The 53949-nt window shown below is 39.3% G+C and overlaps 1 protein-coding gene across 4 annotated transcripts; it reads right to left on the bottom strand.

Annotated features, from left to right (window-relative positions):
• Positions 1–19558: 19558 nt before the first annotated feature.
• On the bottom strand, positions 19559–51937 carry MAP3K7CL (MAP3K7 C-terminal like). Of its 4 annotated transcripts, XM_072026270.1 has the most exons (7): positions 51343–51935; positions 48981–49124; positions 48700–48760; positions 48337–48445; positions 38111–38172; positions 28296–28411; positions 19559–20736 (listed from the first exon to the last, which is right to left on the bottom strand). In XM_072026270.1, exons 3-7 carry the CDS (start codon positions 48715–48717, stop codon positions 20556–20558), a joined length of 486 nt encoding a protein of 161 aa, XP_071882371.1. In that variant the 5' UTR covers positions 48718–48760; positions 48981–49124; positions 51343–51935; the 3' UTR covers positions 19559–20555. The 4 variants fall into 4 exon arrangements, with proteins under 4 accessions (XP_071882371.1, XP_071882373.1, XP_071882375.1 ...); XM_072026272.1 differs by lacking the exon at positions 48700–48760 and having other exon boundaries at positions 51343–51923; XM_072026274.1 differs by lacking the exons at positions 38111–38172; positions 48700–48760 and having other exon boundaries at positions 51343–51937.
• Between the last annotated feature and the right edge of the window lie 2012 nt (positions 51938–53949).

The raw sequence follows: 53949 nt of genomic DNA, 5'->3' as shown, positions 1-53949 counted from the left end.
TAAAATTATTTTTAAAGTCTTCAAACAAATTCTTCTAGAAAGCCTTTGAAGACTTTCTACATTTTCTTACAAGTACGTAAGCGAAGGAGCAAAGCAAATTTATTTCCATACTGTCTTTTGCTGTATGTGTGAGGTACTGTTCTCATTCTTAAGAACACACATGCTTATTTTTCATGGTTTTCTTGGTTACAAAAGTCTTTTGTTCATTCTGGGAAAGCATACTATTACTCACAGGAAAATATTTTTAAATTCCCTCTTTATAAAAAAAAAAAAAAAGAGAGAGAGAGAGAGGAAAATGTTTTTCATCTAGAAGCGAATCCTATTCTATTAGACTGTCCTTTAAAAATGCAGTTATAAAAGTGATTATTTCAAAGTGAATTTGGTCTGTCTTTCTTTCTTCCTTCCTTTCTTTCTTCCTTCCTTCCTTTCTTTCTTTCTTTCTTTCTTTCTTTCTTTCTTTCTTTCTTTCTTTCTTTCTTTCTTTCTTTCTTTCTTTCTTTCTTTCTTTCTTTCTTTCTTTCTTTCTTTCTTTCTTTCTTTCTTTCTTTCTTTCTTCCTTTCTTTCTTTCTTTCTTTCTCTTTCAGATATTGTTTTTAAAAACAGCATCATTAAACTAAACAGTAATATTTCCACAGGGAAAAAAATGGAGGGGGGTTGTTTTGTTTTGATTGAAAAGAATGACTTGGGGAGGAGGGAGAGGATTCTGTGAAAGGGGTTATAAACCACATGTAAACAATGGCAAAAAAGATGGGAAACATATTTAAAAGTTTCTACTTGTGGGACACCAGAGGTCTGCTTAGATAGGCTGAAGGAGGTGTATGAAGAGACCAACAAATGAGAAATGCAGCAGGACAACTAAAAAGACCAATCCAGGTACTTTGCTTGAAAGAGGAAAACAATTGATTTATTCATTAAGAAATGGATTTTCTTTCCTGGAAACCTGGAGAACAAAATGGTAAAAGTTGTATTTTTTATTTTTTTATTTTTTTATTTTTTTTTTCTGGCAGAAATGGTTGATCTGAGGGATCTGTGAAAAGACCAGAAACGCCTGGGAAGTGAGGTGAGATTGCTGCAGTCAGACTGCCCAGGCCATGCATTATCACACAGTGGCTCTTTTGAAGCATGGGAGGAAACTTCAGTGTTTGTGGGAAAGCCAGTGTATGCTGTCCGGAGCTTGATGAGCATTTTCAGTCTCAAGTAATGCTGTGGGATAGCAGCTGTGTGGATTTTAAATGAATTAGTTCAGTGCAGCAGAAAACCACGAAGCCTGAAAACAGCAAAAGCTGTTTTCAGCCAGATACAGATTTGCTAACAGATTCGTGAAGTGCTGAGTATTTGGGAAGATGTAGGGAGACCTGGTGAAACAACTCGTGGTGGGGTGCTCCTTCACAAACTAAATGCATAACACACTGCGTCGCTTATGTGTTCCCTTTTATATAAAAAGATTGTGCTGGGAAAGGGAGCCACCACCTTAAAAAATACCCTTAGTGGTACTAGGGAAAGAAGAATCATAGAATCACCGAATCATTAGGGTTGGAAGAGACCTTCAACATCATCTGGTCCATACATCACCCTACCAACAACGTCACCCACTAAACCATGTCCCTAAGCACCACGTCCAACCTTTCCTCAAACAGTCCATCTGCTTCCTTTAGCACATAGTACAGTCTATCGATAGTCTACCAAATTAGCAACTTGGATGGCCCCTCTACACACTCCTACTTTAGGGGGGGCTAAGAGCTGGTAGATCACTCTCCCCATCTGTATCAAGCTTGGGGTTCTTCTGTTGCTCTCACTCTAAACTGCTCTAACTGAGGAGTCTGCTCATTAGTGCTAGATTATTGGTGATATCTGGAGCGCTGGTTTGCTGCTCCTCTGGAGAAATGCAAACTCTCTCCCCCAGATGAAAACCTGTGAAACATTTGCTGTATCTGTGGAAGGAGGTACCCTGAGTGTTCTTAACAAAAATACTTGTGGGTGAGATCCTTGAAGGTAGGAAAGAAGTGGCTTCTCTCTCACAGCAGATTCAAAAAATCGCTGCCATACTCGAAACATTAAAACTTTGGACCGATTCCCTAAAAATTGTAGTCATACCCCTGAGAGGAGAAGGATGTTGAGTCATAGTGAAGAAAGGAAAGAAAAGCTGAATGTTTTTTCTATTACAATCATTACAGAGGTCAGACACAACCAAGACAGACAGATGAACAACAAAAACACTGGTTAAATGATTCAAAAGGCTAGGTTTTCTGGCATCAGACAGAAACATTTCAAGGACTCTGAAAGAAAATATGGAAATGAATTGTCATTCCAGTCTATCTGAACATATTTGCCTTTTGAGTCTAATGCCTAAAGAAGGATTAATTTTAAAATTATTTGATGGAAGACTTCTGAAGGACTTATACTTAGGCTATCTAAAGGCTGTCATAAATATATCAGGAGCAGAACAGCAAACAATGAAATTGCATTTGCTTTTGGAGATGTCTAACTGGCAAAAAGACTTGGAAGCATATGATCTTGTGCAGTATGGTATAACATATGCTTTTTAGGTACCTAAGTACAGTTTTGCTTAAATAAGTTCTTCATTATGATCACCCAGCTTGCTTTTGTTACAGAGGATGATTACAAAAGTGAGTGATGCATTTGAAGACTTGGCTAAGACTGGAAAGCATACCAAAATTAGGAAAGAATACCATACATTCAAATACTTGGCTAGGTTTTAATTTCACGACATAAGGTTCTTGTTGTAACCTACGGCTTCTATATTGATCCTAGAATGACTTGCCAGGAAAAAGAGTTTGACTGTTCAGCATATTAACTGTACTGTTACTACAGTTTTCTGAAAAAAAAAAAAAAAAAAAAGAAGAAAAAAAAAAGGATTTATTTTTCTGAGGTTGTGTGCTTTCCCATTTGTCATAACAGAAGAAAAATTGATTCAGAGCCTGCTTCTGTTTAGAACTGCAAATTAAATGCCCCACAACAGAAGCTGTTCAGTTTCTGGTACTGATTACCAAGCTGGAGCCTCAGTCGAGAAGCTGGAGCGATTACAAACATGTATGTCACTGCGGCGATCCAGCAAGAGGAGGCAGCCAGTCTTAGCCCATCTGCCGTGTCTATCCTATCTGGATTTCCTCCTGTTCCCGAGCGATTGGCCAGTCCGTTCATCGTTTGCTTGGGTGTGACGGCAAGCCATGATGAGTCATGGTTCCAGTGAACAACTCATACTGAAAGGAAAAGGAGGCCAATTTTAACTCTGCTTTTAATTTTATGTCTAGCTTAGTTAATTCTGTAAAAGTCACAAAGGGTCCAGAACAGCTACACGCAGCAAAAGGTAACCCAATGCATAAAAGATACAGAAAGAGGCATCACCATCAACACGTGGAGGGAAAAAAAGAAGAAAAAAAAAAGATAAAAAAAAAATAGAGAGAGAGAGAGAATTGTACCTGCAAGTCTCTGTGTTGGGTCTGGCTGGGATGGAGTCTCTTCTCCAAAACTAGAATGTCAGATGGTGCACAAAGATTAGATGGTGCACAAAGTAGCGGTCGTCTGCTGTTGGAGGGCGAAGGTTGCTGGAAACAGCAGGTTTAGATTGGAAAGTGTAGTTGCAAACCTGGAACTGGTTATAGAAATGATGGGATTGATTATGTGGTGTCATTTCCTGATAACTCAGCTCTGCGTTAGTCTTTTGTCTTATGAGGTATTGCCTAGGATACAGTAATCTGCTTGATAGTTTCCTGTTGTTTCTGCTTTTCCTCTCCCTTCTTTGGAAAGCTGGTGATCCACAACTTTTTCCAGAAACACTTTGGAGCTGGATGTCTCACACTGAAGAAGTAGGAGCTTCTTGAACGCACTCTCGAAAAGAATTTGTCTTAGGAGCACACTGCTTCTTTTCCCCTTTTCCTTCACAGAATCACAGCATGGCTGAGACTGGAAGGGACCTCTGGAGGTCATCTGGTCTAACCTCTGGTCCCTCCTCAAGCAGGGACACCACAAGCAGGCTGCCCAGGGCAGCTTTTGTGTATCTCCATGGAGAGGAGACTCAACAGCCTCTCTGGGTGACCTGTGTCAGTGCTCGGTCACCCACACAGCACAGAAGTGCTGCCTGAGCTTCAGATGGAGCCTCCTGTGCTCCAGTTTGTGCCCACGGCCTCTTGTCCTGGCACTGGGCACCACAGAAAAGAGCCTGGCTCTGTCCTCTCTGCACCCTCTCTTCGGGTATTTGTGCACGTTGAGGAGATTCCCCCCCAGGTTTCCTCTTGTCTGGGATGAAGCATTAAAGTAGGGGCTGAAATACGCCAAGCTGCCTGGTCACTGGCTAAGCTGACATATCTACTCAGCAAAACCCCCTGGTGCTGTTCCTGCTACTTTCTAATGATTACAGCACTTTTTCAGACATGCTTTTTCTCAGCTGAGTGTGTAAATGTTGCACTTCATGACAGTGCAGATCTTGGGCGTCGGGTTGAGTCTGGACACTGTCCCAGCCAGTTTTCCAAACACTCTGCAAAAACACCTGAAAAAGTCAGTGAGTTCTTATTTAGACATCCCAGACCACACGGCAGCCTACCATTCCCATATGCCTTGGGCCTTCTTCAAAATTCAAGCCGTACAACTGTATCTGAGGCTTGGGCACAGTTGTGAAAAGCAGCACGTGAGTATGTTGGTGGTGGGTTCTTTTGTACGTGTTGTGTCTTTCCTGAAACAAGCCCCCATCTCCTGTCTGAGGGGGGGACCCCCCTCACATAGGGTCTTCAGTCCCCTGAAGAGTCCACAGGCATTTGGAGGGGTAAGGAAGAGGATGGAGGGAAGAAGTTGCCACTCGACCAGATAGGTAGGAGAAAATCAAATTCCTGCAGGTTTTTATTTGCATAGACTTACTTCCTGACAAGGAGGATTGTAAACACAACCTTAAATTTCCTTGTAAGGTGTTTTCTGTTTGTCATTTAGCTTAGGAGATTTTCTGATATCGTTTCATACACCACAGTAATTTTTTTTTCTTCTACACAAAATCCTGATCTTTTTGCCTGTCTAGCAAATTCTGGCTATATTATCTGAGAGGCAACGTAGCTGACTGTACTAGGGCTTTCTGCAAGACTCTTGTCTGTGGTACTCCAATGAATGTCATGACTCATACAGACTTTCTAAGGGCTGTGACAGCTTATAGCAACTCCGTAGCAATACCTTCTCTACCTGTTTTTACCAAGCCTGCTGCTACTGCTGGGCTTTCCAGAGGGAGCACCTGGCAAAGCAGCCTCCTGTTGACCGACCTCTCAAGACACCCGGGCTCAGGTTGAGGTCTGTGTGTTGTTCGCAGGAGCCACATTCTCCGGGGTGTGTAGTACCTACTATTCACCTCCCTCTGCTGAGGAGTCACCTGGAAAAATTTGGGATCCTGGGGTTCAGATGAGTTTTGCAAGTCACAGTCAAGCTGCTTGAATCTCCATGTGCAGCCCCGGCAGAACACAGCAGTGTTTGGTACTGATAAGATAGGAGCCTGCGGCTCCTGGTGCTTGTTTGCAAGCACTCCTGCCACATGAAAGCAAGTTCTCACCTAAGAAAATGCAAATGCCTTACACTCCATGACAAATATTGCAAATCAGAAATCGTTGTAATTACCTCGTTCTAAGTCCTTCTAAGAAGGAACACAATGCTAAGGTTCCAGGGAAATGCTCCTGAATCACTGCCTCGTAAAAAATGACACCACCTGTCGCGTCTCATCCGAGCTCTTAGAAAATGGGGAGGACGTGGTGAATGAGGCACTCAGCAACAGCGTTGTTCAGCAATCACTGTATGACACCGTGGGCTATATCATACTGCACGTTCCTTTCACTCAGAGAAGTGGAGCAGAAGCTGCAGAGCTGAGAAAGTGCTTGGAGGAGAAATCTAAACATAATAGTTTAAGTAACAAAAACAAGCATTTTTTCAGGCAAAGTAGAATACACTCCAGATATTTTTTTCTGTGAACTTAATAAGCACATGCAGAAGTTGCATGTAAATGCACGGTAGTTGCTGTTGCTTTAATATTAGACTGTCGGGTGTAGGTAAGAATGAACAGTTCAGGAGTATTTTTAAAAATGCTTCTGGGACAAAGTAATAAAGGAAACAGGAGCATTCAGGAAGACAGATGAAGTGCCACTGTTGGTAAAGACATAGGCTTTGGGATTGGAATGTATAGCATGTGTGACTGTTTATGAAAAATTGCTCAAATTTAGGGTGGTATGTGAAATAATCCCAAGAGAGCAAAACAGAATATAGTGCACATAGAGTCCTGCACATCTGATAAGACATTTAACAGAGTACATGTCATTAGGCAGATGAGTAAACTCTGAATGAGCAAGCCTTTAAAAATCTGTTTGAAACATACACTGCTATGTTACATATCAAGAAATGTAAGAGGTTTTTTGTTGTTGTTGTTGTTGTTTTTCTCCATCATTTTCATTTGTGTTATTTCAGTACTGCCTGGCAATTTCACTGGCAGGACATTGCACTTTAGAAGACTGAAATGATGCAGCAGAATGGGAAGGAAACTTCCAGACACTGACCTAGATGTTTTGAGAAAATGCTCTTGTGCAATAATCAATATTGACCAATTTTACAGTCTTTGAAAGACTGCTTTTTTCCCAGCAGGTCCCTACATAAGGCTTCTAAAACTGCCTGCCAAAGTTACTTCAGATCAGCTAAAATATAAACCGATATATACATAAAATACTGTTTGTGGTTGCAGCAGCTCTGTCTCTAATTGTGCAAATGGAGAGAGGTTGTGTGCCAGCATAATTTTGTTTATTTGGATTAGTATCTGTCCTTGTACCAACCAGAAGTGTAGAACTGCTTTTGTGCTGTTGGCAGCTGTATTGGTTCGGGCAGAAGGACTAAGCTTCACATTTCTATTAACACAGAGTTGCCTGTCCCTGTTACCCATACTTACTGATTCATAGAGCAAGAAATACTGACAGATAACCACTTCTAAATCGCGAGAAACTTCTCAGCTGCACGCTGCTCTGTAGGTTTTGTTTTAAAAGTTCTCAGTTGTACAGTGCCACAGAGGCCTCGTTTCTGTCCGGACGTGAGCAGCTTGCTTGTTTTTTTCGTTATTTGCCAATTGCAGTGGAAATGATGCAGCACAAAAAACTGCTGACTGAAGAGTCTGTTGTATTTTCTAGGTACTTTCTGGTTTTGAAACAAAACTAGAGTGCTGCAGTTGTTTGAATGCAGCTTCTGCCAAGTTTTTTCACGGCCGATGTTTCTAAGAATAGAGAAAGCTACCTTGGGAGCTACTTTCTAAGTTGTACCTTGGTATTTTCAGTATTAAATTTAGAACAATGTTTAAATTAAATGATTCATCTGATTTGTGATAGCATTCCTTAAATGACATTGTATGTTACACGCTTGCATAAAGTTTCATAGTGAGTACTGCAGAGCAGCCACCCACTGCTGCGGACTGCTGGGATTTACAGGGGCAGGGCAACCCCTAGCAGGACATGTGCGTGTTGATGTGTGCTGGGGCATAACCCTCCCGGGGTTACACATCAGCCTGCCCCGTGCCAGGTGGCCAAACACACACGGTGATAAAGACGATGCATCTCTTCATCAAGAAGGATTGCATCTTCACCACGTGAGGCCTGCAGTGGGGCTCTCTGGCAGGCAAAGCATAATGCTAAAAATGAAAGAACTGTGTTCTGTTTGCAAGCATTGCTCTTTGGTGTTTCTCCTGGAGGGCTCGAAGATGTAAAATATTAACTGGAGAATGAGGGGACAGAGGCAGCTTCGCAAAGCAAATAGCTAACGTGCTTTAAACACACTGCATTTGGTGTAGCAGCTAAAACAGCAATCATGAGCTTGCAATTGCAGATACTGGAGTGTGGGAAGTGTTTGGAAATACGGCTGGGTATATCGAGGTATGTAAATATACCTAGGTATCGAAAACTGAAGTCCACTTGCATCCAAAATATTGAACCAAGCCAAATGCTCCTTGCTTCACCTCCTGAACGTGGCTCTGTTTGCTCCTTGCATCCCTGTTTGACCGGGGCATCCTCTCAGCCTCTGGCTGTGCTTTTCAAGCACCTGAGTAAGGTGGTGCCTCGTCCCTGCCTGGACCTCCAGCTCCCACATAGCCAATGGGGACGCTGCCTGGAAGCTGCCAAAGTTTCTCAATTCTTTCTTCTGAGTGCTTTTGGAATGACTTTGGCAGAAATTACTAGAGTCATGGATAACAGAACTGTGCCCTCACCAGTTTTCAGGAAATCCTCTTTTCATTAGTTCTTAAGACATCAGCCTCTTTGTGTTCAAGCAGCTTCTCTCTGAACACATCCCAATAATTCTGTTTTAATCCATGTGCAGTGCTTTAAGCGAGCAGTTGATGGGTTATTAAAATAGGCAGCAGGCCATTAAAAATGTGAAAATTAGCTTGTACTAAACTGAGCTTGTTCAGATGCTGTTGAGGTTTCAAACAGCAATATAAGACACGTTGCCAAATATGCTAACTAACTGCTGGGAGTGAGATGTACTTCATTTATTGGCTAGACAACCGCCATAGTTGAGTATTATGGGATACATATATTAAAAACAAAGCTTCATCCATTAGGAAAAATAAAAAAATAAAAAAAAATTGTTTAGGTAGATAATGCCCTGGGAAACCCTTATAATGAAAACATAAAATTTAATCATTGATAGAATTAAGTAGAATTAGTTAACCAACAAACCTTCTGGAAAACAAATCAGAAGTGCTGAGAAAACTTGTCTTGCTGCCTGCTGCATTTAAAGACATCTTGCTAATAGAAACTGCTAAAGTATTTTGCATATTAGGACTGTGTTTTTAATGTATTTTCAATATGATTTCAATATGTAAGATACACGTTAGTAACTGCAGCCATGTGTTTGTGTTAGGATTTTACTGGAGCATGGCAAACAACTTCTGTTAAAGCAAGACATTTATGTTTTCAGATAAGAGCAGGAAGCAAACTTCTAGGAAAACGGGTTCCAGGTAGGAAAGGTGCCTTTGACTATCAGTGCCGAAGCAGCCATGCTACCTGACAGGCGATGAGAGAGAAATAAGAACAAACCTGGGATAAAGGTTGTTGCTGTTGTTTCAAAGGAATAAAGAAGTGCAGAAAGGGCTCAAAAGAGCAATGAGGAAAAAGAAATCGACGAGTCATGAAGGGGAGCACGTTAATTTGGAGAGCAGAATTATTCATAAAACAGCTAACGTATGTCATAACACTAGTTGTGCAACTAGCATATATACATATATAAATGCTAGTATATTCATAAAAGAACTAGACTCTTACAATCGGGAAAAGCCACCAACCAAAAAAGTTAATCACCTCTTATTATGTTGCTACAAATAAGTTCCGGTTTTCTAACAGTTTTGGTCTGGACATCAAATTAGTTTTTCTAAAGAGAGGAAGAAAGTCTTGTAAAAAAAGCCATCTGACAGCAGGTTGGAGCATTTCTAACAAAAAATACAGTGAATTGGTTCAGTTCTCAAAAGGAAACAAGGGACAGACTTCTAGCAAAACAAACAGGTGATAGAAGTCACAAGAATGCTTACAAGAATGCTTACAAACACCACTACAGTTTAACATTCATTCATTTAATTCAAACAGATTGCTAATTCATACCACCAATACGTGGAAAAATTGCACACAGACTTTCCAGAAATAGGCAGAAGGAAGGACAAAATTGGAGCTGAATTCACAGAATGCATAGCCCAGCTTTAAAGATAATTCATAATGAGATCTAGGAAGGAATAATCTGGAATAGGAACTGAAAAAAGAGCAATCCAGATCAGCTCATCAGCTGTTGAGAGTGAATGGATAAAGTGGGCTGTAGGAGGGGGCAAGGTAAGGTATGTCCTGGGCTTTTAGGTCCCATAGACCTAGGGTGAGGTGTTAAGACATCGATGTATTCTGTTCTCCCTGTGTCCTCCACACATGAAGGAAGCAGTCCCGGAGGGCTTTCCAAGGCAGCCCTGGAAGACCCACACACACTGCCACAAGGCTTGCAGTGGATATTGGCCTCCTTTCCAGAGCTTTATTACTCTAATAAGACACAATAAAAAGTCTATTTTTAAACTGTCATCAAAACCCTCAGAAGGTCAAAGAGTGCAGATGATAAAGGCCTTAGGTAATATTTCCTGTAGTTCTTATCTCAAATCAGCTAGAAATTTCTGATACCACTTGCCAGCTTTCTGCTTCCAGGATTTCCACTTTTTACAGGCTTCAGACCAGGAGCATTACGGAGGCAACATCTACCCATCTATCTCTTTTTTTTTCTTCTTTTTCTTTCACAGACTACATAAGTACTAATTAATCATGTTAGTTAATATTGTTCCACTTCAAAAACTCTTCAGGATGAACCTTGAAAATGCACAGCTTCTTCTTGAGTATAGTTGTCCATACCAGCTCCTGCTCTCAATAGTTCATTTGTCTCTCATATCTTCCTTACAGCACCAGAGTGTTATTTTTTAAAACTACTTTTTAACAGTACAGTTTCCTTTGTCTCATCTGCTTTATCTCCTCTCAGAGTGCTCTAGAGCCTCTGCCTATCAGATGCAGGCGCATTTGATCTACAGGTCTGAAGACTTTTTGGCTGCTTCTTTACCACCTGATGGTGCTTCTCTGCCTTTTGCCAGTTACATGAAGAGCAGCAGCTGGAATGAGCCAGGCAAGAAGTAGAGCAGCTCCTTTGGCCCTCCCTTCCCCTGCAAAACTTAGAGGTGGCTCCACAAGGAAGGAGTCACACCAAATGGATGCAGTGTACATGGCACACAACAGGGCTTTATGTCAGACCCCCTAAATTCAAGAGATCAATGACTGTAGCTGCAGAGACATACCAGAAGAATTTCAAGCTCCCTTTTGCGTGTGCTCAGTTTGTAGCCATGCCATACCTGCCGCTGTGGGGCTAGCAGAATAGCTTCTTTTGCAAGTGTCTGGTTTCTGAGAGGGGGTTTTCAAGTGAAGACAAAATAATTAGGCACTGAGGCTACTCAGAATCTGAGTTTTAGGTACTTTTTACGTCCACGTAGCATGACTCAGAGTACCAAAAGTCTCATTCTCAACAATATTCCCAGAAGCCTTAAGTGGTGAGAGCCAAGTTTTAAGTGAATGAATGGTTCTTTCATACGGGGTCAAGATGCAATAAGAGCCCCTTGGAGACCCAGCTGGTGGGTGACTGGACTCCGAGGTCCCTATACAGTCAGTGGAAAAGAAAAAGATTGCTACAGGAGGCACTTATGCTCTGGATAAATGCCTACTCCTTGCTATTGACTATATTCCCAGAATAACACCAGCCTTAGATAACACACAATATGAATTGTTCACATCTTTTTTTTGAACTGGCGTGCTATCTCTGCTGTCCAAAGCCTTGTCAGATGTTAGCAGAGGTCTTAATACAGCCTTAATTGTCAAAAGTGAAGTCTGGCTTGCTGTGATGTGTCAATTTTGATTTATTTAAATAAATCTGACGTTTGAGAAGTCCTATTGCCCAGTTCCTGATAATGAAGCCCTGAAAGACTGCTGCATGCTGCTTACCTAAACACTAGTTAATTTTGAGAACTTGACTTAAATTGTGTAGTGAGCAATCTGGGCCCACTGTGGACTAGTCCTCCTCTTCTAACCTTGTCCTTCAGTTGGTATTGACTCTTGTAACTAAAATGGTATTTATAAAAGCTTGGCTAATTAAATGGGGTTGAAAGTTTTTACATATTGTTTTTAAATAAAAGTCCTCAATATGCTCCAGTAAGGCTGAGACTAGCTGAAGATGGCGTGTTTCATAAATCCTCTGCTTACTTCAGACAGTGATTAAGTAATTCTTACTCTTGAAATAGGAAAGTGTGTCATCAGACAAAAAGCTCCAAATGCTTAAGATCATGCTGAAATAGTCATTTTGTTTGTTCAGCTGTACATATCACTGTAGGTCTGAGCTCACTGCCTATCTGTCTTATAAAGGCACTCTAAATTGCTTATCTTTTCTGAGAATATGCTTTAATACTTCTGAATGGGAAGGAAAGGGAAGTGGTCATATACGCCTGTCTGAAGGATGCATTTGCAGGGGAGAGCAATCCATGTGCCAGACAGTCATATATACATCAATGCTCTTGGGTTAAGGAATAAATTCAACTAGGAAATAGTTTAGCTCCAAGTCTCAGCTTACCACGTGCAAACTGAACATTTTCTATGCTTATTACACACCCAGATTTGATCAGGCACTCACGTGGAGGGCAGAGGACACACCTTTACCCAGGCACTCCCCCTCTGCCCAATGCTTGCTCCAAAGCAGAGGGCATGCACAGCTGCTCAGACACATGGGTGCCACAGCCACAACTCCGAGAAACATTTTTCTCTGTCACATCTTTGAAGTAGCTGAGATCTCCTCTTACTAGAAGAACTGGAAGGGGTATGTGAAGGGAGAAGAAAGGAGGAATGGGATGTATCTGACGTAGAAACCCATGGTATTTGCCTCCTAGCCCAGTATTTCTGCTATTTTTTTCCAAAGAAAAGCCGGCAGAGTATTTCTAAAATTGTTTAACAGTATTATGCTGTCAATCTTTTAGTCAAAAGCAGTTTCTAGATGTGTTTCATATTGCTTAGTAAATATTTGACATTTTTTCTATGTTTGCTTGCTTTTCTTTAAAGTCATATAGTTCCATATAATGACTCCACAGAGCCACTCCATAAGCGTTGGCGTGGCTGTAACCGTGCGAGTAGGAACAAATATGTTTAACAGGGATGACAAAAGAGAATGTTTTCTTCATTACTTTGACTTACACCCAGGGCTGGCTTCTCAGAAGCTGAAGCTGTGCCTAGTCCCAGCTCCAAGTGCTGGAGCAGGACGCTCAAGTTTTGTACACACCTCCCAGCGTGAAGGCCCTTCCCAGCGTCAGTCTCGGTAACAACCTGTTTAGCTCACTCACAGCTCAGTGGAAAGGTACTGACCAAGCACGGTATTTAAACTCTCCTAGCACATCATTACATTCAGATGGTCTTTTAGCTGTCAGGTTTCAAGCTGAGGTGCTGGTCTCTTTGGCCTGAATCCAACCAAACACTTCAACATGTGAATAAAACCCTAGCGCTGCCAATGGGTGGGAACTCATTGCTTCAAGTCAGGTACGTGTTTGGGAGATTTGTTTGATATGGCAACAGTGCTCCACACTAAGTGCTGTGTTGAACCAGGGCCTAAATCTATTTTACCACATGGTGTGTTCTTCATGTTGCTGATTAACCTACCCAGCAGCCTCGCTCACTTAGATGTGGACTCCTTCACTTCAGGACTCACATTCAGCACATTTAAATGCCCCTTTCTCATGATAAAAATCCAGTGATGATTCCCTTTTGGATGTCAGTATGTTGTAGCGTCACGTCAGAACACTCTGATGGTCAAACTTTAACAGTCTCTTGAATAGAAGCTACAGGATCAGGAGACCCTCACAAACATCTGAAAACCCTTCATGTACAGCCATGCTTAGGAGATACACAGCTATCACAGACTGCTAATAAAAACGTGGCCCACTGCTTTTGGTAAAATCTTACTTATGTTTTCTTTCATTTTCATGTTTCACTTTTAAAACCATGTAACTACAGCTTTGTCTCTTGCCAGGTTTCAGCCAGGTGAGGAAAGAGACTTCTTTTTATGAACTAAAGGGGAATTCTGAAACAGCTAAAATAGCAAAGAAAACTTATTAGCATGCTTTTTCTGCTCCTTTTCCTTCAAAAATGTAATATGAATCCATTTTTTCAAAAAAAAATATGGTTGTTCAAATAAACTGTGGGCAGTGCAAGAGCCACCAATTTCATGGCTTGCAAAACAAGCATAGTACTCCAGCACAGCCACTTTGGGTCATTGAAACTTGAACTGCGGCTGGAAAATTTCCCATGCGTTAGCGTGTGCTTCCAAAGTCCAGCACTTTGGATAATCAGGTTACTTAACCTGACTGAACACAGAGAGAAAAATAGAAAGACAACATTGCAATTTCATTTTGTTGTTGTTGTTGTATTTCAAAATGTAACTCATGAAAACCATGCTGTAAGAGATTTAAGGCCTCTTAAACTTTACCAATAAATAGAAAAACAATTCTGAGCTGTTCTGTACTCTTATTTAAAATATATTTGATTCTTAGTTGTTTTTTTTTTTGCTATTATATAAATAATTTTAACATAAATAGTCCACAATCAGTTAGTACTAGGTAGAGCTTTGTAAAGTAAAGCTATTTAGGCCAGATTTCCAGGCAGGAATCAACACTGATCAATGTAAATCCAGCTGAAGTCGACAGAATTACTTTGGACACATAAAGATATTTCTGTATGACGTGGAAGTGTGATGAACTCTTTTAGCTTCTCAAGGGTGCCAGAACTCACTCAGCTCAGGTGTTCATGTTAGCTGTTGTCCAATGCTTTGCTGGAAACTACACCCTTGTGCAAGTATTTCTAGTATGTTAAAAACATTGGATATTGCCCTTTTGGTATTTTCAAACAGATACCATCAGATGGTGAGAAATCGGTAAACTGTCCTATACCAGATGAAGTAAAGAATGAGCAGCCAGAACCACTTAAGCAACAAAAACTCCACTTGGATAAATGTGACTGTATACTGGAAGTATTTACTGAGGCATCTGTATCTGCCTTGCAGTGGTAGTGGTAGATCTCACGTTACCCACCAGAGGGAGCTCACACAGTCAGATGTAAGAGCATCTTCCACGGACTTAAGTTAATGAGAGTTTTTCGAAGGGTCATAAATGGATTTAGGCACATTTTTAGCACATTTGAGTGCATACCTGGATGTAAGTTAGTTTATCTTGGAACTTTTATGTAGATATTTTTTCCTTGAAAGAATCCTTCTTTTCTGAAATTATTTCACAAATTAGTGTTCACATTCTCCTTGAATGCAGGTAAATTCAAAAGGAGGTATTATTTCGTATAGGAGTAGTGGGCTTCTTGTCTGATTAAACACTCCACAAGGGGCTGGGATCCCCAGATATGCCAAACATTTAGAACTGTATTTATGAGTATGTTTGAATGTGCCAGTCTCCCATGAGTATTAATACTTGCTTAGTATTTTCTGTAAGGACATGGATACAGAAGGGTCTGACTGAGAGGTGGTTAAGGTATTTAGCAGGTGGTGTTTTCAAATGATGTCTTTGCTTCTGGCTACTCTTACCAATTCTGAGTGTGGTTGACTTATTTAAGCTGCTCAGGCAGAGCAGGGGAGAGCAACAGACACGAGTCAAAGGAAGAAGCAGGAGGGACTGAAGTAATCAGTGCTGCGGAGGAAGTCTGTAGGCACAGGGCAGCCTGGGTTGCGCACCGGGATGTGCCATATGCTTGTGGAGCAGTCACAAGACAGAAGTGGGAGGTTTTTCATCACAGAACATCACATCACTGCCCCTTCGTGTGGGTAACTGCGGATCTAGTTAATAAAAGCAACAAACTCAGCTTGTGCAATGAAAGCAGTAAAGGCCGATTAGTGGGGATGCATTTATTTCAGTGCCAAAGTGCTCTAGCTTCAGTGTAGTTTTTACAACACATAGGCTATTTATCAAGGCTATAATTTGAGTATTTTTAATGCAAATACAGCCCTCGGCATGGATTCATCTGTACTAGAAGAACAGAGCCATATAATGGTTATTCCTCTTTCTATATGAGAACCACCTACAGTGCTATAAGCATCTATACCACAGGTAGCTCCACTGGTACTAGGCATATTAGACAAAAGCATAACCCTAAATGAAGTAAATATTCCAGTACAAAATGTTTGTGTAGAAAAGCCTTGGGAAACGTCCAAACAAAAGCTTTTTAATTTTGAGCTAAGGATAACAGTCTGTACATCCCACTGATGCTAGCCATAAAAAGCAAGCAAGAAAGCAGTTAAGGCATACAACTCACTCACCAGTTCCTCTTCTCAGCTGTAACTAGTTCCTTTCTGTCACTTGCAGTTCTCATATCCCTGTACTAATCCTGAGCACCCAAAAGATAGCCTCGCCCCTCGCCACACGTTTGTTACATCAGCACTCACATCCTCATTTCATTTCCCTAATTTCTGTATTAAAGTTTAATATAAAATTCAGACAAATAATTAAATCCATGGAGCAACTATTCTCATATGTTACTACGTAGTTCAGAGAAAGAAAACATATCTCACAGCCAGCACCTACAAGCTGGCAAAGGATCTTGCTGTTGTGTACCAGCACCAAGCCACAAAACATTGTATGGTTGTAACTTTTGGAAACTGTATGAAGGATGCAGCAATCATCAGACCACGTCATGAGACCACCAGTCAACCGGATCTGAGCTCCAGACTGATGCTGCTTGCTCAGGAAGGGGTAAAGAGTATGGGGGAATTAAAGGAACTGAGGTTTAGAAGGGGGAACTGGTGATCAACGTGTAGAAATGCTGAGTGACTCATGCTAAATCTTGTGCTTTCTACAGTTTGAACCACTGGACTGTGCAGTCTAGAAAGCCTGGGCTGAGGTATTGTGTGAATGATTGCCATCTTTCATGCATACAGCTATGACTAATGCATAGCACTCTTTGTGAAGAACACTGAAGAACCTGTAGGTGGCTGATACTGGTTCAAGCAAGGTAGATTGTCAAGAAGACAGTCAATAGTTTCATCATGTATTTTCCAAGGATGTTCATCAGTGTATTATCTGTGAGTCTCCCACATTACTTTTCCTACATTGTGCCGTGGTAAGATAAATTAATTTTCCTTATTTGCCCACCCACCTCCTTCTTTCAGCTGGAACTGAGGCACACACAGATGTGCCTCACATAAAATGTGCATTAATGGGGCCTGTTCAGAGATACACAAGGTATCACAGTCTGGAGTATTTAGAGCACCTTAGATGCACTGTGGTGCATCACAGAGCACTTCAAGTGTTGAAAGCATGACTTCTGCATACATCACAGCAGGTATTAATGCTCACTGATTTGGGAAATCAGAGCTTGATTTGGCATCTTCTCCCCTCTTCTCTGTGTATATATGTGCAAGGATGCTGTAACAGGAGGGAGAAGACCCTCAGGGCTGTGGGTGTGCACATGTAGAAGTATGTGCTTGGGAGAAGAAAGCCCTGCTATAATGGGTTCTGCCAGTTTTCCTGATAATCCTGCTGGCCAGGGACAGTGGTCCTGCTGCTATGTCTCTGCCTGAAGCAAACCTCCTTTCCCCGCAGTCCTCTTCTATCAGTGCACAACGTGGTGCTGCCAAAATGACAGCACCGCTGACATCTGTGTGCTGCCATCCTGAGCGCTGAGCAAGCAAAGAATGTTAGGTAGGGAAAAAGGAGCCATGTGTCATGCTCACAAAAGCTTAGGTGGCAATAAAGCCTTTGGGGAGAGAAAGGTGACACATTTCCAAAGATGATTAATTCACAAAAACAGCTGGAGCAGAGATAACTGTGGAAGGGGAAGTGTTAGAAAAAATAAAAAAAATAAAAAAATCGAGCTGCCAAACTCAAACCTGCAGGTTCTTATCTTCCAGACTTTTCAAATGTACAATTACCCTAGAATTTGGCTGTTTCAAGGCTGCATGAGTCATATCCTTGCTAACTGGAATACTTAAATTAAGCTTGTTCAGCATTTGTTATGATGGAAGGAAGTTACTTAGTAATAATAGGAAATAGATAGCACAGGTCTTGTTTTTTTAAACTCATTTACTTCACTGTTTTCTTAAGTGGTCTGAAGCAAACGCATTTGCCATTGTAGTGGCACGTTTACTTTTGCTAACCTGAATAACAGCAAGAAATGCACTTTCTCTGTGTAACAGACTGCAGCTGTATAGCTTTAGCCATTTAGAAACTCCTGCTGCCATCTGAGCCTTTCACTGGCTTTCCCTGCATTCTGGCCATGGGTGAATCGTGAGCACAAGCTTCAGATGCTCTGCTGGTTTGTTTGACCACGACTGCAGTTGTCCCAGGCTGCAGTCAGATGTTACAAAACTGGAGGTTTCATTGGCAGCTGAACCCAAAAGCTGAAAGTGGCTTCTACAATCCTGGGTGAAACATGACATAAACACATCTCTGAAACAACCGTATATAATGCTTTTTTACAGTGCTATACTTACAAAGGACCTAGTTAACAGAGTAATTTAAGGTCTCTCCTTAAATAACAGAAGGACACAAATCATATTATCTTTTGGAAAATACAGTATAACATGACAACAAAAGTTTTCCTTTAAAAAAAAACAACGAACTTTTAGCTATTAGGTCAGCAAAGCTACAGAGTTCAAAGTAGTATCTAGAGAAAAATTCATCATGTCAAAATTGGGGATGTATTGAATATGAAAATATGTATCTTTATTATGCTCTCGATAAAAAAAAAATCAAGATGTGAATGCTAAATAGAGCAGTAACTTCTCAGGAGGCTGTTCTACTCATTATAACACCTAGCAATATTTGAAAGATTTTCTGGGTTATGTTGACTGTTCTGCACTTTAATTTATTTGTCTATGAATATTTTTGGAAAATTCTAGTTTTATACTCTCTTCTCTTTAAATAACATTTTCCCTGCAATTTTCATTTTTCTTTATTATTTTTTTCATAGGATATTTCGATTTTCCATTCTTGGGACTTTTATTTTAGTTTTACCTAAATGTTCTAACTGAAACCAGGACAATGTGGTAAAATGTGGTAAGTTTCTCTGGGTCACTACTATCTGGAATATGAGCACCCAAGCTGGCATGCAAATATATTGATACAAAACGTTTATTTTTTACTTGAGCCATAGCTAAAAGTAGGAAGAAAAATTGATTGCAAATAGCCATCATCCAGTTTAAATACAGATCTTTGAATTAATTTAGTTTGGGATGTTTCAAGAGTTCAATATTTACCCATGTTGGTAACTGGACCATGACACAGATTTGGTGTCTGTGCACCTGTAAAAATGTTTCCTGATGACTTCCTTCTGCTGCCTGATCCATCTGCATACAAAGCCAGTTTGTTAATGAAATAATTGTATGTGCAGTTTTCACTGAATTCCCTGAAATCACTATGCAGACCAGCTGACATTTTCAAAGCTAGATAGAGAAATCTGTGACTAAATCCACAAAATAATTTTGACAAGGATTATCCTGTTGTTCAAAACACATAAATCCAGCCAAGAAGACTACATCCCAGTCCCTGCAAGGTATGCCAGTAAGGCTTTTCCAGCATTCCCAGGCTTGACATCCCAAGTGTTTTTATACACTATGGTGTTGTTGTTTTTCCCCTCTCTCTAGCTCTCACAAGACAGAGTGCAGACTAGGCCCTAACTAGGGGAACACCGCAGGGAGTGGGCACAGAGGAGCAAAGAGGCAGCATTGCGCTCTCCTCTCCTCTGCTGCCAGAGTAACTGTGGGAGCAAGTTGGCACCAAAGGAGTTGTTTGGATTAACCTGAAATCCCATTTTTTATAAGGCATTAGTGATAATAACTGAAACTAAAGTTACGGTGGAAATCTTAAGTGTGTAGCTTTACATTACTACGACCTTTTAATAATAACGAGAAATCAAGTTTGTATTGAATTCCAACCACATGAAGATGTATCTGTCAAGCAGCATTAAAAATACAGGGCAGTTTAAGAACATTCAGAACATAAAATGGCTTTTCTATGTATGCTTTTAATGAAAAAAATACTGTATGAATAGAAATGGAAGTATAACAAAGAATTTCAATTGATTTAGGGAAATACGGGGATAAATAGAGCAAGTAAAACAAACATTTTAATTCCAGGTTATTTGTATATCACCAAACTCCTGTCCCTACTTACAGCCACTTATGTTTCAAAATATAACCAGGAAGTAAGAACAAAATACCCTCATGGTACTTTTAGTGACATATTCTTAGTTAATGCTATGACGGTAGCAGTCATACACTAATTTTTCATTTCTCTCATGGCAAAAAGCACAATAAAAAGACTCTCAGGCTATTTTATGCCTGAGGAAGGAAAGCCTGATCTCATCTGCTTCCTTTCAATTTCATAACTTGCAAACGATTATTGGCAGTACACTCACTTCATAAATAGTAATTGGGTTACTTCAATTTTAATGTGCAATTTCTCAGATTTTATACAACATTGTAAAGCTGACAAGGGATAATAAAGTATAGTTTTTACCCACAAGGAGATCCATTTTAAGATAACTTCCAAACACTTTAGGCATGAGGAAAATAATTAAAAAAATCTTCACCAAACTAAAATTAACATACATGTATTCCATATATTAACATTGTCCCTGCTGTATGCCTTAGTATGGTCCAAATTCCCAACACAGAGACTATTTATATCATTTTCTAGTGTGTCCATATCTTCTTAAATTGGAAGAAATATGTTTAGAAAAGAAACCTGATCTACCAGAACATATAATGGGGATAGATTAACTTCAATTATGTTACTTGAAATAAAATATCCATTATATAATGGATGAAATATCCATTATATTAAGCTACTGGCTGGCAAGCATTAAATCAAATATAGACTTCTACATACTCTGTATCTGTAGTGAAGTATTATAACATATTAAACAGACCTTTATTTTAAAATCTCCTTCCAGCACAGGGCCAATCCTGTATTAACTGCCTCACATACGCCAGTTGTGAGTTACGAGGATCCCTGTCTCTTTTGGTACTGTATTCTGAGCTTTTCCAGCTGCTCTACGCACTGCGTCTGGGCCAGCTTCAGCGTTCGGTTCTCCTCCGTCAGTTCCGCGTACTCCTTCGCCAGCTGAGCAGCATCCATGCTTTCTTTTTCCACTTGTTCCAGCCTGGCAATCAGCTCCTTTCTGACAAGAACAAACAAACAAGCAAACCAGCCGCGAAGATTAAAAATGGCAGTGAGCAAACACGTATTGTCATGTGTCAGGTTAAAGCTGGGCTACGGGCTGTTGATACAGTATTACCTGAGCTGTTGTGAAATGCAGGTCTAGAAACCTAATCTGTCAGAGTCATCCTTTTTCCTTCAAAGTATGAACCTGCCAAAATCTCACAGGTCTGTTATTCAGTGACCAAACCTGCAAAATGCAGATGGTCTTCAAGTCAGTATCTCTAACTTCAGTCAGAGCTGGCCTTGCAGCTTATTAAAGAAAATCAGCTTCCCTTCGGACCATACACTAGAATTTTGCTTGCAGAAGAAAAATAACTTTTTTTTTTTTTTTTTTCTCTTAATACTGAATGTATTTCAAAGTGAGCAAGGGTTTTTGTTGTTGTTGTTCAGCTGCTCAGCTTTATGAGTATGTTCTGTGAAGTATGACTGGTTTTGTTTTCTTTTCTACAAAGAAAAAAAATATATATTCTGGTAAATGCTAGGCACGTGAACCCAAATTCTACATATTGTGTCCATAACGTTTTTATTCTCAGCTCTTAGTCCTTCTGCTGCGGTATAGTCATCCAACTGCAAACCTGACCCCTCCTGGTCTTTTTAAGAGCAGACACTTGAGGATTCAAGCTGTTGCTTCTTCCTGGAGCGAGTCCCTCAGTGCCCTGTGTTCCCAGGGCTGGCCAGGAGCCGGAGCCCCCTGTAGGTATCAGCTGAAATTCCCTCAGCAGGAGCTGAGATAAAAGAGGCCTTAAAACAAAACACACTGAATGCATGAGTAACTCATGGGGTATCTAATCGCTCTCCACTTAGTTACCCAGCAGACTAGCCTGGTCTCTGCTTTATTTCCCTTTGAGTCAAATCATTTCTTCACTCCTGCTACAGGAAGCCTCTTCTAAAGGGTTCTTAGCTCGTTTGATCATTCTATCTTGGAGATTAGTTAATCTTTTAACTCTTTGTAGCCCTGTGACTTTACTTCTCAGTCATGTCAAAATAATGCTGGTAGATCATCTGTGGGAAGATGTAATGCCTTCAAAGTGGGTAGCTTGTTCCTGCACTCTTTGCAGGAGCCCCCTGGCAAGCTGGACCAGTGCTTTCATACAGGAAATTCTTACAGAAAAGGAATTCTGTCTCCGCAGGTCAGAGTCTTCCCAAAAGGATAATGTTTCAAATTGAGCACTCGCATTACATGTACCTGTAAAATTACCACTTCCAGCAGCGTAACTTAAAGCACCTGGGTTTTGAAATAAGAGTTCTCCTATCTGGCCTTCTTTTAAGATTAGTCTAATCTTCAGTTTTGAGAGATAGCAAAGTTTACCCATGGCTTAGCTGACTGCAGTCACAGTTACTGCAGTTCAAGGAGTCACAAAAGACCCCTGGCACACTCATTTCTTCCAGCTGTGCTTCTCATATAAAAAAGAAATAGGGAACAGTTAGCAGCCATTACAGCAATTTAAATCATCTGAAAGTTGTAGTATATCGAAGACCTCCTGTAGCTAAATGTCAGCTTTGTTTTATGTCACTGGTGTAATGCACATCAGCTATACTGTAGCAAAGTCTCTTCTGTTTGTTTTCACCAGATATAAAATATATCTGATCAGCTCTGCAAGAAAAAATGTTAAGGGTCTATTTTTCTTCAGCAGAATTCTGTTAACATTTGGCACAATACAGCTTTATTTTATTTTTTTTTTTTTTAAAGCAGCAAGCCAGATTCATTTCTCTTTGCTTAGACCATGCTAGATCAAAGAGTTTTCATATTGGCCAAGATGAACTAATCATGCTAGAAAATGTGATATTCTAGCTCCTATTAATGTGACTATCAACCACAAAGGACTAATTGCAAGTATGCTTTAGAGAGTAAGAAACATATTTAAGGACAGTGAGATTTTACTAGTCTAACAGCCTCAATCAAGTTCAGCCCTTTGGGCTTCGTCTAGATGGTTTTTGTCTCTTAGGACCAAAAGAGAGCTTCAGCAGTATTTCTGTGCAATTGTTCTACTGGTACAATGTTGGATGGATGGATGGATTAAATGAAACTTTTCCAAACTACAGGCTGTTGACTAAGTCTTCCAAAGACATTTATTTGTAATAATTCTTACTTTTCTTACACTTTACAAGGTTCTTAAAGGGAGGTGCAGTGAACACACTAATAAGCAATCAGCTTCTTAAGAGCAGGTAAACCTTTGCCATGAGGAATTTTAGTACTTGTGGGAGAAAGGTACTGTCTACTCTACTTGGACTTGAGCCAGGCAGACAGCGTGCAAACTCAGACAGCTCTAGTAATGAATGGCACTCCTGATTTGATAAGATGAGGCTATGTGCAAGCATGGTTTTCATGTTGCCCTCTAATAAACCTAAAGCAGTGCAGGTGGCTTTTTTTTTTTTTCTTTCTTATTTCTTCCTGGGATTAAGCTTTGCTGTTAAACAAAGCAAACAAGAGCTAAGATCAAAGTATCCTCATTTCTGCAGTCCACTCTCTAGTACCTCCCTCCCAGAATGCAGTTTCCTTGCACTGAGGTAGTAAAATTGCCCTGTTCTGAGTCAGCAGAACCTACTTATTCCCTTCCCATCAGGATCAACACCTGTTTACAGGGTAGGGTGATGTTTCAGGCAAATACTGCCAGCCTGCCACAGAGATCTAAAATTAGAGTACCAGGGAATTGCTAAATGTTATGAATGGTGTGGTTTACGAAGCTCACAAAAGGATGAGGACAGTAACTAACATTTGCTTCTGATCTAATCCAGGATTTGAACTTAGCTCTCAGAGGTTAAAGAACATCATACTAAACTCTTGCACCATCTAGTCTTTGTTATGGATGCCTAATAAATAGATCTAGCATTGTGTAATCTGTGCTTGCTGTTAATGGTTACCCTGTGTTTAAATATTAACAGCATTGATAAGGTATTTTCTAAAACGGTGCTGGGGTACTTGAAGCTGTGAGACAATCTGTAATGTGCACTTTAAGTGTTCTTTTTGGGGGAGGGGTTGGGGTGAGAAGGGAAGACCAGTGTGATTTGCATCAAAAACCAATAAACCACAAGCCAGACCAGACCATGAGAAAAAAAAAAACAAAACAACAACAACAAAAAAACAGCAACAAAAAATAAATACCAAGAAAAGTGTCAGGTAAGACAAATATACTTAATTCCAGAATTCCAGATTAACTCTATTTGGAGATGAACTGGACTCAAGGCAAACAGCTTCCACAGTGCAAAGAGCTGCCTTTGTCTTCACCTGATTGTGAGCAACACATTCATGATCATGAACCTGTGGTACTACACACTTCTTCCTAGCTGACGTGTCTGTGTTCTGGTGGCCATAAGGTCATTTACTCTTCCTGTATTTGACTTTCATGTCAGGAGGAATCAGGAGATTCCCGTCAGGTAACTGCTGACTGAGGAGACTGCCCTTGTGTGTTCAAAGTCTGTTAACTAATTTCTTAAAATGGAGATAGCCTACTTTAATGTAAATAAAACCATTCCTCAGATGCCAGCACATAAAGGTATGGAAGTATTCATTACTACAGCAGGACATGATGAGATTTCTCTTTGTATTTGAGATGTTATTTCTACTGATTTGGCAAGTTAACAGGTATTTTGGATGTGTTTGAGTTGATGAAAAATCAGGTCTAGAATGGAAAAATTAGTCAGATAAAAGGTTCTCTTTATGTCTTAGACCAATCTTTTTCTGCAGTACCTGCAAGCCTGAAGACTACTTGTCTCAACAGTGTAGGTACTCTCCAGAAAGTGTGCCTGGAGGAACCACTTGGGCTTGAGACCTTAGAAAAACTCCTTGGGTCACGAGAGCATTTTAAAGCATATCCCACAAAATTAAGTGGACATCTCCACTGCATGTCTACTGCAACACATGTGAAGGAAGGAAAAGCAATCATCTCCATTGCAAAGAAAAAGAGCAATCCTAAACCAGGTGGTGGTCAAGTGATATTTTCTGGAAAGTTATATTAGAATTGTCTGGGGGAGGAAAAAGAGAAAACCAGCCAGAGCTAAGAATATAAGATATAGCTAGCAACCATGGCAACTCTAATATTTAACTACATAATCCAGGGTCATTATCTAGTAATAGCAATATAACAAGTGCTCAAAATAACCAGCCATCCCATCCCTTTCACCCAAACTTAGATACCCAAAAACATCTGTTATGGAAATACATGTGTGTTTCTGGAACATAAATTAAATAACATTCTGTGACCTAAATGTAGTGTGTTCTCGCTCCCACACCCTTTTCTTTCTTTTCGATCATGTCTCCCATTCCAGAGTGATTTTGTCCCTTCTAATACATATTGCTGGCATAAATGGCATAACTGGGAAGAGTTAGAGTGAAGACTGCAACCAGAGCTATGATGATTTTTATTAGCAAAAAAAAATCTACCTGATGTTCTCTTAAATTCCTTCAATTTCTTGCTTCCTTTTATTTGTCTTTTTCCTAACTTTTTTCCCTTCTCATTTGCTTTGCCCCATGAGCCTTTTTGAACATACAACCTCCCCTGCTCTTCTACATTTCCTATTTCCATGTAAAATAGTTATCTTCCCTCCCAGTCAACCTAGTACACTCTCTTGCAAGCTGCATTGCACACAACAGAAAGGGGCAAATAAGCTCTGTTCTTGCTCTGAAGAAAAGCAAGCTCTGTGATTTCACACCACTGATTTTCCATACTCCAGCCATACATAATTCACACACCACAGTGTGAGACAAGAAGAACTAAGAAGAACTGAAAACCTTTGAAAACTTTAAAAAGAGTAAATATTTTTGACTATTTTAAAACAATGTTATTCACCTTTCTAGTTCTTAAATACACATCCTTTAGAAATACACCTGTGTGTATTATTTCATATATACAATGTTAAATTGAACTTTGCAGGATGGAAAAAAAATGTATTTTCTCTTGTTTGTTTTACTAAATATGTGCAATACTTCTATAGATATTTATTTCAGGTTAACTTAAAATAATTTCTTTCTCCTAGCTACCAAATTTTTCTCCATTTTTAGTCAATTTTTAGTCCATTTTCTGCTTTGTTCCTGATAATCATCATCTTCAGTATTCTGTGTACCACTGCCAGGTAGGACTTGACATTGGACTTTCACAGGTGAGTTGACTTATGGTGAAGAAGTTCAAAACACTGGCAGGGCTTGTGTCTTGTTGTCTTCGGTAAAAATGTAAGTCAAAGAACACTGCACAAATTACTTGTTCACATTAAAAAGCATAAAACTCTACTTCTGTCCATTTTATAAAATTAATATTTAAAAGAAATGGACAATAGTAACAGAGAGCAGATGTATTAGACAATTGTGAATCTGCATTTCCATATAGTTAAATTCAGATGTAGAAGATCAAGACACCTGGAACAGTTCCTAATCTGCTCAAATTTCAGAAAGCTGCAGACAACTCCATATTTTCAGTTGGATTATAACTGCTTTTGAGTCTAAAAGCTGTGCACCACACCAGATTTCTTATAGAAAAGACGAATCATCTTTCTTGAGAGGAATAGTCAATATGTGTGTCACCCCAGATGTCATGATCTACTCTTCACCTCTTTAATTCAGCATATGCTATCCCATAAACTTCCTTTAACTTTCAAACTGTTACTGTTGATAATGTCTCTAGATATAAATAAGTGATCGCTAGACCAAAAACCTCATTTATGTTTTGCTTTCTTCTATACCTCCACAGTCGTACCTCCTTTTACCTAGTTTTATACAAAAATCAAGATAAATTTATTTAGGTCATGTATGCTTACATGTGTGTAGAGGTCCATCTGTCCTAGTAACTTTCTAATCCACTTTCTGATTTCAACCAAATTTTACAGGCCAAAGAAGTCCCCATTTCTGGAAGGTTTAAAACAAACAAACAAACAATCTCCCCTACCCCTTACTGCTACAGAAAAGACAGAGAACCCAAAGGAGGAAGGCAGTATGATGAGCCCTCCTCCAAAACACTACACAATAGAGAATCTACCTGAAGGGAGGGACTTCATAAATAATTCCCTGGAAAAATAAGCTTCCGCTGGCAGTTGCAGCTTTTTAAACCTCAAAATCAAATAACCACAATGCACCAATCTGTAGGAAATTAAGCATCTTCAATTCTAGTGCTTGTAGGGTTACTTCTTCTGATTAAAGGATTTGGGAGGTCATGAAAGGTGCTGCACTGACACCTTTCATGTCTAAGCACTTCACAGCTACACAGCACATGAACATCTAAGCCACAAATATGTAACCAGGAGGCACGTAACAAAGGACAATAATAGAATTCTATTTGTTGCCTTATTCAGCTGCTGTTGCATTAACATATTTACTGGGGAATGAAATCTTCTGTCCACAAAACAGGTTTAGCAAAGGTAGAAATAGTGGAAACTGCCTCACATTATTCCACTGTTGACATCCACTGGTGGAATGAAGGAAAATGCCAGCTTGAAGCCCCTTAATTCATCCCGAATGACACTGCTGAGAGGCTGACTTCTGGTCTCGGAGGTTAGGATAGTTTTTGAGTTCAGATAAACAATTTTTTGCATGTATGTGCTGTTCTGAAGGAGCAAAATATTTCTAATTCGGCTAGTACCACAAATTGTATAGATATATAAAAATGCATTCAAATAGTGTCTGAGTGTCTCTCTTCCATAGATTGTTTCTCTTCCATACATAGTTACGAGCTATATTCCTTCTTTCACCATATGCTACACCAATCACAGAAACTTCATGCAGCATTTGGAAGAATGATTGTGTCTTTGTTTTCCCAAGAAGCCTCCTAGATCCACACTGAGGTAATTCTTCTTGAGTAATGCAACACTTCTTGAAGTCACCCTCAATGTGAATATAAAAATAAAAAAGCATTTGCAGGAGAAATTTAGCAGTAACTGTTATTGCTTGGGGTTGGTTGTCTGGTAGAACCTTTCACTGCTCACCTTCCTTCCTCTCTCAAAATTCCTTTGTCAGGTTTCTTGTGGAAATAATCACAGAAAACACTTTGCCATTAAATAGTCATGTGAAAATGACAGGGATGTGAATACAGATAATATATAAAAATTAAAAAAAAAATAAAAAAATATATATATATAAAAGCCTACGTCCAGCTTAGGCACTTTGGATATGAACAACTAAAATGTGAATGTACATGATGATGCATAGAAAAAGTTTACTAATATTGTCAAGTTACCTACACCAAACTGAGGATTCATTAAGCTTTTCAATAAAACATATAAAGTTACACTGCAAAAAAAAATCCCTAAAACTCTAAAGGGGACTTGTACCAGATGAACCATACTGTTATGTGATAAAATGTCCTAATACTGTCAGTGAAGGTTTTAAGAGACATCTGTAAAACTGGGGGCCCAGAGCTATGACAGCTCTGTGTCCTTCGTGTTCCCAGTTGATCCTAAGGACCAAGGCCCTAACTGTTGTGCTGTACAGTGACTGCTGGGCAGAGGAATAAGGTCACAAAATATTATCTAAAACAGTAATATTATCTAAAAAATATTATCTAATGCAGTAAATACTTTGCGGAAGTTACTCACTTTCTTTCTTCCAGTAAAGCAATTTCTTTCTTCACCTCATGGTACTCTTCTGCTATTTTGCAGTGCTGTTTGTACACCTGCATAGATTCTGTAGAGTCATGACAAGGAGGCAGAGGCTTTATGAACAGAAGAAGAAAAAAACATAGATATGTATACTGCTTTTGAATTAAATATTCAAAATAAACATTTTTATTTTTTTTTGAAAGATACAATCCTTATTTTCATTCCTGTGAGAGTACTTTGAGAAAGTTTTTGGCCCTAGCTGCAGTGTTGAAAATACTCCTAGTGATGGCCTTTCACAGAAAAGTAACTTCTGTAAAGTTACGCCAGGGGAGTTTTAGGTTAGATGTTAGGAAGAATTTCTTTACTGAAAGGGTTGTGAGGCACTGGAACGGGCTGCCCAGGGAGGTGGTGGAGTCACCATCCCTGGAAGTCTTCAAAAGACGTTTAGATGTAGAGCTTAGGGATATGGTTTAGTGGGGACTGTTAGTGTTAGGTTAGAGGTTGGACTCGATGATCTTGAGGTCTCTTCCAACCTAGAAATTCTGTGATTCTGTGATTCAGAAGGAAAAAAAAACACTTTTCTGCATAAGAACATGGATAAGCCTTCAAATCTTGTAATGATTTTCAGAACTTTCCTTTACAACTTTGCAAAGTATCACTAAAGATTGTTCAAAGAAAGATTTCTCCCTTACCTCCCCTTTTTTCAGCTATAGAGATATAGGAATGCTAAAGTCGAAGCATTGTTCATACCTGCAAAATACATGAGCATGTTTTCACTGCAGAGACTACAGCACTGAACAGAAGGATAATTTGAGTGTTCTCCAATTCTGCAACTTTATGAGAAAATATATGGAAAGCTATTGACTAAATACTCTCATTCACAGATTCAAGGCTTCCTCCAGCTTATCACTAAAATGGACAGGACCATGAATTGAGACACCAGGTCTGATTATGCTGGACTCCATAGGAGTTTCACTGCTCACTCTGGTGAAGCCAAGATTTCACAGTTTTGTAACCCAGCAATGATTCAGTCTCTAAGTAGTTTGCTCAAGATTGCATCCAGTTTCTCTGCATCACTACTTCATGTAGAAGAAGGGTAGAAATGTTATGAGAGTAATACCAGTTATATTTGCAAAATGTTTTGAATTTCCATGAGAGGTGCATGTGAGATTGAGAGTAGAAGGTAACAGCATTTAAAAAGAAAAAATAAAGAAGAAATACAGATTAAAAAGACACAGTGATGGTAAAAGCCTCCTAACCTGAATACCTACATTATTATACCTTTTTTTTTTTTTTCTTTTTCCCCACTGCACACTGGAGTTAATAAGTATGGCAAATAAAACCACTCTAACCTGGGACTCCTCATATGAATTTCAACTAAAATCTTGAAAATACAGTGTGGTTAAATGTCAATGCTTTTTCTTCCTTAAAAAGTATACAACTTAATTTGGGCCTCATGCTTGACTGTCACATTTTGACCATAACACTTACAGGAAGTGTAGTATTTTTAAGTTATTAGCCATGAATCAATTGACTGTAAATGAACTCCAAATAGCATGCTTCAGCCACCTGTTTGAAGCAAAAGGAAGCACTTAAAATAGTTCCTTTACTGTCCAGTTAAAGAAATACAATTGCTTTTCACAATGTAAGTAGATTTTTATTGCTTTTTTTCCTACTTTGACTCTTATTTTTAGCATAATATTCCTTCGATTGCATTGTTAGAAAAATAAAAGCACAAGTCTTCAGACATTTCCTAATTATGATCTTCTAATCTTTTGTTTTAGCTGCACTGGGAATTTAGATTTTATCAAGCATATTCACAGAAAAGATTAAAAATGTTTTTATCCTAGGGGCAGGGTAAGCAGGCTTCAGATGTACACTAGCGCATAGATGTGACTAATGTATGGACCTCTGCAAGTATTTGTAGATGGTATGCAGTTCCTCATTGAAATTTTAAAACGGATACTCATTTTCCATGTTAAAAATGTAAAAAATGCTGTAGCAGAATTGTTTCATGGCACAGTTCTGAGCTCAGAGAATTTGGGACCCCAGGGAAAGTGCAGTCCATTACTTGATGAATCTGGGCTTTTAATTGCATTTCGATGTGGATGAGCAATAGCACCATTCATATAGTCACCTAAATAATAAGCACAAATTTAACAAGACAGAATATAGAAGTCTCAGTGCTCTAATCCAAGAATGCAAGGGTGAGCCAAAGTAGCATCTCTGGTATCTACCAGAGATCAGCAAACAACAAATGCATCATAATAAAACAATTTTAAACAGTTCCCAGGGGGAAAGTCCCCAAACACTGATATTTCTATAAAAAAAACTTGCTTTTGCTTCCAACTTAGTTTCCGCAAATCTAGCTGGTTGAAACCAGTTTAAAAATTAAGGCAGCATTCAGCTTCTATATTCCAGCTTCCCACTCAAAAGATATATTTAGAGAGCTAAAAATTATCTAGTCATGCTGAGACTTAGTATCTAATTCCCACTTAGAACCAGTTGCTGACTTTCAAACCCCTTCCTACCATTGTTTTCTCTTCAGCGTCATTTTTTCTTATATTGATATTTTATCACTGACATAAATAAACTGTCAACAAAATAAACCATCAGTTTATTAGTATTCCGCTTATACTATTATATTTCAATCTTGACGGATGCTATTAAGCACTAAATCAAGAACTTTTTTAATTGTGAAAAGCTACCTATTTAATGCATAAAAGTTAAGCCAGAACATAAAACTTACTGTAAAAATGTACATTTGATTATGTTTTTGTCATCTGGATATTTTGGATTGCACTTTGTAAAACTGACTTTTCTAAGAACGGTTTCGGAGATAGTGCCAAGAGTTTGTATGAGTAATTTCTGGCCAGTAGTACATGAAACATGGGCTTAGGCATTCATTATTTAACAAACAGCTCTACTATAATCACAGGAGACATGGGGAGGTCCAACAGTCTAGCCAGCTTTTTGCTCCCCACCAGAAAATGTAAGCCAACTCATAAGCATGTGGAAATTATTTTAGCCATGTCTAAAAGCCTATTTTTTTTTTGACATAAGCAAGAGTACAGAGAATTAATAATGTGTCTGTTCCCATCAAGAGAAGCATTTTCAGAAGATGGCAGGGCAAACTCCTGAAAAACAAATGCAGAAGGAGGCAAAGCTTACTTGTACTTCAGTAACTCCAAATTAGCAGATATTTACAGTGTTGACACACTGCCACAGAAAACAATAACAGCACAGTAGCAGTTACTGGACTAGCCCATACTCATCTAAACTGGACTGGGAAGAGCCTACAAAATCAGTGAATCCAGCTCCCTGATATCAGGAGCAAATTCTGTAATCCACGGGCTTGTCATGTTCTTAGAAATACTGAAATCCCCTGCCCCAGGTAGAAGACTGGCCCAGAGCCCCACAAAGGATTAGATCATTTATTTATTTATTTATGTCCTTTCCAATTCAGTTTTGTGGGAGTTTACATATTTTTTTTTATCATGCCAGCACTAGCTTTCATTCAAATTTTGGGTGCCTATCTGGGCTGCTTTACCGCTGTGATGTGCTTATAGAGGGCCCTCAAGCAGCCAAGCTGCATTCCTCTAATCCCTCCCAAATTAAGCTTCCTTTTCTTATTTTATCCCAGCAGTCTTCCTTTGCTGCCCATTCCACCTGGCAGGCCTTTTTTTGGACACCTGTGAGAAGCCACATGAACCATTTCAGTCACTACCCTGACAGCAGTCCTCTGGCAACTCGCCTGCGGCAGAGAGGCACTGCAATTCCCAGTAGAAAGCACATCCATGAAGTCTATGTGCTCTTTTTCCGTACGAGTTCACTAGTTTCCATAGGTGACAAATCACAATAGGCCTTAATAAAGTTCAGTTTACAGCATGTATTTTTTTTTCATTCAGAATCCAAAGCCATACTATAATTTCTCCTTTGTACAGCCTGAGCTGGTTACTTCATGAAGTATCTTGTCCATCTGTGATTAATATATATAAAAGCATACCTGCTATATAAGCAAAAAAAGACCCTGCCAAAGAAAGATATATTTAATGGTAGCAGTTGCTACTTTTAATCCTGCTTATTTCAGGCTTCAGTGTCATCCACCCTCATTTTCCTCCACTGGCAAAAAAATGCGCACGCAGCATCTCTGATCCTGTTCACAAGTCTAATATATAAGCCATAGCTTTCAGTGATCCTAGTATCTATCCTGCTATCCCCAGTTTTCAACAAGGTCCTAGTATTTTCCTAGTATTTTGTGAAACAACTCACTGTGACCTTGACAAGCTTTCTACAGACTCCAGCAAGTATACACTAAGAGATCCTGTTACAGGCTATTCTGTTACTTCACGTATGTATGTACATCTGTACAGAACATCTGCACTGTCTAGTTAGATTTTAATTTCAAATCCAGATATGAAAGATGTTGAAAGATGGTATGCAGAGGCAGTTCATGAAGAAAGAGCTTGTTCATGTAGAAAGAGATTTCTGCTTGTTTAGGACAGGTTGAAGGAGCTGTTCCAATTACAGTCTTTGTTGGGGGTCACAAAAAGACAATTTTCATTTTACTGTATTTTTTTTCTTGCTTTACGCACTTGACAAAGTATATTTTGCCATGCCATATGAATATTAGCATTCCACATCCACAGAAATTCACAGCCAACAGTAACTTTTGTGTAGTCAATAGTGTCACCCCAGCGTTGAAAAAACTTTTAAAGAGTTTATTTAATTTATTTTTGTTTGCTTTTACTTTTTGGTTCTAGGCACTTTGAAAAAAAAAATCCAAACCTGTTTCTGAAAAGTTCAAAGTTTAAAGAAAAAAATGTGCCCTGCATTTTTGCTAGCTGAGCACATGGACTCATCTAGAAGGCAATCTCTAGCCCATGTGTAGAATAGTTGACCACTTTTTGTGGATTTGGTAAACCAAACCCAGCTAAAACATTCTGGAAAAACAGAAACTCCACTGACAATGTTTTCCATGTGGTCCATGCTCATTACATGGCCTGTAAACTCTTCCGTGATGGAAGGAACCACATTATACCAAGCAAAAGTGATAGCTGCACATTGCTGAGAGTTTTGCTCTCCTTGCCTGAGAGATTTTCCATCTTTTTCCCGCCTCAGTATGATGCCTGGCTTTGTCAATATCTGTCTTACATAATCTAAGATCGTAGTTATCACAGCAGCATTACGGGAGACTTAGCAAGTTCATAGGCAGTCAAATCTAATTATAGAGTTCCAAGGTACTCTAGGAAGTCTCCTGAAATTTAATACATTTAATACTGACCATACTTTTTAACAACATTGGATATTTTTTAACTTTGTAAAATAATTTTTACGTGTCTACCAATGGTCTTGTCAGTCAGCAGAAGCAATGGTTGCACTGTTCAAGTTGCAGAGTAAATGAAACTTCTGCTAAATGCCCGTGTCACATAAAAACTGTCCCTTTTGTAATATTTTCATTGTTTCTTTTGTATAGACATTTCCCACTAAAGCATGAAAAACTTCCCTTGACTTAACAAGCTATTATAAACAGTTGGAGTCGCTGCATCAATTTTACAGTCATCCAACTCCATCAATTTCAGGAGATTCATAATATAAAACACAATATAAATGCCTCTCTCAAGCTCATGATTTCATGAAAAGAGGATAAAGAATTACAGAGCACCCTGTGTGCCTGTATGTGACGTGTTCTTCCCTATTCCAAACTCCTAGCTGGGTTAAAGACTTTCTTGGAGAACTGAGCAAATCGCAGGAAATGCTGGAGCAGGACGGATGGCATACAGGGATTAGATGGGGGTACTTAACGCAAGGCACCTTCATCTATATTCAGTGACTTAAACAACAAGGTCTTAGATGCTGATGTATGTATCTAAATATAGACAATAACTACTAGCAGAATGCCTGTTAGAGGCCACCACCACTACGCAGCTAATCAAGGAAGCACCTTCCAAGGCCTGGTCCAACTTTGACACTAGGTAAAGGTTAGCTTTTCCCAATGGCAAACTGACAAATGTAGGAGCCTATCCTCGCTTCACTACCACTACATTGCTTGCATAAGCATGGGGGTGAACATGACACTGAAGCCCACATAGGCAAACTGTTGCTCTTCAGTGGAAATATAATAAATTGCAATACTGCAAATAAAAGAAACGAAAATTAAGAACTTATTAATACAAGCTTCGTTTCATTTGAGCATCTCAGCAACCTCTTTTTATTTATTTTATGTATTTTATATATAAGTAGTAAAGATTGAAAAGAGACCAGACTTTTTCTGTATGTAGATTGAACTCCTTTGTTTTCATTGTCAGGGCTTTTGTGTCTGGTTGATCATGCCATAAATACATTCAAAAGCATTAGTATCTTATTTAAAGAAACAAACTATAAAGGAAAGGTAGGTGTCTATACAGTACATACACAATACTTTTTTTAAGGCTTAAAAAAAAAAACAAGAACAAAACTTTCATGTTAGAGAATTTTCTTACAAATTACTCCGTGGAACTTTTTCCTATTAGTGGAAAACGTAACACTCAAAAAGGTAGTTGGACAAGACAACATTTTTGGTCTGAACGTACCTAGGAACACTAGGCAGATCACTGTTATTCTTCAGAAAGCAGCTCTGACTTTCAGCTAGGTTTGTCCTCTAGTAAGAGTGCTTATAGAGCATCAAGTATTTGCAGTTAGCCTCTTAGAAATACTTTTTCTCCAGCCAATCCTACCTCTACCTCTGCAAAGCTGGCACTGGTGCTTGGACAGCAGGCTCTATAACCCTGCCAGGGGGCGGCTGCACTGAACTTTGCCCTGCCATCGGACACCAGTGCCCGGAGAGGAGGTATGGTAGGATTGTGGGAGGAAAACTGGGAACACAAGGTAATTCTGCTCAAACAGCCAAGTTGTTTGCCAGGGCCTAACATAGAAGGACAAGGGCTTGAAGCCCAAAACAGAGGTGCAAATTGCTTGGTACTCAGGCTGTGGTCTGCTGCCTGCATGCATAAAATACTAAGGCACTGATTCTCCAAGTGGCTTAGTGAACGTACGTATCTTTCAAACTGCTTTCAAAATCCAACCTGAAGATCAGCTAACTTAGGCTCTTCTTTTACAGGTTTCAAAATCTTGCTAGTTTTCAAATGTAAAAAGTTAGTTGTTACCTGATTTGGTTTCTTTTAAGTGACTCTTTAGACATCTACCTTGCATTTATAGTTTGTTTCTTTAAATAAAACACTGATGCTTTTGACTGTATTTATGTCATGGTGATGAAAATCTTGTGGCTGGCTGTAGATGTGATGTTTTTATTATGGAAATATCTACCAGCATTCTTACAAATTCAAGTATTTCAGGCAGCTATGCCGCAGTTGATTAAAGGGTTTGCTTACATGACACCTCATGCTGCTTTATACTAGCTAACTCTGGGATACAGAAAAACTTGGATGGAATGACAAGGGGCACCACCATTCAATACTTCTGCAGGTCCTGGTGAAACCCATGTTGTTGTAGCTTGCTTCTGAAATATGGGAGCTACCTGTTTCAAAGCCGGTATGGATACATTAACATAAATTGCAACCACATACCATACATGTACAGGGCTGACACACCCTTACTAATTTGGATTACAGTAATTTAAAATTGTAATTAATAAGAAATTTTAACTAGTTAAATTATAACTTTATTAGAGTTACAATTAGTTCAAAGCTTTAAAGCAGTTTAAACACAATATAGTTACATTAAATGTGTATAACTTTAAGCCGTGATCCAGATTGATGAAAGCAAGGAAATTCAAGTATTCCTTGTTACAGCTAAATGCACTGTTACCTCTACACAAGGTGAGAGTCCCATGCTGACTTAACTGTCCCTAGTTGAGCATAAAGATGTCTAAATATAAATATGCACGTAAGCTTGAAAAGCTAAAGGATGAAGCAGCACCACTGACTTTATCCTTTCAAGTGCTTGAGTCAGATAATCCACATAAGTTATCCTTTGAACTACCTCAATATCACCAAGAAGTTTTGGAAGGATAATAAGAAGAGCATTACCTGAATCAAAGCCTTTGATTGCTTCTTTGAATTTGTTGTCATCCTGAGATGATAAAAGTAAAGGAAGGTTCTCTTGAAAAAAAAGTAAATGTTAGGTACTTAACAGGCCAAGAGGGTGTACTTTGTGCAGCTGCTCTAGTGCTTACTTAGAAAACTTTTACTGAAGGCCTATTATTTATCCAACAGATTTGAATGCTTCCAGAGGAGCAATTTCAATCTATCACAAAATTACAAGCTTAGAGCACATTATATGTTCCAGAAATGGGTCATAAGTCTTAACAAAAAATCATCACCCGGCCTGTAAAGTACCTACATCTAACACTAGCAATCTTGTTTTTATGCACCAACAGTAATGATAATCATACTTCGCTCTTTTAGAGCAGTCTTTACTCACTGGTCTCAATGGTCTTTAAAAAGGAAGGTAAAAATTATTAACCTCATTTTACAGATCAACAGAGGGATGAGGCAACTTCTCCCAGATCACACAGTGTGTCACTGACAGAGTTGGTGAAAGATAGCAGGTTACTGATGTTCATTCACTTCAGTGCTTCTGCCACAAAACAATATTGCTTTTCTCAAATGGAATCCTTCTGAGGGAAGAAAACATCAGTCCTATCTGCTGCACTGGAAGCGTAGTGGAATAAACAGGCCAGCATATTGCCCTGCTCTTTTCAGCCCTGATCTTAAGTTGCTATTCATTGCTTTAATCCTTCCTAGCTATGCCTACGGATTCTGCCTCTGTTCTCAGGATTACAGGGACAGCGCAAGAGGAGTCTCTGCCATCCTCCATTCCTTCCTCAGCCATCCTTTTGATGAGAACAGCAGGAGAGAAAGTGAAGCCCATTAAGTCAGCAGCCCTCCAGAGCTGTCTCACTCGCTGATGGGGACAGGAAGGATGACATCATTGGACACCACGGCCGCTAATGCCTTTCTCAGTTTACACTCAGGAAACAACTGCCTTCATATTGAAATATCAGAGGAAGTCTAAATGCTCCTGGGAAACAGATGATCTGAAGTAGCTTACAAAGGCCAACAAACACTCCAGAACCGCCACAGAGGAAAGGGAAATAATCCCTGGATACAGAACTGGCTCTGTGCCTGGACAACCATGGACTTGCCATCAACTTGCCGCCGGATCACCCAGCGTATCAGGGCTCTGCTGTGCTACGCTGCCATCACAGGTCAGAGTGGTCACAAAAGGCTTCACCTCCATTCTCCAGTACTGTCTGCAGGCCTCTGCTAGGGCAGCACGCTAGGGTTGCCAGCTGTGCAGCATGAACTAGAGTAATTTTGAGAAGCCAGTCTTGATGACTGGCCTTTGTTACCCGAGATTAGAGATAGGATGGCACTGCGTACCTCTGCATTCTCTTGGGATGCTTCAGAGAGAGATGATCATACCAACCTTAGCACAGCCTGTAGGCATAAGAGTGTAATACCTGGCTCATTCCTGCTCCCATCAAAACCACAAGAACTCCCTTCACTGCAGATCAGTAGTACGTACTGTGTTTTGCAAAGGAATTGTAAAAAAATAAGAGTAGGTGAGATTATTCAAATAATAATTTCGCTGCAATTGGATTAAAAACATCAAACCACTTTTTCCACAGATCTTAAAAAGACAATGTTTTCTGCTATAGAAATTTACACAGCCTTATTAAACGTTAATAGGTTAGAGAAGCACCACTGAAAACTTTCATCTTAGTGTAACATCCAAAGCCTTTTAACAAAACAAATCTAGTCAATATGAAGTAGAACTGCAGTCCAAAAAATAAAATAAAATAAAATTACCTGCAGCTGCTGATCTAGTTCTGGAAATGCCAAAGGGAAGGAGTTTTCAGGTGCATCATCATCTAAAAGGTACACATTACATTAAAAGCCAGTATCTACCCAAAAAGGGCATTTCAAATGATCTGTTCAATGTAGCTCTAAATTGAATATACTCACAATAATACCAGGATTAGGCAAACACTTCCATATAGGCTTATCTTTCTACACTTAAGATATCTTAAGAGACTCATTGTAAATAAAAATGGGTGGGAAATAAAATGTTTAGGTGCTGGGAAAGCAGAAATCATTTTTATTATTATTATTATTGCAGTGATTAAGAAACAAAACAAAAACAGTTACAGAAGTTAATACATGTGGTAATTTAATACAAAACAATAAATTCAAGCAATCTTTCTCCCTGAGATATCCATTACAGTGCAAAATAAAGAACCCTCCACAGACAGCATCCTTACTATAAAAGAGCTCATGACTGGAATGAAAGGGAAAGATATCTTACACATCACAGTACAATGACTTACCAGGGATAAAACAACAATAATAGAAATCTTTCCTCCCACTATCCTAAGGCAACCACAAGAACATGCAAACCAGCCTGGCAACCCTATAATTGGAAGACCATTACCTACATAGACATGATGAGAGCAGCGAAGCACCACAAACTTCTCCATGCTACAAGGGAATGCCTTTACTCTAACCTGTAGATAACACTCCTTCTGTACTAGAGTTAGTTCATTCATGACAACAAGCCAAACTGTGTTTTCATTTATTTCTTTATTTTTAGTACAGGCTTTCAGCAAAGGTGGGACAGAGTGTGCCAGTTGCGTCAGTGTTGTGGTGTGGACACCTGCCCACTAGTAGCTGGACTGAGATCAGAAATATGAATCATACTCAGTAGCGTCACAGCTAGCCACTGCAATATTTCTTTCTCAGTGACTTTCACACTATCAGTTTTGCATTGGATTGTGATGACTGTTTATGTATCTTACTACAGGTTATGGGAGGTGAAGAGAAGGTTACTATTAGCTAGCTTACAGAGTTATTTGTAATGTGTCAAAATTAAACAAGGATGGCTCTCACAGGAGAAAATTGCTACCATAGGTCAGATCTAGCAAACTGCTCTATGCTGGCTGACCTGTACGCTACAACAAAACCCAAACAGGATTAAAAGAACCACGTGTCAAAGCAGGATTCTGTACGTTCTTAAAGAGTACAGGCTAGGATTTAAATTATTTGACAAGCATTTGTTATCTCTTTATCCTGCCATATAGCAAAGTAGGTTAGGGCAAACAAGTAAACTAACCCCTTTATCCTATGAAGAACAAACATACTGGCTAACAGTTTGAACTTTGCTTTAACTAGCACAGGCAGAGCTGTACACCACTGGGAAGCGATGCCCAGAGAGGGGAAAAAATACTATGATAAAGAAGGCAAAAGTAAAAGTTTTTGAACTTCTGTAGAAAACAGCGAAGGGGTATATTTTTATGGGGTAGGGGTCTTGCACACGAAGTCATACCCCACCACTTAACTTCATTTTGTACACCATGTCCTGTATACGCCTATTCTGGAAAATATTTAAATTGCTTTAATTGTAGAGTTCTATCTCATTGACATGCAAGTGTTTACCTTTAATTTGCAGTTGCTTTCTTGTACAATATTTAAAAATAGACTAATATTCTAAAAGAAGAAGGATGAATCATAGAGCAGGGCTAAAAGGAAGGACAGAACAGGACTCAGTCAGACTAGGGGTACAGCTGCTATACAAATATTTGGCTGAATAGCTGTTAAATATTCTGACAGAGATATTGGACCAGAGCAGTGGACAGCAGTTAAGCTACTATTTGTTTTGACAATTCCTGCACTACAGGCATTGGTACAGTAGCATTAAGGAGGGAACTCTGACAAAATTTTAACTTAAGGAAAATTGAAGCAAAAGCAACCCCTGAAGCATTTTAAGAAACAACAGCCAATAACTACTTTTTCACTGAATAAGATATTAATAAGAAAAAATAGTTTCAGAATATTAGAAGAAAAATGGATTATCCTCAGAAAGAAAAAAAGAAAAAAAAAGTTGGAATTACTTTTGAAAGGATGGAATACAGAGAAAAATTACTACAGAGGAAATCCTTTCAATAAGCAGATGTTCCCTGCTTATTTTCTGAACTCAAGTGACTGAGTCAATGGTACTAAAAATAGAACATATTGGTATCCTAACCATTATGGCATACCATAGTACATTTTATAATGGGCCTGCCCTAGCATCTATTGAACAGCTGTTAGGGTTTTTTTTAGTTATGCTAGTTTAAGACTTGTTTAAATCATCCTCTCGATGATGTTCAGCACATCAGATAAGCTGGGGTCTTCAGTAGCTTGAAATTTTTCTGAGCTCCTAATTCTCTCAGGATCCTTTGAAATTTTCATCTTAAGTATTCATCCCACAAAGAACTAATGGAAACCTCCACAGCTAACTGCAAGCTTGTTTTTGAGAAAAACAACAAAAAACCTTCCCCAAAGCTTTCAGTGAAATAAATTATTTCTTCAGGATGGTCCTACCATCTTCAGGATGGTCCTTCTCCTTTCCTTCTACGACAAAGTGACGCGCTGGGTGGACGAGGGAAAGGCTGTGGATGTGGTCTACCTTGACTTCAGCAAGGCTTTTGACACCGTTTCCCACAGCATTCTCCTCAAGAAACTGGCTGCTCTTGGCTTGGACTGGCGCACGCTTCGTTGGGTTAGAAACTGGCTGGATAGCCGGGCCCAGAGAGTTGTGGTAAATGGAGCCAAGTCCAGTTGGAGGCCAGTCACTAGTGGCGTCCCCCAGGGCTCGGTGCTGGGGCCGGTCCTCTTTAACATCTTCATCAATGATCTGGATGAGGGCATTGAGTGCACCCTCAGTAAGTTTGCAGATGACACCAAGCTAGGTGCGTGTGTCGATCTGCTCGAGGGTAGGAAGGCTCTGCAGGAGGATCTGGATAGGCTGCACCGATGGGCTGAGGTCAACTGTATGAAGTTTAACAAGGCCAAGTGCCGGGTCCTGCACCTGGGGCGCAATAACCCCAAGAAGAGCTACAGGCTGGGAGAGGAATGGCTGGAGAGCTGCCAGGCAGAGAAGGACCTGGGAGTGATGGTGGACAGTCGGCTGAATATGAGCCAGCAGTGTGCTCAGGTGGCCAAGAAGGCCAACGGCATCCTGGCTTGTATCAGAAACACTGTGACCAGCAGGGCTAGGGAGGTGATCGTCCCCCTGTACTCGGCTCTGGTGAGGCCGCACCTCGAGTACTGTGTTCAGTTCTGGGCCCCTCGCTACAAGAAGGACATCGAGGTGCTTGAGCGGGTCCAGAGAAGGGCGACGAAGCTGGTGAGGGGCCTGGAGAGCAAGTCCTATGAGGAGCGGCTGAAGGAGCTGGGCTTGTTCAGCCTAGAGAAAAGGAGGCTCAGGGGTGACCTTATCACTCTGTATAAGTATATTAAAGGAGGCTCTAGCGAGATGGGGGTTGGCCTGTTCTCCCATGTGCCTGGTGACAGGACGAGGGGGAATGGGCTAAAGTTGCGCCAGGGGAGTTTTAGGTTAGATGTTAGGAAGAATTTCTTTACTGAAAGGGTTGTTAGACATTGGAACAAGCTGCCCAGGGAGGTGGTTGAGTCACCATCCCTGGAAGTCTTCAAAAGACGTTTAGATGTAGAACTTAGGGATATGGTTTAGTGGGGACTGTTAGTGTTAGGTCAGAGGTTGGACTCGATGATCTTGAGGTCTCTTCCAACCTAGAGATTCTGTGATTCTGTGATTCTGTGATATGGTCTACATTGCACTGTTGTCAAAGTAACAACCACAAAAATAACAACAAAGAGCACTTGGTAAAAATTAAACACATTTAGATTTCGCAGAAGGGAAAAGCAAATGACAGCAATTATTCACCTCCGAAGACTGTTATGAGGATGTTTGCAGAAAATCAAGAGGAAAGAAACTCTTGCACTTTATTGCAAAAGAATCACTAGTGCCCTTAATGTTACACAGGGGATCAGGCTAAATCACATTGGCTTCTAGCCTTAAAAATCTATGACTCTAAAAATCAGAAACAGTGAAAATGTCCCAAGTGTCAAAGAAAATACTCTGAAGATCAAAACACATTCATAACTACCTCCTTATCTACGCGTATTTGTTCTTTTCTATTCTATATCTCCTTTACTAGTCAATTTCGAAATACTTCTTTCTCTTTTCCTCAGTTTATTATTAGCATTTAATGAATGCCTAGTTATAAGGAACCGTTGATATGATCAAGGATACTCCTTCTAATAAAGTCAGTGGCTTTTTTGTGCCACAAAAGCCTGAAAATAATTAGGCTGATTCTTCACCAGACACAAACAGCATCTCGCCCCTGCAGTCATAATTTCACTCCTCCCTTCCTGGTTGCTCATAAAGAAAATGGATTTATAATGAAAGTCGGTTGTTGAGAGTATATCTTGTGAAAAAAAAAAGATCATGGACAGCAATTTGCTGTATCTGAAAATGAGTCAAGATTCTGGTCAAAATAATCCAAGAAAGAATGAAAAATGTGCGTGTTGAAATGAAACACATGAAATGAAAAGTGTGTGAATTTTACAGCCATCCCAGTAAACTCAACAGCACTAACCTGTGATGTGAAGGAGTCAGATGAGACACTTCATCAGTTTAAGTGAAAATACCTGATGCGTGATTTCTAAATGAGTAGCACTTCCTGATTGCCCATGGATCCTGAAACTAATTTTGAAGGTCTATATTTAAAAGTATACTAAAGGTAAAGACCTGTACTCCAATTACAAAGACAAACTCGCTGCACATACAGTTGACATTTTTTTTAACCAAAGACTCTGTTCACATATATGGAATAGTTTGACTTTCATGTTTGGTTCATCAGGTTCATACATTCTGTGTTTGTTGCTGAAAACCCTCATTATAACGCAGAGCATGAGAGACAAAATCTCAAGGGAATTTAATTCCTCCTTTTACTTTCCTTTCTCTTGGGCTGAGACAAAGCATCCTTCTGTTTCAAAGCCAGCTCTCTGACCATTTCTGTAAGAAAGCTAACATAACAAAAGAACAAGGTCCCTATGCTGCCCAGCCAACACACCTTCCTGCTGAAATGGCGTGGTGGGCAGAGGTGTGTGGGCATAGCAAGGCTAAGTCACTCAACCTTTGTTGTCCAGCTGAGGTCTTGTCTCTCTGCTGATAGCACCTATTAATACAAATGTGATGATGGACTTACAACATGTGATATAGAGGTTCACTCAGGCAATCTGATTTAGAAAGCTGAACTATACTGAGATGCACTGTCTTCACAAAAAAAAAAAAAAAAAAAAAAAAGATATTACTTATTAGTGATCTCCAGATGCATTCTGTCCCCTGATACATTCTAATATTGCATGTTTAAGAATGCATCACTCTTTCTGGAAATCTTCACGTAATTGTGTCCTGGACTGACAGAGATTCCTATAGCACAGACCTCCATGATGCAAATAAACAATCAAAATCCCTCACACTTTACTGTCTGACTGGCAAAATGTCTGGTACAGTGGAGAGTAACACTCCTGTCTTTCCCTACATGTCTACTCCATTTAGCTGCACTGTGGGCTACAGGCAAGAGTTGATGAATAAATACTTTAAGAACAACATCTGATTTATCTGCAATATAAACTCACAAATTACAGTTTCTCTAGAGTCTTTGCAAAGATAGAAATAGAACATAAAAATTTAAATGTGTTAAAAGCACATTAAGGTTGCTAAATCAAGCACTCAAAATTTAGGAAATGCCAATCACAACTCTGCTTCCTTGAGTAACTGAGTTATGATCCAGTCTTTAATTATACAATCAGATACTATTTTTCTCTTCTACATGCGTGGGCAAGTGTATTCAGATCTCTTCCTCCTAAATTAAAGAATTAAATTGGTAACATAAGTAGGCTGTTATCCTGTAAGTGGATCAGCCCTCGCACAGGAAAGCTGCTCGAACTCTACTGCAAGCACTGCAAGCGACCATGGGACAGCAGCGGAAAGCTGTGTATGGGGGCCCAGCCTTGGCCCTTGGAGGGCAGCGAGGTCCAGAAGCCACAGCGCTGGTTACTGACAGACGAGCGTGGACCGATCGAGTTGATCCTGGAAGGCTGTGTGGCTAAGTGACTGGGACTTGGCACTGCTGCATGAAACTCCCTGGGTTCTATTCACAGCCCTGCCTGAAACGACCTTACGCAACCCCTTGGTTACCTCACTCGTAAAATAGTGGGGAATGGTCACTGCCTGACCCAGGAATAGGCTATGAAGGCTTGCTCAATAATAAGAGTTGTAGACCTCCCCAAAATAGAAGCAGCCCATAACACAGGAGGTAAGAGCAAAACCCTCCTACTCAGTATACCTTCACCTAAGCCTAAAGTGTCCTATGAGGAATGTACAGCCGTTATTCCTTTTTAGGGTATCTCACTTAAGTTCCTGTCTAACTTCCCCAAAATACAACAGTAGGTACTTCCTATCCTAATAAGGTCTGGCAGTCAGAATTTATTAAACATGTGGGGCTGCAAAGACATGCACGAGCCATAACCAAAAAGTGAATGCACTGTGATGTTCTCATGTTGTCCTGCTGTACAAGTATCTTATTTATAACCCAGAAATGCCCCAAAGTCCTCAAACATGGGTCCATTATGCCAGCCTCTGGACAGACAGGCAAAGTGGCAGCATGTTTCCCCTTCAGAAGCTAACAGCATGTCTTTAGATAAGAAGCAGCAAGTGGGGTGAGGTAAGTGAGTGATGATTCTTGTCATTTCCAAAGACCAAGCCACTTATTTGAAGGTTGGGTGCAGATTTAGGAAACTAGCCTTATAATTTCTTGCCATATATTTTAGAAAACTCCATCAGTTTTCAATCAATACTTTGTCAGCTGGAAAGCCTCTGTTGCCATTGCAGTGAAAATGAGTATGGAGTAGGGATTTGAAGCTTGCTATTGAAAAACAGCCATGGCAAAACAGTCCTGCATGATCAGCTATATAAAGCAAAAATTCCTTATGGACACTAGGAAAACAAAGGCATAAAGAAAAGTAAAGTCATTTACTATGCTTGCAGAAATACTACATTGTTCTGCTGTCTGTTCGTTTCATTACAAGATGTATGTTTTACCTTTGTTATCAGTGATTTTTCCTGAGGGTGCTACCAGAGGTATAGTAATTTCAAATGAAAGAAGTTACTAACAATTTCAAAACAAGTCTTTGATCACCACTTTTACAAGCAGAACTTTTCAGCCAGATTCAAGCTCTTTTTTCTAGAAGAGAAAGTGAAGAGATGTTTACCTATAAAACTTAGATCTATTACATAAAATAAATCCAGTAAAAGTTCCTGTTATAATCATTCTATCTTAATATGTTCAGTAAATTATATTTAAATATATAAATTAAGACATACTGAATTTAATTGGTTTAAATAAATTGATGTTGACAAACTACAATGAACTTTCTATTTGGGAACACTTACTTAAATTTTGGCACACCATATTCACTTTAACATGTATTAGTTTCCAAATGATATAAGATAGGCTGATGTCTCAGATTCATCAATTTAAAACAGTACCTTAAGTCAAACTGGTGCAATATGGTGTGCAGACACACCCCAGGAAACCTATGTTTGATGCCAGCTTAGTGAACTTGAGTAAAAGAGCCAAAATAGACATCTATATTTACAGGAATAAGAGATACACAATAAAACTGTCATCTTATATAGCACCCCTGCCAGCCACTATTCTTGAGACTTTTAAGGAACTGGTTAGCCTACTTTCACATTAAACACACTGCACAAATCTGGCCGGGATTTCAGTCATCATGTGTTGACTGAAATAATATAACGCAATTAAGTTATTTCTTGTATACTCAGGATAAGCCAGCTCCTCTCTTGTAGGTCAGTTAACACAAAGTAATCTCTTCTCAGGAGTTAAGAGCAGTTTCTCCTTTCACTGCTTCTCACACCCAGCACTTGGTTACAATCCTAGCCAGTGAGATAATCACCACCCAGAAGAAACATTCCATTTCCCCTTTTTATATCTAGTTATGCTGCAAGTTCCTCCGAGTAAGCAGTTGTACAGCCCCCGGAAGGATAATGCAGCATTACTTAGTGAAACCTATCACTGTGCCTTTCAAATGAGATAAAATTCAAGGAAAAGTTTAAGTCATGCAGATTTCCTCACCGCTTAGCCCTGGTGAAGGACTTCTCAGATACACCCTAGCAGTACAAAAGCCTCACCTGATGCTTTACTGTCACACAAAAAGCAAGTAACTCCTGTTTGAATTAAAAGCAAATATGCTTGTCAAGGAGGGAAAAGACGTTTGTTTTTGTTTTTTTTTTAAGATGAGCTGCAAAAAAAAGCATATGTTATATACTTATTTATGCTATCTTGATTCAACTATGGTTTGCTGGAAATCTGCAAACCTGATAAAAGTTTATTTGCTTTGCCTTCTTTGAATATGTTAAATATAATAACATTTATATGTTCAGGCTTACCACTAAAAGCAAGAGTAGAAATCATGTGATGTGGTAAAACAGGATGCCAATTTAGACCTCTTACTACTGCAAGGGAAAATATGGTACTCACTTTACCAGTTTCATTTCAGTTTTATCATTATTCACAGAAATTCTGGAACTATGGAAAAGTTCAACAAAATGTAACAGAAAAAAGATTACCTTTCTGCAACTAAGATTCTTTTTATAAACGTTAAGAGAAGCTGAAATTATTAGCAGGATAGAAAAGTAAAAAATAAAATATGATGCAATGTTAAGGAAGCTAGGCTTCCTGCCTTTCATGTCCTTCTTCTTCCAAGCTATTCACAACCTTGTTATTTCCTACTGCCGTCTCTTCTCACAAACCACTCTACCCTCTTTGATTTTCCCATGGTCTCAGCTTTCCCTGACTTGTTTTCACTGTCTCATATAAACATTCTTCTTCCACAATTCATAAGAGCACTCCCTTTCTTTTACATCTCTCTTCAAGACCTAGCTCTGCCATAATTCCTGTAAGAAATGTACCATGCTATTATATCTTCAGAGGTGAGAATGATTCATTATTACTTTCTATAATAAAAATGCAATTACCAGCTTATTATAGTTTATTTAAAAAGGGCACCGAGACAGCCACATATATTTCTTTATATTCCTTCTCCCAGTCTTTCAGGATCACTCATCTTTATGGCCTCCATGTTTTGTGCAATAATATACTTAAATGTTTGTTTTTAAATCTCCTTGCATAATAGATTAGATACTATTTCAGGCTTGTAGCTGTTAATTAATATTATGCAATAAGAAGCTATTATTATTATTAGCTATGTATATTCTAAAATATCTTTAAATGAGAAAATGATATCCAAACTAAGACTATTTACACAAAGCTCAGGAAGAGACCTCACACATTATCCTACAGCACATGTCGTCCAATAAAGCAATCATCAGCACTGGGTTTCAGTTGTCGTTATCAGAGATCCTTATATTTCACACCATCAACACGTCTCAATCCTTACTCCAGGCACTCACCTCTATCAACAGCTCAGCCAATTTTTTAAAAGATGCTTCACAGCTTCCTATCTACTTTATTACACTCTGATTTTTACTGTGTGCCAACAGCTCTCTAGATCTTAATAATATTTAAGGTATAAAGTAATAATATTAATTTATTCCAAAGGCCAAAGGGGCCATGTGCACACAGGGCACATTTGGGGAAATTAATGCTCAGTCAGCAATTGCAGACAGGATAAACATCAGTGAAATTTCTGCTACTTTCTTACGAAGCATGACATGTGGGGCATCCGTTTCCTGAAACCTCTCACCAAGCTGGGCACATGTGGCACTTTCCAACCTTCCTGCTGAAGGGAAAGTCTCTTCCTGTTCTAGCCTCATCCACAGTACAAAATGTCTTTCTTTTTTTTTGTTCCAAAACTCCCCCCAAACCAAGCATACTTTAAATACAAATAATTTTGATAGTTAATGAAAATCTTTAGAATATTCCACAAACCACATGAAAAAAAAGTTAAGATCTAAAATGTCAGTCAAGTCATTTTAGTCTAATGAAATTGTTAGTGGAAACAGAAAAACCGATCAAACGCTCTTACTCAGGAAAAAAATCCACCCATTACAATGGACTTCATTTGGTATTGTAAACATGGGTAAAAACACGTAAAACTTAAAAGCAGTTATTTCCTTGTGGTTTGATCTGTAAATTAAACTGTACCTGGGGTTTCATTCAGGCTGAAGGCAATTCGTACTGGCTTATCAGCAGGTACCCTGGCGGTGGTGATCATGTGGGCACTTGAGCCAATGCTTTTACTTGTTTGTTCCAGCTGAAATAATACAAACAATATATTTATTACAGAGCACGTAACACCATTCAACAAATGAGTTTTACTGCTTTACATGCATTCATAGCTGCCTTTCTCATTCTAGCTAAGCAATGTTTAGAATGAAAGTCAAGGGAGCGCCATTTCACTTTTCCATTTAAAAAGGATTTAAGTGAAATTCAGTGCACAGCCTGCCTTTCTTCTGCTATTTGTAGGTTAGAAAGAACGATGGCAAAGGAAGCGTCCCCTCTCCTCACCTGCTTGCTCCCCGCCATTGCCCCTTCAGCAAGCCTTGACTCGTGGCAATGCTGCCTGGTTCTGAAGGTGAAGAAGGAAGAAGGGGTGGGGAGATGAGAGTAACATGACCCCAAGCCTGCCATGTGATTGGAAACGTGCACAACACTCCACATGGTGTCAACGAGGAGGCACCCATCCTCCTACCTTCCACCCATCCTCCTACCTTCCACCCATGCTCCCCCATCAAAGGGTGCCTGGTAGTTGCACACTCAATGGTCAGAAAGTTAGTGGCTCGCCAAACCTTGGTGGTGATTCCTCAGTGGAACTCTCTGCAGGTGTAGGGGTCTTTCTGCATGGGTTGCCTCCCGGATCCAGACCTTAGTCAGTCCTCGGTATTTCTTCTGAGACCACCAACTCCACAAAGAGGTTTTAAGGAGATGAGACCCTGCCCATTAAGAAAACTGCTCATTCGTTTCAAGCAGGGCACCGAAGAGTTGTTGAGCAACAAAAAATTTTGTTACTACTGATCTGTAATGCTACCATTAAAACATCTCAGACCACTCAGAAGTTGTACACGGAGTTCATAGTGTTTAACCTTTTGAATGAATAACTTTGGTTGAACTCTATTAAATAGCTGAACGTAAACTTAATCTCCTTGTATACCTAGCACAAAGCTGCTAAAATTCACAGATATTAATTTTCTGATTAGCTCTATGTGGGGAGAACGTGAAGTCAGTGGGACTTCATGCACGCAAAAGACCTGCCCATAAAGAAATTATTTTAGGACTGAAGACTATGCTATACAGAGTGCATTGTACTCATACCAACTATGTGGACAAATATGAGAGTAGCATTTAAATCACCATAAAAACTCCTCGGTCAATTAGAAACCAAATTCTTCAGAAAAATACAAACAAATTACTAAAAGTTGTACCACATATCACCAGATAACATGGCATTTAGCAAGTGAAAACACAAGCCAATTTCCTAAGGCAGTAATTGTGCGGTTTTTCAGTGAAGTAGCGATTGTATTGCAGTGAAATCCCAACAACCCATTCCAATTTACACTTAATTATTTGGCAGTCTCAGAAAGTCAATAGAACAGAACAATATTACAGGATTACAATCTTCCTTGGTGATGCACAAGTGAATCAAATTCTTCCCTGGCATCACTGTCTTGCAATCAGGGTAAGAGTATCCTATTTGTGTTTGGCCCATTAATTTCAGCATTTCTTTTTATTTGCTTTGTCTGCCTTAATATTTAGCTAACAGAGTGACACAGTTACTCTGTAGCATTGCTATCAATCATTCATTCACTCTGATCAAATAAATTATTATTTAAAATTCTTAATCTTGTCTAAAAGCAACAAATATTCTAAAATCATTGCTTTAAATAAATCTGATTTGGAGCTGTGAATTTTTCTTTCTACTGATACATGAAAGATATCAGGAATTATTCGCTATTCTGTATTACTAATCTTCAAGACACACAAAAAAAATTGAACTGAAATCTTTTGGGCATAGACAAATAAAGGTTAAATAACTGCCCCAGTGTATGTTTTTGGTCTCAGGAAAAGATTTCTGGAGTTGACCAAAATATTCTATTTTGAAGTGCACTGCATCAGACTAAATAACTTTTACCTTTTTGGCATTATTGATCTCTTATTTTTCCCCCGGACACTCACTTTATGTGAAACATCTGAGACATCTCACTATTTTAAAAAATCAACAGAACTACTAATCCAAAATTCTTTAATCATATTTCCTTTCTGTATCTCCCAATAAAAGGTAAAGGAAAAAAAAAAAAAAAGAGAGAGAGAGAGATTTTAAGTTGTAAGAATATCCTTGAAACAAGGCTGTTCCCTATTCTGCATCAGTTCTCCTGATACCTGCTATCACAAGTGGTCTTCCACATAACAGTATACTTCACAATTCATATCATAGTCTAAGAAATTAAAGTATTCTGCTAGAGGATTTAAATTTGCCACAGCACATTGGCAGGAATAAACCTATTGTCCTATCCCAGTCACATATTCTGTGGTCTTCAATATCTTTAAATTACCTCTCTTAACCACCTGCTATGTGAGGGCAAAAATCAATAGCTCTTCAGTAAGTAATGGCGAATTCTATCATAACACAAGAGTGTTTGCATTTTATTCTAATTCACATAATTCACAAAAAAAAAAAAAAAAAGGAAAAAAATAAAAAGCAAATAAATCTCATCTTTATCCACAGTCATTACCATGCTATCTGATTTCTTATCGTACATCTGTACCTTCACTCAATTGTGTGCAGAATCCTCAAGCTCTTCATCACAAAAAAAAAAAAAAAAAAAAAAAAAAAAAAAAAGCAATCAGACAGAAAAGAGAGGGGTGGAAGCATTCTGTGTGCAAACAAGGTGATGCAGGAAACACAGCCTGACTGCCCCCCATCCCACCTGCCTCCTCCACACATGATGAACAGGATCTCTGCAGACAGAGATGAGTGTGAGTGGGCAACCTGGAATTTAATGAGATTTAATGAGCAGCCCTCTTGATCGTGGCAATTGCCTATAGCACTGGCTGCTGCTCCTGCTTCATAAAAAGCCTGTAGCAGAACTCAGATAATCTAAGTGTTGTTACAGCTCTATCAATTTAGTTCAGTTTTCACACCTGTTGCCTTACCTCACTTAGTGGAGTGTCTGCACTTGTATAATCCAGGGCCAGCCACTGCCTTGGCTTGTCGTTGCCTTTATGGAGTAAAGCTTCAATAAAAGAAAAGGCTGCACCTGCTGCATAGCAACAAACTGACAAGGTCTGAGAAGCTGAGACAGCTGTCAGGGCAACATGCTGCTACCTGCACTTCCCATAGGCTTTGCCGTCCCAAAAGATCGCCCTTTTCCGCTTTTCTCCACAATTCCGTTTTCCTTCCTCTCCTTTCCAGTGGCGAGGGATTATGATGCTGTCATGCTTCAGGGTGGAAAAAATCCTTCTGTCACAGGCATTATTAAGCAGCAAACTGTGGCGAGCCCAAGATTTTTAATTCATTAGTCCTGGCAAACCTAAAATACAAACAGACTTGCTTCATAGGACAGGAATGTTTTCAGCATGACCCAATCAGTGTCTGTGTCTATTCCAGCAAACTGGCAAAGATAGCATGACTCCAGTCAGCAAAAATGTCTGTGGCTCCAATCAGCTTGGGGTGACATTGCCAACTTGGACCGGCTACAAGCGAACTATCAAATGATAGCAGCAACTATCAGAGCGAGCAGCAAGGGATGGGCTCGGTGTTTTAGGCTTGGTTCATGCTGGCTTTGGTAAAGCAAGGCTCGGCTCATAACAGGCGATAGCGGGGCCGCTTTGGAGAGGCAATGGGCGAATTTCAGAATGCATACGCTGTGAAAGCAGATGTATTTATAGATGAACTGATGAGGATGGTGATAACTGAAGCTGACTAATTCAGAGACTGCACTGAACTCAGAGATTTCCTGACTAACTAGGTTTCCTAGTGTGATTTCTGACAGCATTTCTCAGCCTTGAAACCACAGGCAAGTAATTAATAGAGAAATCTTGAACTACCACAAAAGAGAACTTCTTCAGCTTGAACATTTATTTTCTGTAGCTGTATCCGGCACAAGTCCTGCATATGTGACTTTTTTATTTTGATTGACTGCTATCACAGACATTAAAACAAATGGAGATAAATGGAAAACAGTTACAAAATGATTAGACACAGTATCTTTATATTTACTGTTCTGTGATTGAAAAAGGGGTTCATCTTTTTTTTTCTTTTTTTTTTTTTTTTAAATATATATAATTCAAAATATGTTTTGGAGATCTTTTTTTTTTTTTTAAATTCCATATGGAAAAGTTTTATCTACCCTAAACCTCCTGTACAGGGACACTGCTAGATTCTTCTGTTGGCTCAGCCAAGATAGAACAAGGTTGCAGGACAGATTGACAAGTAAAGGTTGTCTGAAGTCAAATTTTCATCCTCACCTTCTCACCCTTCCTCACCTTCTGGCCCCAGCCCAGGATTGGTCTAATCAGTGCAAATCTCAGGAACCCAGCAGTTGCCCTTGTGGCCTCAAAAGACCTTTTTCATACTTTGAAATGACTAAACTGCAAAGATATTCTACCCACACCGCCTTTCCGCCAGCAATGACCCGGGAGGGCATCAGACAGCTACACCATTAACTAGGTATCTGCTGAGGCCAGCTTTATAACTGCACTGTGAACTCAGAACAAGTTATAGGCTCTGGCCCAAAAAGTTACTCAAAAGTAGGCATTTTCTCTTCTCTTGATGTGTCCAGGACTAAAGAAAGAAAAAAAAAAAAAAAAAAGAAAAAAAAAAAAGAGTGTTCCTCCCTGTATGTCTCCTTTGGAAGGGGAAGGAAAGAGATTTGTCTCCAATCACAGCCACTATTGCTGATAACATTCTACAGTTCAGTACCATCAGCAGTTGATGTTGATCTCTAGCTCTAGGTCCAACTACTGTGAAAGTGTCTGTTTGAAGATACAGAAAATCCTGGCTCCAATGAAGTTAGTAAAAAATATTTTGCTTCTGTTTCCACGTAGCCAGGGTTTCCCTCAAATCATATATCCTCTTCTCCCTTGTGTGGACAGATGGTATTTAGATGGTATGAGAGGCTTCATTACATGCCATGACAGTAAAGCCTAAAAAAAGGCTCTCGATGTAAAACCTTAAGGCGTGCAAAATCTTCAATAGCCATAACAGCAAGGGTCTTGGATAGAAATTATGACTCCTGAATAGTTCAGAAGTGTTTTTTCCAGATGGCTCTGACACTCCACATTTCCAGACTGACAATTCAGTTGTACTCAGTTTAAACAGTATATGCATTCAGAAATTGAGTTTAAAATCATTTGTATCCATTGTGCATATATTTTTTACTCATCAGTGTTTCTAGTTAAATCTGTATTATTATACACACTTTACCCAAAAAAAAAAAAAAAAAAAAAAAAAGATGGAATCATCTGTGCTTCACTTAATACGTGCACTCCTCTTCTAAGGACGCTGCTGCTTCTGAAGACTATGAACCATGAGCTAAGATACCAAAACTACACAAACCAAAAAGCCCCTGATTTGCATTTAAATATCAGTTCCATGCTTTACACAATGATTAGCCACCTGTATGGAAGGTAGTGTATTTTAAGACTGAGAACATTATGGCATTCTGTATATAGAACATTAAAATCTGAAACATCGGGATAAATGATTTGACTGTAACCATTTTATCATCTGTTTACTATTGGGGCTATGGTAGTAAAAAT

This window comes from Anas platyrhynchos, chromosome 1 (assembly GCF_047663525.1).
Source record: "Anas platyrhynchos isolate ZD024472 breed Pekin duck chromosome 1, IASCAAS_PekinDuck_T2T, whole genome shotgun sequence".
Lineage (NCBI taxonomy): Eukaryota > Metazoa > Chordata > Aves > Anseriformes > Anatidae > Anas > Anas platyrhynchos.
This window is presented reverse-complemented; position numbering and strand designations above follow the sequence as displayed.

What these genes read in the sequence shown, in the direction of transcription:
- MAP3K7CL (XM_072026270.1), bottom strand. An exon ending in CAGCCTGAATGAAACCCCAG is followed by an intron (nt 38,173 to 48,336) that starts GTACAGTTTAAT and finishes TGTACCTTTTAG; the next exon opens with ATGATGATGCACCTGAAAAC. An exon ending in GCTTTACTGGAAGAAAGAAA is followed by an intron (nt 20,737 to 28,295) that starts GTGAGTAACTTC and finishes TGTTCTTGTCAG; the next exon opens with AAAGGAGCTGATTGCCAGGC.